Raw genomic sequence first — 72,089 nt, forward strand, 5'->3', positions numbered from 1 at the left:
GCTGCAGACCATCTCTTCCATAAATGGCCGCCTCCTGCGCTGGAGCCTCGCTTTGCAACAATATTCCTTTGAGGTGCGTTACAAAAAGGGGAGTCTCAACGGTAATGCCGATGGCTTAAGTTGAGGCCCCTAACGTAGGAATCAGCCTCAAAGTTATTTGTTACTAAATGTTTTTCTTCCTGAGGCAGGATTTTTAACATATATATATATTGCTTTTGTTTAGTGTTTCAAGGTGATGACGTGCTTTCTAGTGCAATTTTCCAACTTGTGGACGCGTTCTGAGTGCTGCTAGACTACGGTATACAAGGAACATATAGGCAGTAGTATAAAAGGGGAAAGAGCCTGGCAGGGCTTAGTGAGGGTTGTGCCGTGCTTGCTGACTGAGCGGTTGAGTTTCGGCGTAGTTCTAACGCTTGCTGGGAACGAGAACAAAAATGGCAACTCTCCCGAAGTCACTTTGCAGTGTCCTGTGTGAACCTGAACGTGAGAACGAGGCCTTCTCTTTGCGCTGCGCTCAAGAAACGCCGAAGGACGACCGACTTCGGTTATGAGTATCATCGAGCGACATCCCTCCGGACAGCGGATGCAGTCCCCTGACCATCGGGATCTCCTTCTCCCGGCGGGGCGGTCTGTTACGTTTCGCCTACGACGCGCGGTATAGCCGGCGCGGATGCAACGGACGCCGGGGCTTCATTCAAAGCGGCGGACATTTTGGCCCGTTCAGCGCTGCCGTAACGCTTCCTGCCAAGCGCGTCCAGGCATGTTTCAATGCCACGTGTCTTCGTGTGTGTGTGTGAGTGTTTGTGAATGTTGGTGCCCACGCTTGTCAAAGCGCGGCAGCCGGGGAGAGGAGCTCCCAACTGTGAAGCGAGGAGGTCTGATCGACGCCGGCCCGGCGGATGCGTCACTTCTTGTCTCAACGTGTCTCTCAGCGTGTCCGTGCCCCGCCGTCACGGGCGCCTCTCCTCAGCCGTTCCTTCTTGCCCTCGACTCCGAGAGTATAAAAGCAGCTGCCCCCGGACGCCAAGAGGGAGGCTCCGATTTCTTCCGTCGAGTAACGTGCTCTCCCGTCTCTCCACTTCGGTCGACCTGACCGGCCGCTCTTTTGCGATGCTAGAATAAACAAGTTGTTCTATTAGCAGTCGACTCATGCTTCGCCAGGACCTTCGGATGCTTCCAGTTGTGCCCCAGGCTGCCAGGCCAACGCTACCCTTGGGGCTTGCGACCCATTTGCAACAGGCTTATGATGATGATGATGATGAACATCATTTGTAAGGTATAACCAGTGGCAAACTCGGTAGTTATGAAAGATACTAATTCAATTTTGAAGCTATAAAATTTAGTGTACTCATATTTCTAGAAATAAAAACAACCATTAAATGAGTATCTACATACCAGCAACATTGAGATGGGCCATGGGTGTGAGAGGTCTATCCCTAAAATGCAAGGCAAATGTGTCAGTGTTGTGTTTAAAAGAACAGTAAAGATATTCTTCCTTTCCTTCCGAACATTAGAACCCACGTTCATGGACCGTGTTCTATGAAACCATGTTCATATACCATGTTTCACGGACTTTTGCTAGTTTCTTGAGAGGTGCAAGTTAAAAAAAAAAAGAAAGCCTCTTTGTATTTCATATGCCTCCAATTATTTTCTGATATAACCTAACCACGAAAAAAGCACTGGGGATACTCTACAGTGGGTGCTACTAGCAGATGCTACAGCAGCTGTGTGATGCTTTTTGCTTGGCTTCGCTTCAGTATACATTAGCTCACATACAGTCAAACCAAAATAAACTGAACGTGGTTAAAGTAAACTACTCTCTATACAGAACACGCAATTCTTGGTGACCAATGCGCACATAAAACTGCTTCACCACGAACTGGACATATTGAACTTGAGGCGTCTGCTATGATTGCCATAAAGCTGTAAAGGGAAGTGGACTGGAACAGGTCTACTCAATCGCATGCATCAACAATGCCATTGTTAGTGATACTGACAGTAAGTTCCATGCACAGGCAAAAATTACTGCCTCCTGCACGTTGTTGTCTTTAATAATTGTATTTTTCGTTACTTTTCTCCACTGCAGATAAAAAATCTGTATATAGCAAACGCATCACAAAAGTTCATTTAAGTTCATTCTAGGTGTGTAAGTATATCATCGAATTTTTTCTTGTGCACAACCATGTTCATTATAAGTGGGAATGACTGTATAGCACCACACAAATTGTGAGCTGCGGCACTCGGTACCTACCTAATTCTTTTTTTGAGCAAAGTCTCCCCTGATTGCACACAGGTAGCTGGTGTCACAAATGGAGTATCATTTCCACATGCGAAGGAAGGCACAGGTCACAAGCTTTTTCACTGTAGCACTTACGAATGCTGCTCCAGCGCTGTTTTTCAACATTGGGACTTGTCACCTAATTTCAAATTCACTTCCATGAACAAATTCGAGGTGCCATCTACGGTCAAGACCGTGTACCACAGGAGACCATGTTTTGAATGAAGCTGTTGATAAGTGTGCTACTTGACAGGGCTGGTGCTGCAATTCATTTACTTTTGCTTGTTTTTAAAACCTTTATAGTTCTGGCATTAGTAAACATGCTACAAAAAATGAAGTAGACAGAACACAACTGCATTGAATTGTGCAGTCAAGGACATTATGGCGGTATCAACAAACCACATGGGAATTAGTTGCTTCTGGCTTGTGCCAATTCATGCCAGCGCCAGTGGATTTGCCATGCATGCCCTCTCTTAACCTATTTAAAGCTATAGACCCCCAAAGTATGGCACTTTAGCGACCTCTGCAACATGTCATATAATGTACATCTGGAATTGAAATTTATTTGGTGTCCCTCTAATAAGTTGCAAAAAAGAAAATGAAAAGGCACTCCAGAGGTGGTTCAGGACAATGCTATGTAGAACAGCAATGTACTTTGCCACAAATTTCAAGGGCACAGTAAACTAGTTCCACTGTAGAGAAAGAAATGAAACAATGGCATCCATGGCTCCTTGTCTGTTGACTTTGTTTGATTGTTATCGAGGATGGCTTGATCTCCTCAATTCCCTTTATTCTTCTTGCTAGTTCCTGTTTATATCCATAGAATGTGCTTAATTAGTGGGTAACCGGTGGATACCACATTGTTGAAAGTAGTGTGTTGCAAAATATAATTTTCTGATTGCTGGCATGAACCATAATTGTGTTACCAATGAAACTATTCTTGCTTTTGTCATCTTCAGATATCGTAATTTCTACTGAAGTATATACCAATGTGCTTGTCTGTTAATAGCTCAAGCTTTGCAGTGTGATGTGTATGGTCACAGCATGGCATATTCTATACTAGATGCTTCGTCACCTTCAAAAGGAAATTAAGTGATGATCTTTACTTGGACCACTACTCAACCTATGTACAAAAAAAAGTCCCATTTGTGATTAAGTCGTCCTTTGTCAAGATTTCCACCACTGCATCAAATGTGTGTCAATCACAACCACCTTTATCTTGTCCCTGAAGCAGCTGGCATTGAGCAAAGACCAATGCTTCTTTACTCTGGGCAATCTAAAAGCCATTATTTATAGGTCTGCATAGTGAAAACAGATGTATTATTTATTTATTCACTCAAAATTATTCTGCCTCATTTTTGGAAGTCTGCTTATTGTAAACACAGATACATATGTAACAAGTAAATTTCAAGGGTCAACCAAGTTTGCTCCATGTACTTCTAATGGCTGTCAAGAAAAAAATACTTTGTTTCTGCTTATTTAGTTGTGGATGATATTAGTGATTCATAACTTGCAAGCGTAATGTATAGCGCGCGCATGCCTTAATTTGCCGGGATTGGTGCCATAATCTTATGAAGAATTTCCTTCTGGATGGTAGAGGCTGCATCTGCAGCATGGCAGGGCTGGTTTTTTGATGGTTTAGCTCCTCCAAACTAGTTCAACTCGTACTTTTATAGTTCTACTTCTTCCACTTTTCTACTTCTTCTCCTCCCGTCCCGACCTACGGGAGGAGGATCGTCGGGAAACACATTCTCCTACCAGACGTAGCTAAGTTCTTCGCTACTGCCTGAGGCCATGGGTGTTCGATGGGCCGAATGACGACTGCACCGCCTTTCACCAGTGGCAGCACGTGCGTGCGAGCTCGCGCTACAGGCGGAGAGAAAGAAGAAGATGTTTGAGCCCTCCTGACATAACGCATGTCACGCACAATATCCCTTGTCCTTTGGCGTGATATGTGTAAGGACAAGAAATGTTACTTGCAACAGGCGATTTTGTGCTATATTGTGCGTGGTATGCGTTATGTCCGGAAGGCTCAAACATCTTCTTTTTTCTCTCCGCCTGCAGCGCGAGCTCGCACGCACGTGCTGCCATCGAATGTGGCTGCCAGGCATTGGCCAGCAAGAATTAAGGCTGTGGTGACAGGCGGTGTTCGGCCCATCGATCGCCCATGGCGTCCGGCAGTAGCGAAGAACTTAGCTACGTCTGGGAGGAGAATGTGTTTCCCGACGATCCTGCTCCCGTCCCGAACTACCGCTTCGCCAGACCACGCCACCGACACAATTTTACAAGAGAAGATACAGAAGAAATGATTGTATCAAGCAAGCACGCAGGGATAATCATCGGAAGAAATGGCAGCACGGTCCGGAAGATCCAGGATGACACACGTGCGTACATCACGGTCCTACGTGATCTTGGTAACGTAGCCACCGTGGAGATTGCGGGAAGAGAAGAAGCACGCCGGAAAGCACGAGAATGCATCGAAAAACTGACACCGCCACCTAAGCTTGAAACGTGCTTCGTGAAAAAAGAACCCGACATGGAAGAAAAAGTACGACCTCTGACTAACTGGGCCGAGCTGCTCGCGAAAAGTGATGAAGCAGAACGGACGCGCTGGGCCAACTTTCCACCTGTAAGGAAACATTTCTACACCGAGGATCCCAACGTTGCGCGCATGACTGCAGAAGACGTAGAAAAATTGAGGGCAGACTATGATATAGTTGTCAAGTATCTCGGAGCACAGCCGTGTCCACCCATAACAACCAAGCCAGTAGAATCATTCGAGCAAGCATTTTCAAAGCATCCAGAAATTTTGGGCGAAATCTACAAGAACAAATTCCCGAAGCCGACTCCAATTCAGAGACAAGCCTGGCCACTTCTTCTGCAAGGTCAGGACCTGATTGGTATTGCACAGACCGGCACAGGCAAGACACTGGCATTTCTGTTACCTGCATTGGTGCACGTCGACAACCAGAATCTTCCAAGGGAGAAGAGGAAAGGGCCAACCTGTCTCATCTTGGCCCCGACACGTGAACTGGCCCAGCAAATAGAGAGAGAGACGAAGAAATACCACTACCGAGGCATAAAGTCAGTGTGCATTTATGGAGGTGGCAATCGGCGGGAGCAGATCGCAGCTGTAAAACAAGGTGTGGAGATAGTAATCGCGACTCCTGGCCGGCTCAACGACTTAGCCATGAACAAGTACATCGACCTGAAATATGTGACCTTTCTCGTCATGGATGAAGCCGACCGCATGCTGGACATGGGCTTTGAGTTGGAAATAAAGAAGATTATGTTGGACATCAGGCCGGACCGGCAAACGGTAATGACAAGTGCCACGTGGCCAGAGGACGTGCATCATCTGTCTGAAAAGTACACGAGCAACCCATTCCAAGTGTTTATTGGCTCACTGGACTTGCATGCAGTTCACACAGTGACGCAAACCATCATTCTTTGTGAAGAGATTGAGAAAAGACAGCACCTTTTCACTTTCCTCGGCTCCATGCAGCCTCAAGACAAGGTGATCATCTTTCTAAGCACTAAAGCAATGGTTGACCGCCTTACGGGCGAACTTGTTTTGTCTGGAACTGAGTGTGATTCTATACATGGAGATCGTGAACAAGGAGATCGAGAAAGAGCACTCAATGATCTAGCAAGCGGGAAGGTGCAAGTTTTGATCGCTACAGATGTTGCAGCCCGAGGTTTGGACATCGAGGACGTGACTCACATCTTCAACTTTGATTTTCCCCGCAACATTGAAGACTATGTTCACCGTGTAGGAAGGACTGGACGCGCAGGGCGTTTTGGGGAGGCAGTCACTTTGGTGACTCGCGAGAACTGGATGCACGCCCCCGAACTCCTTCAAATATTGGAGGAGGCCAACCAGGTTGTGCCAAAGGCACTTTATGAGATGGCTCACAGGTACAAGAACAGGCCATCTAGACGTCAGAACTGCCAGCAGTCCAAAAAAAAAAAATGAGTCAAGGTAGTGGCAAGTGGCAACGTTGCCAGTGCTAATAAAGCTTTTTTTGTTGTGTGTGTGTGTGTGTGTTGCCTCACTCAACAACAGTTGTCTAGGTGGTGTTACCTAACTGCGCCTGTCACGAACTGCACTTGGGCCAGCGGTTGGAAACGCCCTTGGCCCGCCACGGCGACAGTGCTGCGCACGCGATCCACGCTGGGCCCATTGGCCGGTCGCGCGAGTGGGCTTGGGGATATCGTCCGTATCCAGTAGTAGGCCAGCGATAGTGGTTCTAGCTGATATATCTGGACACGACCTGCGATGGGATCGCTGCGCCGTGCGCATGCCACCGATTCTCGTTTAAATGATTCACAGTTTTGCAATGCGTTTGAGCTCGCCAAATTAGCTGACACGTTGCTCGGTGCGTCTGACTGAAGAGCAATCGACTGCCTGTAAATGTGTGGTGTCCTCAGGCCGATATACAAATTTTAACCTAGCAGATGGCATTCAAGCATGAAGAATTAACTGCTCTTTGTGCAGTGTATTCAACTGGTGAGCATTTCACCACAGCTTTTCACTCTGAAATGTAGCCCTGTTTTGACTTTTATGAGCATGAGACAAGCTACACTTCCTTTCACCATTTCACAGCAGACACCTTCAAAAGGAAATTAAGTGATGATCTTTACTTGGACCACCACTCAACCTATGTACAAAAAGAAAGTCCCATTTGTCATTAAGTCGTTCTTTGTCAAGGTTTCCACCACTACATCAAATGTGTGTCAATCACAACCACCTTTATCTTGTCCTTGAAGCTGCTGGCATTCAGCAAAGACCAATGCTTCTGTACTCTGGGCAATCTAAAAGCCATTATTTATAGGTCTGCATAGTGAAAACAGATGTATTATTTATTTATTCACTCAAAATTATTCTGCCTCATTTTTGGAAGTCTGCTTATTATAAACACAGATATATATGCAACAAGTGAATTTCAGGTGTCAACCAAGTTTGTTCCATGTACTTCTAATGGCTGTCAAGAAAAATGCTTTGTTTCTGCTTATTTAGTTGTGAATGATATTAGTGATTCCTAACTTGAAAGTGATTCCTAACTTGAATTTGCCGGGATTGGTGCCATAATCTTATGAAAGGTTTTCTTCTGGATGGGAGAGGCTGCATCTGCAGTGTAGCGGGGCTGGTTTTTTGATGGTTTAGCTCCTCCAAACTAATTCACCTCATACTTTTATAGTTCTACTTCTTTTTTTTTCCAACTTCATCTGCTGCAGTAGCGCAGTGACTATGACATTGCACTGCTAAGCTCAAGGTTGCGGGTTCAACCCCAGCTGTGGCGGCAAGATTTCTATCGGGCAAAATGCAAAATTCGCTCGTGTACTTAGACTTAAGCACATGTTAAAGAAACCCAAGTAGTCAAAATAATTTGGAGTCCCTCAGTATGGTGTTCCTCATAATCATATCGTCATTTCGGTAGCTAAAACCTCAGAGTTTAAGTTTTTGTAATTGCAATATTTGAATATGTACAGTTTTTATAGGTAAAGTTTCAGAGGCTAAAGTGGTAATAGATGTATGATGTTGCTGCCTTTAGGCGCGGCCATCACATTTTAGTAAGATTCAAAATACTTGCTTACAGAAGCATTCCACTGGCACAGCCATTAGTTTTATGATGCTCAAGTATAATATATAGTATAGGCAATGGCCGCCCTGTTGCAGTATTCGGCCACACCCTCCCAAATGACTCATTCAATCAACCAATGGCCCTCAGTCCCCAGCAGCTGTTGAACACCTTACCAGGCCACCAATGAAAAGTGACCCTGGCAACTTTTAACACCCCGAACTCTGTCGAGTGAGGCTAGCTTAGCAGGATTCTTTGAGGAACTATCGGCCATTGTTTGTGATATCATTGGTCTTAGATTAGAAGAACTGGTGAGGCTCATAGAGTGCTGACCAACGGCCATGTCCTCTGCTTAGAGGTCTCCCGGATAAGAAGCAATGCGGGGTAGGATTCCTAATTGATAAGGCCACAGCGGGCAACATTGACAAATTCTACAGCATTAATGAGAGGGTAGCAGTAGTAGTAATCAAACTTAATAAGAGGTATAGATTAAAGGTAGTACAAACCTATGCTCCACATACATTCATGATGATGATGAAGTAGATCAGTTTTATGAAGATGCTGAATTAGCGATGACAAAAGTGCAAACTCGCTATACTGTAGTAATCAGTTACTTCAATGCAAAAGTGGGCAAAAAGCAGGCTGATGAACAAACAATTGGCAACTACAGCGTCGATTCTAAGAACGCTAGAGGAGAGATTCTGGTAGAATTCGTGGAAAAGAATAAGCTGTAGATAATGAGCACCTTCTTCAGGAAGTGTAGCAACGGAAAGTGGACCCGGAAAAGCCCTAATGGTGAAACAAGAAATGAAATAGATTTCATACTTTCTTCCAATCCCAGCATAGTGAAGGATGTTGAAGTGTTAGGTAGAATAAAGTGCAGTGATCATAGGTTAGTGAGGTCTAGGATTCACCTCAATTTGAAGCGAGAAAGAGTAAAATTGGTCAGCAAGAAACGGGCCAACCTAGACGCAGTAAGGGTAAAAGCAGGCCAATTCCGGCTGCTACTTGCAAACAAATATGCAGCCTTAGAACAGAGAGCTAAAGATGACATAGATGTAAAGAATGAAACCGTAACTACGCTAGCTTCAGAGGCAGCAATAGAAGTGGGAGGTAAGGCACCCAGGCAACCAGTAGGCAAGCTCTCCCAAGCAACAAGGGTCTAATAAATAAACAACTAGGAATGGAAGTGTCCAACTCAAGAGATAAGACAGAATTAGCGGAACTGTCAAAACTGTACAACAATGAGAAAATAAGGGATATTCTAAATTATAATGTGACAAAGACTGAAGAAGCAGTAAAAAATGGACACAGCATGAAATCAGTGAGAAGGAAACTTGGCATAGGACAAACCAAGATGTATACACTGAAAGATAGCAGGGTAGTATCATCAGCAATCTCAAAGGTATAGTAAAAGCAGCAGAAGAATTCTATACTGACCTGTGCAGTACCCAGAGGAGCCACGATACCTCCATTTGAAACAGTAATGAACAGGTTGCAGAGACTCCTTCTATCACTAGCAATGAGGTTAGAAGGTCCTTGCAAGACATGAAACAGGGAAAAGCAACAGGAGAAGATGGAATAACAGTCCATTTACTCAAAGATGGAGGAGACATAATGCTTGAAAAACTGGCAGCTGTCTATATGAACTGTCTATTGACTTCAAGGGTCCCAGAGAACTGGAAGAATGCGAACATTATACTAATCCACAAGAAGGGGGACATTAAAGAATTGAAGAATTATGGGCCCATTAGGTTACTCCCAGTATTACATAAAATAGCCACGAAGATAATTTCGAATAGAATAAGGGCAACACTAGACTTTAGTCAACCAAGGGAACAGGCTGGTTTCAGGATGGAATACTCTATACGATGCATCACATCCATATCATTAATCAGGTAATCGAGAAATCCGCAGGGTACAACCAGCCTCTCTATATAGCTTTCATAGCTTACGAAAAGGCATTTGATTCAGTAGAGATACCAGAGAGGCATTATGTAATCAAGGAGTACAGGCTGCTTACGTAAATATCTTGGAAAATGTCTACAAAGATTCCACAGCTATGTTAATTCTCCACAAGAAAACTAGGAAGGTACCTATAAAGAAAGGAGACAAGCTCAAGAACAAGTTAAGGACCACGCAAAGAGCGATGGAACGAAAAATGCTAGGCATAACATTAAGAGACAAAAAGAGTCCAGTTTGGATCAGAGATCAAACGGGTATAGCCGATATTCTAACTGACATTAAGAAAAAAAAAATGGAGCTGGGCAGGTCATGTAATGCATAGGTTAGATAACCAGTGGACCATTAGGGCTACAGAATGGGTTCCAAGAGAAGGGAAGTGCAGTCAAGGATGGCAGAAGGCTAGGTGGGGTGATGAAATTAAAAAATTCGCAGGCGCTAGCTGAAATCGGCGGCGCAGAACAGGGGTAATTGGAGATCACAGGGAGAGGCCTTCGTCCTGCAGTGGACATAAAATAGACTGATGATGATGATATTAAATATGCTGTTTCGTAGCATATGTATAATGCACATTCTCTGCAACTGTTGACGGCCACTGGGAAACTGAAATTTTCCTCTAGCATTTCATGGAGCCTGCCAGTTATTGTGCCTTTGCTTATTTGGTACTAGCTTCAGTGTTACGATTTGTTGTATAGTGCGTTAGCAGTAATGACGGAACCTGCCAGGCAATGTTGTGTTTGACTTTCACATTCGCTTGATTGGGTTTACAGATCTCTTAATTTAACCAACAGGTGTTTTCATAATGTGCATTAAAGTATTCGGCTTCCAAGTTTCACAGTTCTGCAATGTTTTCTCTCCTTCTTTTGTTCCTCCATTTTCATATACTGCAGCATCACGGATGCCACACATGTGCTTTAGGGACACATGCTTTACAAGAAGAAGCAACACATCAGAGTGAAGTGTGGGTGGTATCCCATGCTGGTGGACACCTAACTGTCTTGTTTGCTCAGGCTAGGTTCCTGGACTGCTCTGTTGCAGAAAAGGAGCCATCAGTGCTCAGTCTTCCCAGGTGGCACCCCTCCAAAAGACTGACTGCAGCCAACACTGCTTAGGTATACAGTAATCCGACGAGATCAAGTGTATCCAACACGACATAGCTGGCGATATCCAAAAAAAAGAAGCTGTGCCTGCAGTTTTGCTGCACTTCAGCTGCAATATGAACACAAGGCATGATAACAAATGTCGCAACAGGCAGACAACACTGCATGTAGTCTATTTTGTGGCAAAGGTGGTATATGCTAATAGAATCAGCCATAAACCTAGACAGAGGTGTTGCAGAAAGTTCACACACACAGCAATAAGAGCCTGCACCTAATGCAAGAGAATCTGAAAGTGGGTGGATCGAAACTTTGCAGGTATGACATCATGTATGATATGCAGGCAAAACTGTGGATATGCCACAGAAGTCCATAAGTCTGTAACTTCAAGTAACACTCACTGAAATGTTGAAATAACTGCTGTTTGAAAACAAAAATGAAGCAATACTCAAAAGGTTGCAAATATGTAGAGTAATTATGAGAAGAAACTTTCAATGTCCCACCAATTGGAGCATGCTGCATGGATACTTAATTGCAATTCATGTTGCAAGTTGAATATCTGGCAGGTACCGTCGTGCGAAGTTGCAGCGAGCACCAAAACAACTCTGTTAGTTATTTGCATCTGAAAAGGCATTCAATATAAGACTCAAATGTTAACTTCCAAGTGTGTTGGTTATTGCTTCTGATGTTTTTTATCAGGTTTAATTATTAAGGTATGATCAAGTGAGACCTTTAGGCGGGCCACAAACTGTTAAAACAATGGCGTGCCAAATGAGTCTGCTGTGAAATGGTGAAAGGAAGTGTAGCTTGTCTCATGCTCATAAAAGTCAAAACAGGGCTACATTTCAGAGTGAAAAGCTGTGGCGAAATGCTCACCAGTTGAATACACTGCACAAAGAGCAGTTAATTCTTCATGCTTGAATGCCATCTGCTAGGTTAAAATTTGTATATCGGCCTGAGGACACCACACATTTACAGGCAGTCGATTGCTCTTCAGTCAGACGCACCGAGCAACGTGTCAGCTAATTTGGCGAGCTCAAACGCATTGCAAAACTGTGAATCATTTAAACGAGAATCGGTGGCATGCGCACGGCGCAGCGATCCCATCGCAGGTCGTGTCCAGATATATCAGCTAGAACCACTATCGCTGGCCTACTACTGGATACGGACGATATCCCCAAGCCCACTCGCGCGACCGGCCAATGGGCCCAGCGTGGATCGCGTGCGCAGCACTGTCGCCGTGGCGGGCCAAGGGCGTTTCCAACCGCTGGCCCAAGTGCAGTTCGTGACAGGCGCAGTTAGGTAACACCACCTAGACAACTGTTGTTGAGTGAGGCAACACACACACACACACACAACAAAAAAAGCTTTATTAGCACTGGCAACGTTGCCACTTGCCACTACCTTGACTCATTTTTTTTTTTTGGACTGCTGGCAGTTCTGACGTCTAGATGGCCTGTTCTTGTACCTGTGAGCCATCTCATAAAGTGCCTTTGGCACAACCTGGTTGGCCTCCTCCAATATTTGAAGGAGTTCGGGGGCGTGCATCCAGTTCTCGCGAGTCACCAAAGTGACTGCCTCCCCAAAACGCCCTGCGCGTCCAGTCCTTCCTACACGGTGAACATAGTCTTCAATGTTGCGGGGAAAATCAAAGTTGAAGATGTGAGTCACGTCCTCGATGTCCAAACCTCGGGCTGCAACATCTGTAGCGATCAAAACTTGCACCTTCCCGCTTGCTAGATCATTGAGTGCTCTTTCTCGATCTCCTTGTTCACGATCTCCATGTATAGAATCACACTCAGTTCCAGACAAAACAAGTTCGCCCGTAAGGCGGTCAACCATTGCTTTAGTGCTTAGAAAGATGATCACCTTGTCTTGAGGCTGCATGGAGCCGAGGAAAGTGAAAAGGTGCTGTCTTTTCTCAATCTCTTCACAAAGAATGATGGTTTGCGTCACTGTGTGAACTGCATGCAAGTCCAGTGAGCCAATAAACACTTGGAATGGGTTGCTCGTGTACTTTTCAGACAGATGATGCACGTCCTCTGGCCACGTGGCACTTGTCATTACCGTTTGCCGGTCCGGCCTGATGTCCAACATAATCTTCTTTATTTCCAACTCAAAGCCCATGTCCAGCATGCGGTCGGCTTCATCCATGACGAGAAAGGTCACATATTTCAGGTCGATGTACTTGTTCATGGCTAAGTCGTTGAGCCGGCCAGGAGTCGCGATTACTATCTCCACACCTTGTTTTACAGCTGCGATCTGCTCCCGCCGATTGCCACCTCCATAAATGCACACTGACTTTATGCCTCGGTAGTGGTATTTCTTCGTCTCTCTCTCTATTTGCTGGGCCAGTTCACGTGTCGGGGCCAAGATGAGACAGGTTGGCCCTTTCCTCTTCTCCCTTGGAAGATTCTGGTTGTCGACGTGCACCAATGCAGGTAACAGAAATGCCAGTGTCTTGCCTGTGCCGGTCTGTGCAATACCAATCAGGTCCTGACCTTGCAGAAGAAGTGGCCAGGCTTGTCTCTGAATTGGAGTCGGCTTCGGGAATTTGTTCTTGTAGATTTCGCCCAAAATTTCTGGATGCTTTGAAAATGCTTGCTCGAATGATTCTACTGGCTTGGTTGTTATGGGTGGACACGGCTGTGCTCCGAGATACTTGACAACTATATCATAGTCTGCCCTCAATTTTTCTACGTCTTCTGCAGTCATGCGCGCAACGTTGGGATCCTCGGTGTAGAAATGTTTCCTTACAGGTGGAAAGTTGGCCCAGCGCGTCCGTTCTGCTTCATCACTTTTCGCGAGCAGCTCGGCCCAGTTAGTCAGAGGTCGTACTTTTTCTTCCATGTCGGGTTCTTTTTTCACGAAGCACGTTTCAAGCTTAGGTGGCGGTGTCAGTTTTTCGATGCATTCTCGTGCTTTCCGGCGTGCTTCTTCTCTTCCCGCAATCTCCACGGTGGCTACGTTACCAAGATCACGTAGGACCGTGATGTACGCACGTGTGTCATCCTGGATCTTCCGGACCGTGCTGCCATTTCTTCCGATGATTATCCCTGCGTGCTTGCTTGATACAATCATTTCTTCTGTATCTTCTCTTGTAAAATTGTGTCGGTGGCGTGGTCTGGCGAAGCGGTAGTTCGGGACGGGAGCAGGATCGTCGGGAAACACATTCTCCTCCCAGACGTAGCTAAGTTCTTCGCTACTGCCGGACGCCATGGGCGATCGATGGGCCGAACACCGCCTGTCACCACAGCCTTAATTCTTGCTGGCCAATGCCTGGCAGCCACATTCGATGGCAGCACGTGCGTGCGAGCTCGCGCTGCAGGCGGAGAGAAAAAAGAAGATGTTTGAGCCTTCCGGACATAACGCATACCACGCACAATATAGCACAAAATCGCCTGTTGCAAGTAACATTTCTTGTCCTTACACATATCACGCCAAAGGACAAGGGATATTGTGCGTGACATGCGTTATGTCAGGAGGGCTCAAACATCTTCTTTCTCTCCGCCTGTAGCGCGAGCTCGCACGCACGTGCTGCCACTGGTGAACGGCGGTGCAGTCGTCATTCGGCCCATCGAACACCCATGGCCTCAGGCAGTAGCGAAGAACTTAGCTACGTCTGGTAGGAGAATGTGTTTCCCGACGATCCTCCTCCCGTAGGTCGGGACGGGAGGAGAAGAAGTAGAAAAGTGGAAGAAGTAGAACTATAAAAGTACGAGCTGAACTAGTTTGGAGGAGCTAAACCATCAAAAAAACCAGCCCTGCCATGCTGCAGATGCAGCCCCTCTCATCCAGAAAAAAATTCTTCATAAGATTATGGCACCAATCCCGGCAAATTAAGGCATGCGCGCGCTATACATTACGCTTTCAAGTTAGGAATCACTAATATCATTCACAACTAAATAAGCAGAAACAAAGTATTTTTTTCTTGACAGCCATTAGAAGTACATGGAACAAACTTGGTTGACACTTGAAATTCACTTGTTGCATATATATCTGTGTTTATAATAAGCAGACTTCCAAAAATGAGGCAGAATAATTTTGAGTGAATAAATGAATAATACATCTGTTTTCACTATGCAGACCTATAAATAATGGCTTTTAGATTGCCCAGAGTACAGAAGCATTGGTCTTTGCTGAATGCCAGCAGCTTCAAGGACAAGATAAAGGTGGTTGTGATTGACACACATTTGATGTAGTGGTGGAAACCTTGACAAAGAACGACTTAATGACAAATGGGACTTTCTTTTTGTACATAGGTTGAGTGGTGGTCCAAGTAAAGATCATCACTTAATTTCCTTTTGAAGGTGACGAAGCATCTAGTATAGAATATGCCATGCTGTGACCATACACATCACACTGCAAAGCTTGAGCTATTCAACAGACAAGCACATTGGTATATACTTCAGTAGAAATTACGATATCTGAAGATGACAAAAGCAAGAATAGTTTCATTGGTAACACAATTATGGTTCATGCCAGCAATCAGAAAATTATATTTTGCAACACACTACTTTCAACAATGTGGTATCCACCGGTTACCCACTAATTAAGCACATTCTATGGATATAAACAGGAACTAGCAAGAAGAATAAAGGGAATTGAGGAGATCAAGCCATCCTCGATAACAATCAAACAAAGTCAACAGACAAGGAGCCATGGATGCCATTGTTTCATTTCTTTCTCTACAGTGGAACTAGTTTACTGTGCCCTTGAAATTTGTGGCAAAGTACATTGCTGTTCTACATAGCATAGTCCTGAACCACCTCTGGAGTGCCTTTTCATTTTCTTTTTTGCAACTTATTAGAGGGACACCAAATAAATTTCAATTCCAGATGTATACATTATATGACATGTTGCAGAGGTCGCTAAAGTGCCATACTTTGGGGGTCTATAGCTTTAAATAGGTTAAGAGAGGGCATGCATGGCAAATCCACTGGCGCTGGCATGAATTGGCACAAGCCAGAAGCAACTAATTCCCATGTGGTTTGTTGATACCGCCATAATGTCCTTGACTGCACAATTCAATGCAGTTGTGTCCTGTCTACTTCATTTTTTGTAGCATGTTTACTAATGCCAGAACTATAAAGGTTTCAAAAACAAGCAAAAGTAAATGAATTGCAGCACCAGCCCTGTCAATTAGCACACTGATCAACAGCTTCATTCAAAACATGGTCTCCTGTGGTACACGGTCTTGACCGTAGATGGCACCTCGAATTTGTTCATGGAAGTGAATTTCAAATTAGGTGACAAGCCCCAATGGTAAATAAAATTAAATTATGGGGTTTTACATGCCACAACCACTTTCTGATTATGAGGCACGCCGTAGTGATGGGCTCCGGAAATTTTGACCAGCTGCGGTTCTTTAACGTGCACCTAAATCTAAGCACACGGGTGTTTTCACATTTCACCTCCATCAAAATGCGGCCGCCGTGGCCGGGATTCGATCCCGCGACTTCGTGCTCAGCAGCCCAACACCATAGCCACTGAGCAACCACGGCGGGTGACAAGTCCCAATGTTGAAAAACAGCGCTGGAGCCCGCATTCGTAAGCACTACAGCCAAAAAAATTGTGACCTGTGTCTTCTTTCGCATGTGGAAGTGATACTCCATTTCTGACCTCAGCTACCTGTGTGCAATCAGGGGAGACTTTGCTCAAAAAAAGAATTACGTACGTACAGAGTGCTGCACCTCACAATTTGTGTGGTGCTGTACAGTCAGACCCACTTATAATGAACACGGTTGTGCACAAGAAAAAATTCAATGATATACATACACACCTAGAATGAACTTAAATGAACTTTTGTGATGCGTTTGCTATATACAGATTTGTTATCTGCAATGGAGAAAAGTAAAGAAAAATACTATTGAAGACAACAACGTGGAGGAGGCAGTAATTTTTTCCTGTGCATGGAACTTTCTGTCAGTATCACTAACACTGGCATTGTTGATACACGCGGAGTAGACCTGTTCCAGTCCACTTCCCTTTACAGCTTTATGGCAATCATAGCAGACGCCTCAAGTTCAATATGTCCAGTTCGTGGTGAAGCAGTTTTATGTGCGCATTGGTCACCAAGAATTGCGTGTTCTGTATAGAGAGTAGTTTACTTTAACCACGTTCATTTTATTTGGGTTTGACTGTATGTGAGCTAATGTATACTGAAGGGAAGCCAAGCAAAAAGCATCACACAGCTGCTGTAGCATCTGCTAGTAGCACCCACTGTAGAGTATCCCCAGCGCTTTTTTTCGTGGTTAGGTTATATCAGAAAATAATGGGAGGCACATGAAATACAAAGAGGCTTTCTTTATTTTTTTAACTTGCACCTCTCAAGAAACTAGCAAAAGTTCGTCAAACATGGTATATGAACATGGTTTCATGGAACACGGTCCATATACGTGGGTTCTAATTTTTGGAAGGAAAGGAAGAATATCTTTACTGTTCTTTTGAACACAACACTGACACATTTGTCCTGCATTTCACGGACAGACCTCTGGCACCCACTGCCCATCTCAATGTTGTTGGTTTTTAGATACTCATTTAATGGTTGTCTTCAGTTCTAGAAATACGAGTACACTAAATTTTATAGCTTCAAAAATAAATTAGTATGTTTTATAACTATGGAGTTCACCACTTCACAGGTTCAATTCCTAGCTGCAGAAGCTGATCGTGTAACCAACGCAACAGTGGACACACAACACAAGAAAAGCGACAAGGACAAGCACCGCCTTCCAACTGGAATTTATTACAAAAAGGCATAGATATACAACTTCATGCACGTGATTACAACCAGATATACTTGTGTAAGTTAATGTGAGCACCACAAATCAACAAGAGCACACGAAGGCCTAAGGTGGCCCCCCGCTTGCAGACCCCAAGTGAGCAAATTCTTCATCAGTCAATGCTATGGACAGTTTACTAACACAGTTGCCGCCTGCAATAGGCACTGCCTCTCGGGCTGGTTACATCATCATGGAATATCAACTAGCCCGGTCTCGCACCTTGGTGCAGAAGCTGCCTTCCAATGGGGGCAGGGTGCAATAACACCCAAATACCACGCATCAGGAGCACATAAAGAACTCGGGTGGTGAAAATAAGTACGGAACCCTCTTGCTGCTGCTACCACAGTGTATTTTGCATAACTCCCTTGTTACTTTGGGTCAGCATCAAAGCTCACAAGCCAATCGTTAGAATTTACATTCACAATGCAGAGCAGAATATAGTAATCCAAGATAAACTAACTTTCTCAAATTCTTGTTTGGAGCTTCAAAAAAGGAATTCCCCGGTAAAGTTCTTGAATGCTTTATTAAAGAAAAAGAAATTGAGGGCCGTCTCTCAACCTTTAGATCAGACGAATTCCTGTATTGGCATTGCTGAGCTTCGCTACTCATAATCTGCTGCAAGCATCGCCATATTAACATACATAATTATTCACCAACATTGGCATGGCACTTCCTAATGACACTGACACCCAGGTGCCACACATCTTGGCAAAATCACACACCTGCAAAAGCAGAATCACTGTTCCAGTTAGAACTAACTTTTCTAACATGTGCTAGAAATTCTAAATGCTTTCTACTGCCATCTACAAGCATGACAGATTTGTACTTGTTGGTGCAGTGATAACTACATGCTCAAAGCAATGCTAGTTAAAAGTTTACTCAAACTGGTAACTTCGGGGTATTTTTTTGGGCCATGTCCTTGTAGGTTTGAGCCTGCAAAAAAAAAAAAAAAAAGAAGAAGATTATGTTAATGATGTCTAAGTAAGGCAGATGATTGAACAGCTTCTTCATTCAAACAAACAAAAAAAGTCACACACAGTGAGGTCAGGCGAGCAAGGGGTTTGGGCACCTGATGTTCCTTACGACTTTTTTTTTCTTTTTTTGTTTCCTCGAATGAACAAGAACATGAAAGGACTGTGATTTCCAAATGTAGAAGAGGTGAAGGAAAAAACAGAAAGGAGCTATCAGCCATGAAAATAGACGAGTTTGCAAAATGTTTCGAAGAATGAAATCGCAGAATGGACAAATTTATTAAGTGTAATGGAGAGTATTTTGAAGGTGACAAGGTTGTCTTATAAAAAATCAATAAATAAACAGCCTTGTAAAAAGAATTCTGGTTATTTCCCACTGCCCCCTAGTATTACTTTGTTGTCATCTCACTTTTTGGATCAATTTTTGTGCATTTGTAATGTTGAGTTGCATATGTCATGTAATGTCAGATTATCTTTATTCTATTCATGTTTATGTAATATGTTCAGTCTATGCAAGTTGTACATAATTATTGTATTTTTTGCCAGAATGTGAAATGTCTGCATTAGCTGAATGTATTTTCTATGCCAAATTTTTTTAAGGCCTTGTATCTGCTGATTCTAATCCAACTAAAATTTCAGACAGGGATTGTAGTATAAATAAATAAATAAATAAATAAATTTAAAACAATAGCTACTAAAAAGTATGCAAACATTCTTACAAAGCTCGAAAGCATGTTTCACAGATCAGCTCCAGGCTTTGACCTTGCACTGAAGTTTTCATTATACAGTTGAACATGAGTGGTGCATGAGTGGTGGAAGAACATAATTTGGACATAAGTGGTGGAAGAAATAATTTTTCTTTCTGGTTACATTCAGGCACAGTTTTGTTGAAAGTTAGTTTCATACGTCATTGGCTGCACCATTGATAAACATTACTAAGGCAAGTATTTAGAAGCAGCTGTTCGTCTATGCAAACGATTTCCTTAAACATAACACAATCGTCAGCGAATAGCCTTACTTTGATAAGTTCAGGGATAACTTTTACATACCATTAATATATATTAAAGAAAGCAGGAGCCCTAGAACACTTCCCTCAAGAACACCTGAAGTTTGGATGCACTGTAACCGTTTATATTAATGAACTGTATGCAATTAGATAAGATAAGATAAATTAGATTTACAATAAAATTTGGAAGGCCGGTAGTTTTAAGTTTGAAAATAAGTTTAGCATGAGGAACTAAATCAAAAGCTTTCTTGAAGTCTAAAAAAATAACATAAATTTGCCCAGATTTAGATACAATAGAGGCTAAAGTATGTATAACTGAGACCAATTGAGTAACAGGGGCGCGATCGGAGATACTTTGTTCGATACGCGTTCTGTTCGGTTGCTGCAACATCACAAAGTGGCAGTATGCAAAATTTGTGACAGCGGGGCGGAGAGCAGCCAATCAGGAAGCGGTGACCTCCACGGAAGTTTACTTCCGTCGTTTGTCGTCTGCTTGCAGACAGTATACTACAAAACAAAATGTTTCTCGTCTTCAAAATGAATGAAATCTTTATCTAAAAAAAAATTATTTTTTCTTCTCAAGACCAAACACGTTTTCAAATAGTAGTACGTGTGACTACAGCAATTTATCCCTATTAGTTTATTTACGTCGTCCCTAGGTGGTGTCGCGCACAGCGAGAAGAAAAAGAAACGACGGGAAGAGTGGCGCACTTTTCAAGAGGCAGCGACCTTCCTGATTTTATTTAACATGTAATTCTGCGCTATTCAATGCTATTTCAATAGCTATTAGGAAATTTATGCTCCATAATAATTTTGAATAATCCACCCATTTGTTGGCCAATCCCCCATCGTGGGTAGGAGCCACACGCATCACAGGCTACAACAACAACAAGAGGCAGCGACAACATTCCAGTGGCTCGCTGGCACCGATGATGGGGTCGATTTTTCTGTACAAACAACGAATTATTTGTTTCGAGAAACAAAAACGACGCCGGAATTTACTTTCTGCCATTTCTTCAAACGTGTTTCGCACCGCCACCCGCTCTCCTCCTTCCTCTAGAAATGCCAGCGCAACAACCTAAGTTCCCAACGGAAGTGCCATTTTCTCGAATTAAACTATGGGTTAGATCCAAACGTGCCATGCCGCAGCCGCCAGTTGGATCCAATCCAATCCACCAGACACGTCATGCGAAGCCGTATGATCACTCTAAACTTCCCAGCTCCTGTTACATTCGGCGCCTAGCAGACGAAATGCTCGGTGGGAGGATGATTGACAGGAGTGTGTCATCATTTTGACGTCACCAAAAACGTGGCTGCGCCCCGCGGCTGGTGACGTCGACGCGGAGTAGGCCAATCGCGCGCGCCGGTAACCGAACGAACGCGCCGAACAACCATCTCCGATCGCACCCAGCTAGAGGAAAAACCTTTACAGAGACCACATTGCAAAGGGGTTAATATATTCCTCTTGTTTCGAAAGTCAGTGATATAGTTGGCTATGACATGCTCAAACATTTTGCAACAAGAATAAGTGAGAGATATGGGATGATAATTTGAGACCAATGATTTATCCCCTGTTTTGAATACTGGCATGATTCGTGCTGTTTTCCAATCGTTGGGAATGTTAGATGAACGTAGGGAAGCATGAAAAACGATTACAAGAAAATTGACAACCATCTTGGAATATCGATGCAGAAACACATTATGAATATTATCAGGGCCTGGTGAAGTTTTGGGCTTTAAATTGAGAGGCATAGACACCATGCCTGATAATGATATAATGTCACAGTCAAGATGACATGACGTGGTATCGACACATGCGCCATAGCAAGCCTTTAAGAAAAGGCTCTGAAAGTGCACATTAAAATGCCAAGCGATGCTTTGCTTATCTGTAAAAAGGGTGTCGTTATGCATTATTTGTTTAATCCCCTCTTTTTTCCGACACAAGTGGGATCAGAATTGTTCAGGGGTCATCCGGATAAAGTTTGGCACCGTATGTTTAAGATAGTTTTGCTTTGCACAGCTTACAGATTGGTTGAATAGTATCTGATTAGGGAGAAAATGTATGTCTTTTATAGCATTCTTGTATATATCTCCATAAACTTCCTTTTTCTTCCTCAAACTTTCTTTAATTGCCTTGTAACGCTACATGGCATTCTACCTAGAGTAGTAATATGCAAGTGCAATAGAAAAATGTGCACGTATCGACGCTACGCAGCGAGCATGTCACATCGCATGTCTCCTCGCACGTTAGGACGCATATATAGGGAATTTTTCCGCCGCATGCTAGCAAGTGCTGGAGTGGCTCAGTGGTAGAGTAGCTGACTCCCACGCAGCAGACCTGGGTTTGAACACACGGGAACTGGGTCTTTTTTTTCTCATTCCCGGCAATAGCTGCTATGGACATTAGACACCAGCGGCAACGGACACCATGCATCATCATGCATCATTCGTGCATCTCCGCTTGTTTGCATGTGTGCTGTCACTAAAAAGCTGTCTGTTGATAGTTGGCACTTGTCGATGTATCTTTTCTGTGTCGTTCATGTCATTTTGTAATGCCAATCGTTTTCAGTATGAATTACCAACGTGCCCAATGTAATGTCCTTATGAACAAAGACTTTTCAACTAGTAGTACTGGTTGTTATTTGTGTCCTACCAGAAAGCTGGGCAAACTAGCGAGTGCTAACAAGGTGATACAGAAATGATTGCGTTCAGAGTTTTGTTTGGCACTGATCACCTTTACTTGAAAGACTAGCCATAACATCTGCATTAGCTCTGTAGTACCCTGCAAGTAGTGGATAATTGATAGCTCTGCTGCAGCTAATCACCCACATTCATCCCCACCATGAATAAAAGGGGGAAAGGGGGTTAAGGTAACACATCATCGCCCTAAGATGGGATGGTCTGGATTTTATTATCATTTTTGGGCAGTGTCACGTACTGAAATATGACCACTCTAGTCAACGGTCACTTGCACTGATACATTTTACTGTCAAGTGCACGTAATTAGCGAGGAAGTCAAGCACAAAAGAAAGAAAAACAAACTCCTGCTGTTGTGCCCTTTCCAGTCTTGGATAATGACGTAGGACAGAAATGAAAAGATCAGAACGTGGCAACAGAGCCGCAAGTTCCTTACAAGCTTGGTGCTATCAGTCAGGCGCTTGCAGACGTTACCCTCCAGTCAATTTGAAAAATGCAACCTATTCTAGGTACTCCACTTATCTGGAATGTGCTTAAGGTTAATGCGGGTTGAAATACCACACATTTCTAAATTATAATAAAGAAATCAAATCAAAATCTCATCTAGAAGATGCGAAAGGGCATCTAATGTAGTGATGGCAGCTTGAAGCACCACACACTTCCCCACATTTGAGCGTCAGCACAATGTCACTGTGGCCATTGCCTAGAGGCTGCAACTCAGTTGAGAAAAAAAAACCTGCTTGCTATATGATGAACATTTCATCAGTTTTGCATTCCAGTACAAACCAGACGAACAAAAAATAAGCACATCTTTATACCATCTCAGCATTCTCACCCGTTCTATGAGCACATCTTTTTTCTGTTGCAACAGTAGTTAGTTTCCAAATTTCATGTGTGTGTGTTTATATTTTTTTTTTGGGGGGGGGGGGGGTTGCTACAAAATAATGAAAGCTTGCATACATAGTTTTTGATGCACACACAGCGTGAGCATAGTTACTTATGCATCTTTATATTCTCTCTGATAGGGAGTTATTAAAAAAAAACATTTTTCACAAAGGTGGCTTAAAATACAAGCATGTGAAATTATGAACAAATTTTGAAAATACAGCCTTTAAAGACAAATTCCAACAGTTGAGTTGCAATCTAAAGCAATCAATTAAGGTGTAAAAGAAACTACTACATGACATTTATTGCGAAAGAGCAGCATGTGAAGGAATAAAGAAAATAAGAACAAAACGGTAATTTGGGCTCCCCAGAATAAAAGAACCTGCACTAAAATAAGTGCTAATTTTTAAAAGTGCACACAACGCTCTACCAATGCCTGTAATGTTATAACAACATAAATAAAAAAGCAATGGCATATCCACAAGCATCACCTGACACTAGAATGTTATGGGAGATGGAAAGCTGCATGTCTCCTGTTCCTGGTGGCATATAAATAGCAAGGTAGCCTAATAGGTCCCATGCTACCTGCAACATATTAGGAGTTAATCAACACTACAGAAGTAAAATGTTCATTTCAGTTTTCAAAAGCGTGCTGAAGGTGCACAAATGTCAATACATACTTACATAATAATACAATAATACAATAATAATACATTACAATACATAAGTTCACACCAGCGACTTGCATAAGTCGTGCAACCGAGTTGGTTGCAAATGATCGCTTTGGTTGAAAAACGACACTTCCAGGTCAGTTTGCTGCTAGATTTTTGAGTCGTGCAACTGTGCTGACAAACCTATGGAACCAATCAGTGGCACAGCAGCAGGAAGTCTCTATACGCTGATGCTTATATTGCGTGGTGATCGTGGTACGAGCAGACGTAAAAGGTAGTCAATGGAGAGACATTTCTGCGTGGTGATGGGCAGGTCGTGCTTGTTGGTGTGAACATTGATCGTCATGAGTCGCTCCTTCATAGCCAGTTGCAGTCTATCGCACGACCGTTCTCAAATGCCAATCTCAATGAGCCCTTAGTGGTTCTCCATTACATGTCCACTTAACCTGCAAATGCAACATCAGCATGGCAGCCTAGGCCTATTATGCTAAAATGTTTGGAAGGTCATAGATAGTCGACCAGGCCACTGTCTGCCACCTTTCACTACTTTAGATGAAAAGATTAATAGCATGGATATGTGTCATCCTACTTGTGACACTTTAAACTACACAACATGCAATAAAATCTACAAACATAAAGACGACAACAAATTTATGGTTGAGAGGCGTTTATCATACTTGAAATTAACACCGAGACTGGACCAAATGGACATAAAAGAGCAATAGAAAACTCCTCAATATATATGCTCCATTGATGGTGGTTCTCAAAAGGGGTCTTTGGACATTCTGGGGACTGCAGTAACAATCAGGGTGTCAGCAAAGCCCTTCCTTCTCAGTGAGCATGCTCCTTCATTTCCTGTCTTGGTGCCTTATCAGACACTGTAATTTGTCCCCACACACCAAATGACATGCAGGTCAAATTGAATAGTAATTTTTTTGCAGGGGCAGTGACATTCTTTCTTTGCAACACTGCTGAATCTGCACTTTTTTTTTAGCACTCGTTTTGACCAGTTGGTGAAGTCCAGAAAAAGAGGGTGTGCTCAACCGCAATCCATAGGACAAAGTGACCTAGTGAGTGCTGCGCCACATCTTTCATGGCTGAATAGCAAGAAATGCCACCTATGCTTTTTCTGAAAGAGGGCTATCTGCTTCCCTCTACGTACTTAAAGCTATATAGGTATGTGCCCATCCTATAACTTTAACATGCTGAAAGATGTTTGCCCAGGATCATGCATATTCTGTTGAGTGTTCCCCAATCCTTCACCTTAAAGACAAGAGCAAAAAATCCTCACTATGTTTATTTGCCTGCAGCATACTTGAAATTTACTTGTTATACTGAGTATGTTTCATATGGAGATGGAGTATGGATGCGTGAAAATGATGTGAAATTTTCAATTAAGTAATGCACTTGCTACACTGAGTATGTTCCATATATGCATGGAGATTTAAGCAATCTACTTGCTATGCTGAGTATATGCTGAATATGTTCCATATGCATGGAAATGTTGAAATGATGTAACACTTTCAATTAAGGTCAAAGTGAGTACTGTGATAACATGTAGCACTGTGTTGAAAGCTAGAAGCAAAACAAACAACAATATCTGCCTCGAAACACAACAGGGCTGAAGGGTACCACATAAAGTTGACTAGAGCTCACTACAGAGAACACAGGAAATTTAAAGACAATTCGAACATACCTGCCTAAGCAGTTTCTCAATGGCAGACATGACCACGAGTCCTCACCACACGATAGCCATCTTATTGTCGACCAAAAACTCCATGGACATGCTGTGCATTCAAACAGCACAAGAACATGAACACGTAATGCAATGAAAGAGATCGGTTAAGCTAATTAATGTAACAACTTGATATTAGAAAAATCTTAACATAGGTCATTACCGGCAAGGAAGAAGAAGACATCAGAGCCAACAAGCAACTTTAGTCTGAACACCATAAAAAAATTAAAAGTGGACATCAAGAAAAGGCAACGTAAGAGCACACAAGCACTAATGTCTAGCAGATTCGGTAAATTTATCAATGTGCTCTGACAATATGCTGACGATATACTTGTGCTTAAACAGCAAGAAATTAAAAAATTAAATAATGGGGTTTAACATACCAAAACCACAATCTGATTATGAGGGACACCGTAGTGTGGGACTCTGGAAATTTGTACCACCTCGGATTCTTTAACGTGAACCTGGGGGTCCTCACATTTCGCCCCCATCGAAATGCGGCTGCTGCAGCTGGTATTCGATCCCGCGACCTCGTGCTTAGCAGCCTAACACCATAGCCATTAAACAATCACGGCGGGTAATGGCAAGAAATGCTAGACAATGTGAAATTCTAGGTCACATGGGACACTGGGCTTCATGCACTATCAATTCAACGGCCTAGGGTGCCACAGGATATGATGATATATGATACATGATGCATGCAATGAAAAGTCACTCTCCCCACTCACACAACTTTACGCTCCGCAGCACTGCAACAGCCATTATATTTCACACACACACACACACACACACACACACACACACACACGCACGCACGCACGCACGCACGCACGCACGCACGCACGCACGCACGCACGCACGCACGCACGCACGCACGCACGCACGCACGCACGCACGCACGCACGCACGCACGCACGCACGCACGCACGCACGCACGCACGCACGCACGCACGCACGCACGCACGCACGCACGCACGCACGCACGCACGCACGCACGCACACACACACACACACACACACACACACACACACACACACACACACACCTTGCCACCTGTGCACATAAAGGTGTTCTACAATATCACACAATGACGCATGCACTTCAATGGCGAGTGCTCAAGAATTCAAATTCTGAGGTGTGCAGTGCAATTGATGGCTCACTTGGGCAACATTCTCTGTTCTTTTCGATAAAATAGGCTTCCAGCACAAGTTTTAAAAAGGTGTTACTGCTCTTGCTTGGAATTGTTGTCCACAAGAAACAAGCCTCACAACCATACACAGCAAGTGTACCAGAGGAGTGGTTTATGTTGTACCCATGTCTTGCAGTAGAATGTACATAATTGAAACCGAATACTGCATGAGCAACCGCTTATGGGAGCATATGAAAAAAGTAAGCAAGAAAGAGGACAAGGATGCACATATGGTGGCCAGCATGTTACTGCATGTGGTTGCGAGGCTCACATATTGGGGACAATCATTCCAGGCAGGAGTGGTAACACCTCTTCAAGACTTGCGTTTGAAGCCTATCTTATTGAAAAGAACAGAGGGTGTTGCACAAAAGAGTCAATTGCACTGCACACCTCAGAACATAAACTCTTGTGCACCTGTCTGATGTGGATGTATCATTGTGATATTGCTGCTGGATACCTTTAGTGTGCATGTGTACAACCTAGCTACCCAAATTGGAATTTTCTCTAGTTCATCAATCAATGTAACTTGCGAAGGATCCCATACAGCATGGGCATAGTCTACACTCTAATAACAGTTGCAGCCTTTGCAGTGTATATTTGCCATACAACAATAAACGTCATAGCTCTTGTCCGCATTTCCTTTCTTTAACACTGCGTGCCCGGTGCTTCCAAGTCACAAACGGCATGCACGCTATCAGCATGACAGGGCATTCTTTACAGGAAAGTAGCGAGTGCAGCGTTTTCAAGAAAGGAAACGCAAGCAAGACGATCATTGTTGTGTGGCAAATATACACTCCAAAGGGTGCAACTGTTTTTAGAGTGTAGTATAGGTTGAACACATGTTAAATAGGCTATCATGTTTAAGCTTAGTTCCGAAGTTTTTAATCAGCATTGTATAAAATTTAGTGCTCTTCCAGCTCTCCCAACCATGTCGCTTACATGTGCATTCCATGAGCAATCTGATGAAAAGGCTACACCTAGATATTCATATGGTAACTGCTTTTTTTTACAAGCTCATTGTTTAAGAGGTACTGAGTCTTCATTAGCTTGTAAAAGAAACATGTACACACTTTGAATTATTTAGGTTCATTTTCCATATAGAGCATCAATCCTGAACACATTTAAAGTCAGTTTACAGTTGGGCAACATCACTCTCACTCCTTATTGGTCTGTACACAATGCAATCATCTGCACACAGTCTAAGATGCAATAAAATACCCACTGAAATATCATTAATATAAACTAAAAATAAATGTGGCCTCAATATAGAGCCCTGTGGGACTCCTGACATCATATCAACGTACCCAGAGCTTTTGCCATTTAAAACGACACATTGTCGACGCTGATACAAATAATTTTCTATCCACCTGAGCACAGCAGGGTCTATGTTTAGTAGTTTAAGTTTGTTGCAAAGAAATTAATGCATTACCGTGTCAAATGCGTTATGGAAATCTAAGAAAATTGACACCGCGCTTATAGCTGCGCCCATCCTCCTTCCTATTGAATTAGCGCTGTCATGTGACGCCATGCTCTTTTTGATTTCATTGTTTAACTGCTTAGAAGAAAATTGTGTGATTTGCGTTGCGCCATTTTTGTTGTGGCTGCATGTCAGGGTCCTGCAGATTTTGCAGCGTACGTTCGAAAAAAAGATTTTGCGCTCATTGCTGCACTATTCTTGATCAAATTTTGCAGAAAGATTTATTTTGGAATCTACATAGTTTAGTATAACACTTGGCACAGTTAATTGCCTGGTTTTTAACAAAAAGAAAGTAAATCTGCCTGCAGTTATGAGGATGCGAGCTGCTGCCGCGACAGTGCAAGCATAAACTTATACCACAGCCTGCCGATAGCTGCTGAAAGCAGCGTTTCAGTGAGGGCTGCTGCTTGCTGCCCCCTCCTACAACAAGAGACTTCCCTCTGTGAAATGCTGCTTTCTACAGCTGCCGGTGGGTGCAGACAAAAATTTATGCTTGCGCCATGGTGGAGCAGCTCGCATCCCCATAAGTGCAGGCAAATTTGCACTCTTTTGTTAAAAACCAGGCAATTAACTGTGCCAAGTGTTATACTAAATTACATAGAGTCCAAAATGAGATCTTTCTGCAAAGGTTGAGCAAGAACGGTGCAGCGGTGAGCGCAAAACCTTTTTTCGAATGTACGCAGCGAAATTTGCAGGACCCTATGCACCGGCTCCATCGTGAATGCGCTGCCGAAAACGGCACGCTTCTGCTGTCCCTTGATGAGCTGTCGCACATACACCTGTAGGAAATTATTTAGTACAGGATGCCCTTTGTTAGGCACTGTGGATGGAGGCATGTAGCGAAAATAATTTGTGCTTGTCGGACCAATGGTTAGAGTGAATGGATAAATTTTAGCGAACGGCCGTACTTGGTCATGTTCTTGCGAGGTAAATAGAAAGCTCCAAAATTTCAGTGGATGCTACGAGCCTGCTCGTCCCGCTGACGTCAAGTCACTTGTGAATTAGTTCGTACAGTTGTATTCGGTTTGTCCTTGGGCAAAATTAGCTGCTGCAGTTTGGCAAAGGAAAATTCCCTTATATAGATAACTTCAAAGTTGATTTATACAAGGCTTTGACAATGTTGCGAGTAGAAAAAAATCAGTTTTACTAGCTATACACGACATGGACTTATTTATTAATTTTGATTATTTATTTATCTATTAATTTATACACAGTATTGAGAAAATGTAGCGAATGAGCATAAACAAGAAGATAGGTAAAACAAACTACATACTCTAACAGGACTAACGACTATATAAAAGTCAATTTAATGGCAAGGAACGAACAGCAGTGGACAATGAATTAATCTAGAACAAAGAAAAATGCCGCATCCGCTATTTTATAGTTTCTATTCAGGCATTCATGATGCACTTTTGTGCAGCGTTCACAAATCGATGAAGGACATAGCAGAAGCACAGAAGACAGGCGCTGTTTCTCAAGCAACATTTATTTTGAAAAACATTAAGAAAGAAAGCAATCTGTAATCTTTGAACACATGACGAGTTCCCTGAAGCATTGCTGTCTTCTTGGCACATACTCAACTTTTAAAGAAAACAGCAACACTTCGAAGGGTTCATCCCATGTTCAAAGATTAGGGATTCCCAGACAACACAAAGACATCCTGAGGTTGTCCGCAGGATGTGGAATCGCGGATACTTCAACAACCTCAAGTCATCCTGCAACGTCCCCAACTGAACCTACTTGGATCCATTTGCCTATCCAAAGAACATACTATGAAAGGTCTTTGGACATGTTGCCAGGACCATCTCTGGACCATTTAAGTACCTTTCCCGGATGCGCCCATGTACATATAAATAAACCGTGAATGCAATTACATACTGGTGCTGTAAAATGGAATTACTTGTGTAAATGTCACTGCTGACCCAAATCTATTTCTTTTCTCAAATTACATACTGTGAACATTCTTTTGACATTCTGCCAGGACAATCTCTAGACCACTAAGGCATGTTTCTAGGATGTGCTCACGTCCACATCTAAAGAAGCCATGAATGTGATTATATGGTGGTACTGTACTATAAAATCATTTGTGTAAATGTCACTGTTGACCTAGTCATCGGATATCTCATGTACACATCACAATGCAGTGTAAAACAGTTCTTTCTGCAAAAAAAAAAAAAAGGCTCACGAAAGCTTACATATAAAATTTATTATAAAAAAAATGAATACATAAGGTACCACTCTTAATGCTCAAAATATTGTCTGCCTGCTACAGCAATGTAAAAATGGGCAATAAAGTGTAACTGACTAAATATGACTAGAAAATGAGGAATTAAAATACAATCCTTAAACGTTAAAAACTGAAAAGCAAAAATGAGTATTAGAATGCAAAAATTGTCATTAAAAAATAAGTTGTGGAAAAAAAGTCCTCTGCTGTGGTTGGAAAATGCTGCACTTCAGTGAGGCCTGCCTTGTCACTCCAGCAGCTCTAGAAAAGATGCACAATGCATCACAGATTCAGGGCCTCTGACTTACTTGTACAAGAGAAACAGGGAAAACACAAGTGAAAGGACATGTCAGTAACTTAGCAATTCAAGGTGTACTGTTCAATTAAAAGGAGATTTTGGAAATTGTAACTCTCAATGAGGAGAAAGTAAAGGCATATACCATTGCGACAGAAAGTGACAGAAGGTAACTGTTTCCATGATAAATTCAGAAGTGCTTACAGGAAATGCTTTTCATACAAACAACTCAAGCATGCGCGCAGAACCAAGAAACATTGGTTTACTAAGACTTGCCTCCCAAGAAATAAATCGTAAAAATAAATTTGAACTTTTCTTGAAAGATAAAAACAAGGACACGTTAAAATGTTTTAAAGCCCATAAGAATAATGTTAACAGTCCCTTATGTTATGAAAAGAGAATGCACCTAAACAACCTTTTCAACACTTATGTAACGAATCAATCAGAATTAGCTTGGAGTAGACTAAATAAGTTCCTTGGTCGAAGTGGTAATAAATTTTTAGGCCTACTGAGCGTCTGTTAGACAGTAAAACTATCTGCAAGGCAGATTTGGCAAATGTGTTTAACGACTATTTTGTATCTCAAGCAAAGAAAGCGCACAATCCAGCATGTGCTACATACTTAACTGATAGGACTTCTGAAAGCATGTTTTTGGTGCTCACAACGGCCAGTGAAGTTATTAATGCTTTCTCGTGTGTAAAAAAAAGCGCCTTCTATTACGCAGATGACTTACAGATTAGACGCATTAAACATGTGTTAGATATTATTGCTGATGTACTGGAATATACCTATAACCTTATTTTTTCTACTGAAATCTTCCCACAGGAACTCTAGGTTGAGAAAGTACTAGTGTTGCACAAGGGGGGGAGATAAAAATATGCTTAACAATTACAGGCCTATATCAATATTACCTGTAATATCAAAAGGTTTGGAAAAACTGGTTTATAACCACATGGCTTCTTTCCTTGCTAAGCACCGTATCATCAGTGCATCGCAATTCGGATTCATCAAAGGTCACTCAACTGAACATGCTCTCTTAGAACCGAAGGAATTTATACTGGATGCTTTTGAACATGAACTTTATACATTAGGCATCTTTGCAGATTACTCTAAGGCTTTTGGTACCATAAATCATGTGACATTGTCAAAAAATCGCTACCGCTGAGTGGGCTTGGTGGCACCGTGAAGGACGCCATGAAAAACCACTTTCTTCTTCTTGTACAGACCCTGCTCGGACTGACGGGGACCACTCGGAACTGCGACCGGTCTTCGATTGTTCGACACCATGATTCCGGAACGCTGGCTATCCTGCATCATCATGAACAGCACCCCACTGGGCTATCAACACGGCTGACAACGCCAACCTTGCCGCACGTGGATCAAGCATCGAGCACGATCGCCACGCCGCACCTGCGCCGTCCCTTCGGCCAACCAGTGACAGCAGCGACATCGGACGAAGCGTACAAAAGGCCGCAGCAAGCGCAGGCCCTCTTCAGTGGGCTTGGTGGCACCGTGAAGGACGCCATGAAAAACCACTTTCTTCTTCTTGTACAGGTTAGAAAGAAATGTCCTTTTTCTAAGTGTTACAAAAGTGATGCTATTTGTTTTGTGGTGCTACCGGGCCCTGAGTGTATTTTGTGTTGTGTTTACGAGTGCTTCCGCGTTGTTCGTTCGCTGTTGCTGCTTAGTGGTGACATCGAGGAAAATCCAGGCCCAAATACGCTCGATGAGATCTTAAAAAGGGTTACGGAAATTCAAACCTCGCAGCACACTTTAGAAGAAGGATTGCAAGGCGTTCAATCTAGACTGACAGAAATTGAATTTACTCTTACATCGCTTCAACAGTATCATGAAAAGCTGGAGCAGTGCGAACAGCACATCACTGCAATGAGCAAAGATATCCAGAGCCTGAGCAAAAAAATAGACGACATGGAAAACAGAAGCCGTAGGAATAACATTATTATTTATGGGTTAGCAGAAAAAAGCGATGAAACTAGTAAAGATCTGGAACAAGCGGTAGTCAACGGTGTATTCAAAGACAAACTCTGTGTAGAAACGAGATCAGTCGAGCGTGTACACCGTATTGGGAAAAAGAAGAACACAAGGCCTGTAATTGTAAGGTTTTACAATTTCACAGAAAAAATGACTGTTCTTCGTAACTGCAAAAAGCTGAAAAATTGTTCGATATCTATATCGGAAGACTTCTCAGCCTCAGTACGTGACATACGCAGGAAACTTTGGCAGTCCTCCAAAGCAGAACGTGACGCTGGTGATAAGGTAGCACTTCTTTTTGATAAACTTAAAGTGAACGATCAACTATATATGTGGAATGAACTACAGAAATGCAGGCTACCTTTGAACAGCCTACGTCGCGACGACACCGGGAAGTCCATTGCTGACAACGCATGACGAGCAGTTGTAAATTCACTTTCTTTAGTATGTTTTAATGCAAGGAGCATTGTTAATAAAACTCAACAATTAGAAGATATCTCGTTAATTTACTCTCCTGACATTGTCGTCATAACGGAAACATGGCTGCATGCTGATATTCATGATTCAGAAATAGTTCCTCCCTCTTATTTTCTTCTTCGCTCCGACCGCGACAGTCGCGGGGGCGGAGTCGCTATAGCAGTACGGCAGGGCTTATCTTTTCGCAAAGAGCAAGGTATTCCAGATCATGAAAGTGTGTGGTGCACTGTATATGTCCACGATTCACCTGTGCTCATAGGCGGTATTTATAGGAAACCAAACGCGTCCGACGACTACATAATGAAAATTCACGACTTCCTTTGTGGCAGGTTGAAAGATCGTACTAAGTTAATTCTTACTGGTGATTTTAATCTAGCCACTATTGATTGGAGTACGTTGACCGCCGGCAGCAGAGATGTTAGTAGTTCTGAACTGCTTTTGAACATGGCGTTTAGTTTTTCGTTATCTCAGCTTGTCACAGAGCCAACGCGCATTCAAGGGCAAACATTTTCAATACTAGACCTTGCATTTGTCTCTAATCATCTAACAGCCGACATCACACTCGACATCACATGTTCTTCGACATCTGGAGAAGCTTGACAGACAGCGTTGGAGGGCTTTCTGTGGATCCCTAGATCCAAGACAGCCTCTATCTAAGATATGGCGGGTCATACGAAGTCTCCAGGCAACTCCACAACAAAGACACCCATTCCATGCGGTGGCTCTACATCAACGCCGGACCGAATTGGAGGTAGCAGAGGACTACTGTAAACTGATTGTGGACGCATCTAATGCAGTGACTTCATCCCTTGTCACCATCGCACCCCCGTCACCTGATGAGCGGCTCGAAGTACCGTTTACGATGCAAGAGCTTGACGCTGCGCTTTCAGTTTCTCGACGCTCCTCGGCACCAGGACCAGACGGAATCACGTACGCTGCACTCTGCCATCTTGGCACCGAATCACGACGTCTTCTCCTATCTTTTTATAATGCGACGTGGGAGAAAGGAAATGTTCCAGATGGTTGGAAATGCAGTCGCGTTGTAGCGCTGCTTAAACCGGGAAAGTGCCCCAACGAGCTTTCCTCCTACAGACCGATCGCCTTAGCCAGTTGCGTCGGCAAAGTAATGGAAAGAATGGTTTTGTCAAGACTGGAATGGTATCTAGAGAGAAATAATTGCTTTCCTGATTTTATGCACGGATTTAGAAGAGGCCGTTCTTCGATTGACGGAGTTATCGACTTGGTCTCCACTGTTGAACAGGAAAGAAGTCGACGTCGGTTAGTTGGAGCTGTCTTTCTGGATATTAAGGGTGCATACGACAATGTACTCCATTATGCAATCCTTGATGCACTGGAAGATTTAGACATCGGTGGCCGACTATATACATGGGTTGTTAGCTACCTCAGTGGCCGCACGGTGTATATGTCGACAAGTGATGGCGACACCGGACAGTACCATATACATCGAGGTGTTCCACAAGGGGGAGTTCTCAGTCCAACTCTTTTCAATGTTGCATTGATTGGCCTTGCATCCGAACTTCCTAGCACGGTAAAGATTAGCACATATGCCGACGACATATGCATATGGGCATCTGGAGCCACCCGTCCCCAAATGCGTGCTAGGCTTCAACGTGCAGTGACAATCGCAGCTAAGTATCTTCGGCGTCAAGGTCTCCGTCTCTCAACTGAAAAATGTTCTGTGATTACGTTCACGCGAAAACGAATGAGCATGTATCCGATCATTGTTGACGGCGTAGCGATACCTACGGTTACACACCACAGATTCCTTGGCTTAGTCATAGACCGGGGATTATCTTGGTCAAGACACGTCGCCGCACTGAAGTCAAAGCTGAAGAGTTTTGTTCACGTCCTTCGCGTCGTGGCAGCAACAAGATGGGGCCCTTCGGAGTCGTCATTACTCCAATTGTACCGAGCACTATTCGTAGGGTATATACGGTACAGCATGCCGGCGCTCTCAAGCATGGGACTTAGTTGTGTGCGCGCGCTGGAGAGCATTCAAGCTCAAGCATTGCGCACATGTTTGGGCCTCCCACGATGCACGTCAACCAATGGAACAATAGCGGAAGCTCGTGCTTGTCCTATTCGGGTGTACTTGCTCTGCGAGCCTCTTCGAATGTACCTCCGCGTGTTGACCCGACACAGGCACCATCCTCTGTCATCGCTCCCTACCACACACCCAGATTCCAGCTTTTCAACGACTATAACGCGGCATCAGAGTGTTTTGCCGACAAGATTCTCTCCCGACTGTATTCCGAGAACACCCCCGTGGGTTCTGCCTAAACCTGTCGTTACATTGCAGATCCCTGGAATTACTAAAAAGTCTTTCGTTCCATCTATTGGCCTCAGGCAACTCACCCTGTTGCACATTTCTACAGAGTACGGAGATACTGTACATGTGTATACCGATGGCTCTGTCACACCATATGCCTCCACTGCGGCCTTCGTCATTCCACATATGATCATCGCTCGCCGGTTTAAACTAGACCATAGCTCAACATCAACTGCCGCAGAACTTGTTGCTATCCGGGAAGCACTTCGATTTCTCTCCGAGGAGCGTCCTCGCGCATGGACGATATTCTGCGATTGCAAGCCAGCTCTGCAAACGATTGACTGTGTCCTCAGACGGGGCCCATATTATTCTATGGCTATAGAAATTACAGAGTATCTCGACCACGCAACAAGAAATGGCCACAATGTCACCTTTCAGTGGATACCATCACACTGTGGCGTGATAGGGAACGAACAGGCAGACGCTGAAGCAAAAACTGCTTTAGATAATGCTTGTGAAGTACGCATTCCGTTCTCACGAACAGACACAAACGCCCTACTTCGTCGCGTAAACCGCAACTCTACGTTGGAACACTGGGCCCAACCAGATCGACGTCACAAGCGATTACACAAATGGGACCAAGAAATGAGATTTCGTATGCCACACAAGTTCAATAGAAACCACACGAGCATGGTGCACCGGATTCGCCTTGGTGTCGCATTCACCAACCGTTATAGAAATATGATAGGTGCCAGTGATACTAGCCCAAACTGTGAATGCTGTGAGGTGCCAGAAACACTTGAACATATATTTTGCGTGTGTCCCGCGTACGCGCAAGAACGACAGCAACTTGTCTCTTCCATAGCAAACATCCATGAGAGACCGCTATCGGACGAGTTTCTTTTAGGTCCTTGGCCTAATGCAACCAGCGCAGCCCTGGTAACAAGAGCCGCTGTAGCTTTTCTCCAAGCCACTGGGCTGGACGCACGCCTTTAGAGATACCACAACTCTGTGAATTTGTATATACGCATCTCTTCCTTATACCATCATCATTCATCAGCCCTTTCCCTCCCCGTCCCTTTTCCCCAGAGTAGAGTAGCAGGCCAGAGCAAGTTATAGCTCAGGCCGACCTCTCTGCCTTTCTGTAAATAAATTTCTCTCTCTCTCTCTCACACTCGAAGAGGGCATATCAGATCATAAACTGCTGCTGCTAACAGTTACTATCGGCGCTAGCGGACCAGTTCCAGAATCACGTGTAGCTGTTAAAAACTACAATAGAGCTGACGACGTCAGCATCATCGACTACCTTGAAGTAGCGTTGGAAACCTTTTCCATTGAAAATCATTGTACAGTGAATATTCTATGGCTTAAACTAAAAGACATAATAACACATTGTGAGGAAACGTTCGTTCCCACGCGACTGAAACGTACAAAACGCAGAAACCCATGGATTACGCGTAGTGTGATACACCTAAAAAGAAAACTGCAAAGGATGCGGAAGAAAAAACGTAATCCTGAAGATATTCGCCGGCTTTCTGGTGAGCTAAAAACTGCTTTACGGAAGGCAAGGGATGTTTTTTTTTCAACAACACTAATAAATTTTATGATGCAACACCCACAGAAGTTTTGGCGCTACTTGTCCAGGCCTGAGAACCAAGTGACTCAAATCGATGTAAATGGAATCATAACTGATGAAGCTCACATTGTCACCAACACATTCAACAGATACTTTCAGTCCGTTTTTACACGTACCCCTACACTTACAGAAAGCGAAACTGTGACGGATCCTCCGGTATCAATGTCTGAAGTAGTCATAACCCAAGAAGGAATACTTAATTTATTGCTTCAGATTGATGTTAAAAAATCTTCAGGTCCTGACAATCTCTCCAATGCTTTTCTGCGGCGTTACGCAGAACAGATAACTCCTTTCTTGCATGCAATTTTCGTAGCATCACTTCAAACAGCCACCCTGCCGATGGACTGGCTCCGTGCCAAGGTCCTTCCGATTCACAAAGGAGGCAATAAGTTACTGGTAAACACTTACAGGCCGATTTCACTCACTAGTTCTTGTTGTAAAATGATGGAGCATATTATTAGCAAAGCAATTACCACCTACTTAGAAGATAACAATCTACTGTACCCCAAACAACACGGATTTCGCAAAGGTCTTTCTACCGTCACTCAACTCCTCGAAATAACGCATGACTTTGCTACAGTAATTAACTCGAGACTTCAAGTTGACGCAGTATTCATAGACTTTTGCAAAGCATTTGACAGGGTACCCCATCCAAAATTAATTGACAGACTTAAGAATATTGGGATTGACACTAACATAGTACACTGGATAACCGCCTATCTCTCTAACCGCAGCCAGTACGTTAAAATAAATGGTACTGAATCTGAAGAGTTAGATGTCTACTCCGGTGTTCCACAGGGGTCTGTGCTGGGTCCGATTCTTTTTCTAATTTTTGTTAATGACATTCATTCTCAAGTTGAACCTGACGTAACAGTAAGGCTGTTTGCAGATGACTGCGTCATCTACACCACAGTACGGACGATTAATGACCAGATTCAACTTAACTCCTCCTTAACTAACATTGCCAGATGGTGTCAAGAATGGGGAATGGAAATTAACGTAGCAAAAACTTCATCCATGTATATAACTCGAAAAAAGGTACCCTTAAAATTTGCATATCATCTAACGGGATTAAATGTAACAGAATCCGACTCAGTTAAATACTTGGGTGTTACCATCACAAACACATTAAAATGGGACGTTCACATTAAACAGACGTGCACAAAAGCATATAGGCAGCTGGGATACCTTCGCAGGAAACTTGCACTGGCACCTTCCAAAGTTAGGCTAGCAAGTTATAAGGCCCTTGTAAGGCCAATCCTTGAATACGGCAGCATTATCTGGAATCCGCACCAAATCTACCTTCTTAATCAACTGGAGGGAATTCAAAATAAAGCTCTCCGGTTTGTGTATTCGCAGTATTCACGTGACGTCAGCATAACCGCACTACGCAATCGGGCAAACATTCAAACATTGTCACTTCGCCGACGCGTTGCTGCCTTAAAGTTTCTCTACCTTCTTTATCATGACAGCATTAATATAAGCAAACACGAGTACCTAAAACCACCATACCAGCGCTCAGCCAGAACAAACCATGACAAGAGTATCAGGCCATATACCTCCCGCTGTAATACATTCAAGTATTCCTTCTTTCCGTCAGTCATAGAATTATGGAATAAACTGCCACAAGACATTGTGTCCTCGGAATCTGTTATCACATTTTCTGTCAAGATTGAAAATTTTTTTGATCAGCAGGTTGCGCGGTTGTAGAAAGGAAAAAAAAGGGGGGGGGGACTGCGCACGGAGTGTATGTTTCATGTGGATGCTGACCGCAGTTCTTGTAGTGTATGCTTTTACTGTGTATGCCGCTTGCAGTTATTCCAAAATCAGTGTATAACGCGCACCCTTTCCTGTACTGTTTAGTACAGGAACAGTCTGTACTGTTTTAGGACTTTCGTTTCTTTCATTTTCGGATCTTTTTTTTGCTGGCAATCTGTACTTTTCGTTGTTGTTTTTCTTTGTTGTTCCCACTCCTGTAAGAGCCTGTAAAGGCTTACAGTATTAATAAAATAAAATAAATAATAAAATAAATTACAGCTCTCGAAGTGTTTTTCTACAGTTGACTGAATCTTGCTTAATGTATCATCAGCAGATAGTTGTCATCAATAATCGTACCTCCAATTCACAAGCACTTTTATCGGGAGTGCCTCAGGGTAGTATTCTGGGAACCCTGTTATATTGTATACAGTCGAACCCGGCTATATCAAACTTGCAAAAAACGCCTATCAGTTGGATATAGAGCATAATTCGATATAAGCCTGCTAAAGAATTCGATGTCATAAACATACATAATATTTATAAAATCACTATTGATGAAACAGCTTAGTTTTGCATGACATAGTCCTGTATTTTCTTCTGCTTGAGCAGTTTCGCTGCCTGCGATGCACGCACTTCTCCACATTGTCTGAGGAGTCTGAGCAGCTGAGACTGCAACCTTGCACGTTCGCGCAGAAGCACCGGACTAGTGTGAGTGCACCAATGACCTCGGAGAATGTGGGCAAAGGACCGTTGTTGCTTTCCTCATTGTGCCCACTTTCACTTGTGCTCGGTACGATGTCAGCAATGTAGTCTTCGTTTTCGGGCTCTCCTGTGGTCGCGACACCATCATCTGCACTCACAAACTCGTCGCCCGTCGATTCGTCAACGGCTTCCGGAAATTCTGACGGCTTGGTCCAAACTTCGGCAACACCACCAGCGGCTTCGTCGTACACATCAGAATTTACAGCCATCGCCGGGCACGTGGAAGCTGGCATGTCTGAAGCAATTTTGGATGAACACTTGTACATGGCTGTGCGTACGTGCCGGGCGCCAAGGGCACCAGGTCGCGAGTTTGTCCGCTTTAGCCCTAATCTCCCCCCTTATTCTTCCAAGATCATGCTGAGAGCACTCCTCAGAATCTTGCACACTGCAGGGCATCAGACTTTTCACCGGGTTTGACCCGATTTACGATTTCGAGCTTTCGATATTGAGGCAAAAGGCAAATTCTGCCACTTCATCACGGCGACACTGCGGGAGAAGGCCCACAAGGCGTAAACACAATGAACCCGAAAAGCAGCGAGACAACTCGCACTTGAGTCATCTTGCATGACGAGGGCACAAGAGCCTCCGATTGGCTGTCTGAGCAGGTGCCCTGGGCGGGTCAGGATCATCTTTTGCAAGGGGGTGTCGACGGCTTGCTCTCCACGCAGCGCGGTCACGGTAGGGAGAGTGGTTTGATGGAGCCGCGCTGCCGGGTTTCCCTGCCACTGCGAGGGAAAGCCAACTTCTGGGGTGTTTTTCCACTGCTTGACGTTCAATATATCAGGAGTCGCTGCTATTTTTGTTCGATGTAAGCATAACTTTTGCTACATATATATACTTATTGTAACTACACCGTGTTCAGAAATTGTTCGATATAAAGAATAATTCGGTGTAAACGGGTTTGATATAGTCGGGTTCGACTGTATACATCAATGACATTTTAAAAATTGACACTTTCATAAAGTATGTATGCTGATGATACAACAGTACTTCTGACTGCATGAGATTATAAAAGCCTAATGAGCGATGCCAATAAAGTGCTGATGAAGTTATCGTCCTGGACACAAGTAAACTCGTTAACAATAAACACTTCCAAAACGAAAGCCGTTTTGTTTAGGCCTAAAAATCGAAAAATTGTCTCCTACGCACCATTAGAACTTAATTAGGAAATCCAGGTGGTATCACGTTTCAAATGTCTAGGTGCAACTATCACATAACAGATGTCACGGACTGTGCATGTTGAAACACTGCTTTCCAGTACATCCAGGACCTCTGACATTCTGTCAAGGATGCGTTTTTCATTACCGAAAGCAGTTAAATTTCTCATCTATAATTCTTTATTTTTATCTCATATAAACTACTGCCATCTTGTTTGGGGCACGGCTGACAAATATCTATAAATTACATATAATACAGAAAACGGCTATTTGTACTATTGCAAATGTTCCTTATGGCAGTCACACTGCCCCACTTTTAAATGAAATTAATCTAATTACTCTACCAGACTATTATCACGCAATTATTATGAAGTGGTACCACGTAGGCCTTAGAAAGGATACACTTATAAGTAACATTGTATATACTTATACAGTAAAACCTTGTTAAACCGTACCCGCTTAAACAGTAGTTTCTTTTTAAAAGTAGCAAAGTCAGATCCCTGATTCAGCGGCCATTGAACATAATGTGTATCTGCATACACCGTACCAGCTTATTGCGTACGTATCAGTTAACACGTAATGTTTCCACTTTTCGTCGCGCAAACACGGTGGTGTGTCGTCTCCATCGGGTGGCCCGGCAGAACAACAAGCCTCAGAGATCAGAACAACGGCTTCCAAGCGCCTTGTGCATTTGTGCATGAGGCAACATCAAGATCAACAGCATTTCGGCGCCGGGCCAGAGAGCATTGTGGCGGCATGCAAACAAGGTCTCGTGTCATGCCGAAGCTCGGATAAAAAAAAATGGCAGGTGCTCAGCATAGAAAAAAAATTAGACATTGTTCATGCTATTGAACATGACACGAAGCCGGCGCTGGCATGCGAGAGCGATCTAATGTTGATTGCAGTGTGTGGCATTTGGAATGTGAAGAAGTTGCTCGGCAGCGCAGCTGCGACCGCAAAGCGATGTCGGCTATGAGGTTCGACTTTTTGCCAACGTTGCGTCTGTTGCAGAAGTGTCGACTAGCGACACTGATGAGGACGACACGGAAAGCGACAGCACGGGCGATTCAGGCCCGACATTGGCAGAAGCTGCGTGTTACATCAGCCTCGCGAATGCAATCGTCATGACGAGAACAGCATCCTGCAATGAAAAAGGTGCCCCGTGACTTCTGCAGCGCTACCGCCCGTGTGCATGGAGAACATGCCATGCCAACGAGGAATCTGCCAATTGAGTGTTTGCCAAGAAGAGGGGGCTGGCTGAAAAGGTGGCTCGCAGCTTCGGTAAGTTTGAGACCGCTGTCGTCGCTGCTAGGCCGCCGCGGCATCTAACGAAAATAACACTTCTGTCGTGCAAAGTGAATAAATACTGCGTTTTTTTTTTTTGCTTTCATCACAGTCTCTCCGAGTTCTGTTTTTGACAGGTGAGTGGGCGATCTCATGCTATTTCGGTTAAGGTACAGTTTAGTACATGCTTTTTCTCAGCTCCGGCCAACTACGGTTTAACGGGGTTTCACTTTAACATCTCGTTCAAATGTGGGAGGTTCAGTGCATGTGCACTAATTATGGGAAAGAAATGCTGCGATTTATTTTGCTGTTGTACTTGAATCGACTAACAATCTGAAAATATCCATTACGGCCCTTCATAGTTTTTTTTTGTACGTTGTTGAACTCACACTTGATGCACTATTTTGTTTATGCCACATAATCGCTTTTCTTATGCTATTACTGAACTAATGCCTGTTGTAGCGCAGTTTGGATTTCGCTCAGGACAGAGTACTGTGGGCCTGTTAGAAGATTTTAATGACTATATCTGCAACGAAGTCAATAAAAACAATGTTATTTTGACTCTTTTCGTTGACTTACAAAGAGCATTTGACACATTATATCATGAACGGTTACTACCAAACTAAGCAGATGTGGTTTCAGAGGCCCGTATTACTCATTTTTTAAGAATTATTTAACAGGCAGACAGCAACGTGTCCTATAGTCCTATAATTGTTTGTTGTGTGTTAAATCAGGGGCAACGAAAGGGTCCATATTGGGACTGCTTTTGTTAACATTTACATGAATGGCCTTGCTTGCTTAAGACTAAAATCAAAATTTATTTACACAACCTTTGTCCATAAAGTTTCGAGACTGATTTATTTTCTTCTCTAGAACTGATTCCCCAATACAAATTTTTGGTGCGTATGTGTAGCGCCACCTTTTTGGGCTAACCTGAGCTATTTAGGTTAATTGCTGTGGCAGCCGCTAGATGGCACTATATGTAGAAAAATATGTTGTCACTAGTCATCTGCGCATTCTACTGTGAGTGAATGTGGTGAGATGGACGTCCACCTCAAACAGCGTGTAAACATAAAATTCTGTGTGAAGCTTGGCAAGACAGCCACACAGACGGATGAGCTCCTTCGTGACACTTACGGCAACGAGACATTATCGTGGGCACGAGTTTTCGAGTGGCACATGAGGTTCATTTCGGTGAGAATGTCGGTGAAAGACGACACAAGGCAGGGGCGCCCTGCAACTTCATGGAATGAAAACAACATGGCTCAGATTAGGGAGATCGTACAGCAAGACCGCACCATTACAGTCGACATGCTATCGGATACTCTCGATTAGTGAGACAACATGCCACCAAATTTTGCGCGAGAACTTGGGGAAACGAAACCTGAATGCCAGACTTGTGCCGCGCTCCCTCACACAGGACCAGAAGGACACACGGGCATCAGTGAGTGCTGATTTGCTCTCCGAGGCAGAGAGGATGCTGAATTTGTCAACAGCATCATTGCTGAAGACGAAAAGTGGTGTTTTGAACACAATCCTCAAACAAAGAGGCAGAGCGCCGAATGGCGGTCCACAATCTCTCCGGCATCGAGAAAGGTGCGGCGACAGAAGACCAAAACAAAGACGATGCTGAGACTTGTCTTTTTGATGACAGAGGCGTCATACACCATGAGTTCGTCCCACAAGGGCAGATGGTGAATCAGGAGTTTTATATCCGCGTGCTTCAACACATCCGTGATGCACTGTGACGCCGTCGCCCTGACTTATGGGCATCTGGACAATGGAGCCTTCTCCACGATAACGCAAGGCCGCACACTGCTCTCAGCGTGACAAAATTTCTCGCCAAGCACAGCATTACTGTACTTCCCCATCCGCCATACTCGCCTGACCTCTCCCCATGCGATTTTTTCCTGTTTCCTCATGTGAAGAGAGCACTAAAAGGTCACTGGATGGGGAGCGTGGAGACCATTCAAGACGCCACGACAAAAGAACTGACAGCACTGCCAAAAGAAGCATTTTCCAACTGTTTCCAAGATCTCATGCAAGAAGCGTTAGAAGCTGTGTATAGACTGCAAGGGAGACTATTTCGAAGGGGTGCTGCACAAATGATTTCAATGTTACACATTTTTTTTAATGGACTCAGTCTCGGAACTTTACTGACAAAAGTCGTATGCTGATGACACGGCTTTGGTTGTACTGAACACATTTTTGAATGAAGCCGCTAGAGTACTACAGTATGATGTCTCTAAACTACTTGATTGGTTCATTGACAAAAAAATGTTTATTAATATAGAAGAATAACATATGTTTTCACAACCCATACCAAAGTAGTTGCGGATATTTCCCCTGTTTATCTCCACACCAGTGACTGCCTTGCATGCTCATGTTCTCCGGTAACTCTGGTGAAAAACACAAAATACCTGGGGCTACACTTTGACGACACGTTGTCATGGAATGTCCACATTGAAGAGTTCGCAAGGCACTTACATGCCGTGCGTGCTCATTTGTATGCTCTAAATTCTTTCTGTGATGTAAATGTTCGTAAAATGGTTTACAAAGCACTTGGTGAATCGATAATTAGGTACAGAATAACAATTTATGGCTTTGCTTCTTTTAGTAGACTTCAGATAATTAACCGCATCCTAAAAAAAAACATTGCCTATAGCCTCTCGTATGGCACACTTGGTCATGGGGATGTCTTGCTGAGCATGTACCAGTCATGTTGTTTGTCGAGCACCAAGTTTTGTTTGACACCATGTGTAAGAATTGTTTTTCTACTAATTTCAAAAACGAACGTGAAACCTCGCAGCTTACGTTAGATAGAAAAATATGTGGTACCTCGTGTGTACACAAACTATGGCAAGAGGACTCGTGCTTTCTACATGCCGGCTAATTTCAATAATTTGAATGAGAATGATATCGCCAGAACATTGAAACAAATAAAATCACATTTAAGGTCATGGGTGATACGTAATGCCCATATTTGTTAAACCTTTTCTTTAGGATTTTGAAGCATGTATACAAAGACGGAGCAATTCAGAAGGCTTCATACTATGTACACTTTCCTTTTCCATTTTGTTACCTATCCGGACCTGTTTGTGTGAGCCTGATTGTGAAGGTATCTTAAATGTCAATGCTTTTTCATACATTTTTTTTAATGTGTCATTATTTCCGTTGTGTACACATATCAGTACTTCCCGCTCACTGCCCAATCTCGCACACAAGCAATGTTGCTTATGCGGGTTGGATTTGTAATGGCGACATGTTTGGATGTAATAAAGATTATTATTATTATTATTATTATTATTATTATTATTATTATTATTATTATTATTATTATTATTATTATTATTCCACTGTGGATTCCCCATTTGGCTTGCTTCTTTGTAAGACAAAAAAGAGAAAGAAATAATCATGCTCACCAGCAGACCTTTAAGGTGTGCTACTGCTAAGTAGTGCCTGTGAAAATAAACCAGTTGTGTTATAAGACAATGTTTAGAAGTTAAAGTTGTAGCCAAAAATGTGCAAAGGTTAAGAGGTTCTATAAAAAGCAGGAAAGAGACGATGCCAGATTACATACTTTTCATAAAAGAGTGAGCTGTCAATGATCTTTCGATGCCTGACGATTCTTGCTTTGCATCTTGTTCCCCTCCAGAGTCAACCTCACCCTCAGAGTCTGAAGTCTCGCTAGCACACATTGTTCACACTGTACTGCACCTTGATCACCTAAAAAAGGAGAGGAAATACACTGACTCACGCGAATTACTGACAAGCACCAAATAATGTAGCAAGCAAATCGCACGGAAAATCAGTAAAGATAACTTATTAGATCCTCATCAAGAAGATACATTAAGTACAAAAGTTCTGCTTTTTTGCCCAAGACTAAAAAAATTAAACTGGGGTTTTATGTGCCACATCTGTGAAGTGGTTTTGGAACACACCGTAGTGGGGGACTTCAAGTCAATTTTGACCACATGGTGCTCTTATCATTCACCAGAAAGTCACCAAAGCAAGGGTCAAACCTGTGACCTTGTGCTCAGCAGCACAATGCTACAGCCAGTTGGCTACCATGACGGGTGGTCTCTAACACCGACTGATAGGTTTTAGTGTTCTAAAGAGAATCCTCAGTCGCTCTTGTGTCAATTTTACTCTGTATATCAAAATTCACGTCCGTTAAAATGCCATTTGAAAGTGCTTTACATTCCACTTTTGCACCAACAGCTTCAAGTGTAAACTGTTGTGAAAACATGCCCTGTTAATTATTTATATGCTCCACCTTATGCTGAGTGTTTTTCTATAACATGCTATGCTACCAGTAGATACATTTTTAAAGATTATTGTGGCATCGTCAAGCATCATCTTGCAGCAGTTCCTTCTCAATATTCAATTTTTTTTTTTCAAGAACAGCATTCTAAACATGCATTCATTATATTATCAAACGGCACAGACTTACTGCGCACATTGGCATCATTCGCCCTAGATGTTGATGCATGTGATATCTGCTTGTGAGTACGTCTCCCATACCGCTTCTTTGCTTCTAAAATTGAAAAGACAGCATTGAAAGGATTCAGGAAATGGGCTATAATTCCTTAGTGCAACAACCACGAACAATGCAATTTCAAAGCTCAGATGTCGCCGGTTTCTAGTGAAAGCAGAGAGAGCCATTTTACAGAGCTGTATGAAAATTTACAATGTAGAGGTGACTCAGCAAAATGGTGGGTCACTGGCCACCTGCCAGGAAAACCATATAATTTTGGGGGAATCCACACGTGTTTTCCTTGAAGGTGCAGGCCTACTCTCCATTTTACTAGGAAAAAATTATGTGGCATAGAAAAAGTAGTATGAAGAATATAGTGAAGTAAGAAAGCTTGCTAATATGAAAAACAAAATAGGAAACATACTTTTCATCATAGAGGGTGGTGGAAGTGGTAGTAGCTGCACACTTTCCAGACTTGAGCAAGGGTTCTTCGTTGCTTTTCTCTTTTGGCCCTTCCCAGGTCCACTTCACTCCCCAAGTCTGACCCATTTTCAGCTTGCTTGAGTTTTTGTTGCCCTGCATCACATGTTCCTAAGGAAAGTGACAAATAATAATGAGCATAAATTCAAGCATTGGCCCAATTATTTAATTAACTAATTTTTAAAGTTTTCTAATGACCTTAAGAGATCGAGTTGCCAGGTAACCTTAAACAAGTTGTTGCGCCAAGGCGTATATGAGCTTTCATTTCTGAATGAAAAAGCGAGTGTCCCCTTGTAAGCATGTAAAACCTACAGCTGTGTCACCAAAGAAAACAATCTTTCTAAAGTTCCCTTTTTTTTTTTTCAGAGATGTGTGTGCACATTGCAATTTTGAGTACATTGCCAACATGAATAAGGCTACTATGTGATGAGACATACTACAACATAATTAGTAGAGAAATATAAAACTCACTGAATGTCTCTATGTGCACACATGGCACAACTTGCCAGATGGACGATGTAAATGCTTCACATGTTGCTAAATACGAAACATTCTTGAAATCCTGTGGCCACAAGCACACATCACCATGCAGCTGCTTGGTATGTACAAGAGCCACAGAGTCACCTTTCTCTGGAAACTTGATGACTGCACAGTGATCACCTTAAAGAAAAAACAATATACATATAGTACAGTTATATATAGAGGGAAAACAGGGGGAATGCGGTAGATAGAAATTCAAGACGAGGAGCAAAACGAGAACAAGATGAAAGCGGGAGCCAACGTTTTGACAAGTGGACTTATCTTGAACAAGCATGGAAAAAGACAAGTTCATTTGTCAAAACGTTGGCTTCCGCTTTCACCTTGTTCTTGTTTTGCTCATCAGTTCTATACACAGGAGTTTATTCATCATTTGCATATTCAGATGCACGAGAGGAAAAACAACCAGCTCCTTTTTGAATGGAACTCACATGCATTTTTCCGACACCCATGTCAGAGGCCAACACCGCAGCAGAGAAGGCTTGGACGCAATCAATATTACCAGTGCACATGAGGGACAAGGTGTCAAATATACATCTTTCTTCAGGAACTTCCTTCCAATTACATATGGCATACCTTATGCATTATGGGCAAAGTTTTCTACCACAACTACACTTCCATTAAGGAGTTTGCAGAAGTTATTCCTCCTACTAGTGTCTAAGAGAATTCCTTCTGGACTCCCCATCAGGGCCGATCCCGAAGATAGTGCAATGCCGGGCCGACCCACGGCGGAGGTGAAGTAGGCGTTAAGCACTCCCCATATGTGGGCCAGTCCCGAAGATAGTGCAATACCGGCCCGTCCCACAGTGAAGGTGAGGCATTAAGCACTTCCCATACGTGGGCCAATCCCGAAGGTAGTGCAATGCCGGGCCGACCTGCGGCGGAGGTGAAACAGGCATTAAGCACTCCCCATCAGGACCGATCCCGAAGATAGTGCAATGACGGGCCGACCCGCGGCGGAGGTGAAGTAGGCGTTAAGCGCTCCCCATATGTGGGCCGGTCCCGAAGATAGTGCCATGCCGGGCCAACCCGCGCCGGAGGTGCAGCTCGTCAGTAAAGGGCCCACATGCACAGCTTCGCTGGTCATCCTACTTCACAGAGTGGAAGGGCACCGAGTTTTTTTAACTGTGGCCCTTGGCAAACGGGCATAAGAGGCCCATCTTCATGTTGTCCAGTGAGCAGAGGGAACTGCTTAGTCATTTTCTTTCTGTACTGAAGCTTCCGTGTTTCGACAATTCTGTTCGACAGTTCCTCGAGTGAGTGCTGCGGCTTTCTCAGAAGCATTTTGATGGTGCCCAAGTGGCTCTCAAACGGAAATGCACTCCATGAGTCCAGTGGCCCCAAATGTCTTGCATCATCGGCAAGATGGCAAAGCCCATGTACATTATGGGATACACGGTGCTGACCATATATTTCCACAAAGCCTCTAACAAGTAACTTCAAAATCTTCTCAGCATAGTTGAGCTCAGTGGCTACTGTGCTTTTTGATGCAAGAATGGTGACTGAGAAAGTTTTTATACATCCCTTGTGGCACTACAGAGGACAACACCAGTGGACTACTATAAGCACAAGAAACCTGAATTCTGTTGCTTTCCAGCGATCTAGGTCATGTAGGCCTCTTGGACGTTGGTTGAAGTCAGGTGGTAGAAAAAGAGAAAGCTTTGTTTGCTTGGCTGAAATATGATTTTGTGCAGAAGCCCCTCGTCTAATCTGCTTGGGATTTCGAAACCGCAGCAGAAGCAGTTTTCGCACATCTACTAGGCACACAAGATGCATATAATCCAGTGGAACATCTTTCACCAAGTCAACTGGCCACTCCTCAAGAACCATATTGCCAATATGGTGTTGCTGTTGAAATTGGCCTCGAAATGTGGTGTTGGCGCGCAGACTCCCACTCTTTGCCGGAAAGCACACTCTCCCTTCAATGTAGAGGCTTTTCACAGTGCAGTTTGTACAGCTGTAGTACCCAGTGTGGTTTCTTACACTCAGGATAAATGCTATTACAGGTGCATCACAGATGATGGCATTTATTCTGACAGGTATAACCTGTGCGCCAGAACATATGCCATAGCTAACGACTTCCTTAACGTCATCAACTGACAAAGAAACTCATTTGCATCATCAGGTTTTTTCTTGCCAAAGAAGACACCTACAGCAAGTGGGTCACGAGCTTCGATTTTCTTTACATGACCAAGTATCGTATGAAATTGTTTTCTCGAGCTCTTCAGCCTCGACTATCCTACAGTCTTAATAATATTTGGGGTTTTACGTGCCAAAACCACTTTCTGATTATGAGGCACGCCGTAGTGGAGGACTCCGGAAATTTTGACTACCTGGGGTTCTTTAACGTGCACCTAAATCTAAGCACACGGGTGTTTTCGCATTTCGCCCCCATCGAAATTCGGCCGCCGTGGCCGGGATTCGATCCCGCAACCTCGTGCTCAGCAGCCCAACACCATAGCCACTGAGCAACCACGGCGGGTTATCCTACAGTCTTGTAGTGATGCACTGGTGATCTTGCGTAGGTTCGAATCAATCACCGTTGCTACAGCGTTGCTGTTCCTCTGCCCCGCTGCTGTAGCAGCAGCGGAGGGATATCGGTCTAAACGGTCTCTAACAATCCTTACAGACTCACAAACGGCATGCCGCAACTACTTACGCGGCAGAATAGGGCACGGAGCGCTCCGCATATTCCGCTCCGGAGACCACATAACACAACAACAACCAAACGAAGAACCAATTAGGCATACGATAGTATGGATGCTGGGTCACACAGGAATGGCAGGGATCCAAGAGGCAGACAGGATAGTTCGAGGGTACATTTATTACCAAGCATCCAACGTAGGCGACCTCGAGAGGACCAAACCCTAAGACTATTCAGCGATACTAAATTACTACAAGGGCTACAGAAAGCGGTATCCACCACTGCACAACTCCCTCATCAGAGAGGACTGTTGCGTGAAGGCAGCTACCCAAGTAACCACAGATATCCGGGCAATGTCCGAATGACGTCCTTTCTGGATATTCAGGATGTCCGTGGGATATCCATGAATGTCCGACAAACATCCCTGGGAAATCCAAAGGTAACCGCTTTGGTCATCCGTAGTACGTGCGACGCGGACATCCAGCATGGTTATTCAGGGGACGTTCAGGATATATATATATATACATATCCGGGTGTATTCCAGATATACACATACCTTGAAGTGACAATAGTGGCCGGGACACATTTAAGCACTCAACCAATGTAATATTTATTACATTGGTCGAGTGATTGAATGCATTCTGCTGTAGTGACTCTGCTTTAAATAAACACAAAATGAACCTACACCAACTTCCAAATACAATTAAACTTTTATTGTCACCTTATACATATAGAGACCAAAAAGCACATATATGCGTATTGTTCAAAGAACAAATATACGCTGATAAAAAAAAAGGAAAATTTGCAATTCCAATAGCACAACAGAACAAAAATTCTTATTGCCACCTTGCTAGGACATTTGAGTTTGCAGCATGGAATAAAAAAAGAATGAAGCAAAAAGAAGATATGAATTAGCATTATTCAACTGCGAAAGCAACAGCAATGACATGAAGGAATTGATCTTGACCACATCACTTCAATAGCACTGAAAACGCCTGCGGTTAAGACATGTGCAGCAATGGAATTGTAACAAATTTGCTATGGCAGGGTAACTGACAAGCTTACGCACATTCCTTAATGGCCAACATTTAGCATCATTTAGCACTGCTGTATGCCCAACATTTTCCTTAATGGCCCAAATGCAGTTTTTTAGCAAAATCGAAGGGCGCCAATGAAGATTCCGCGGTAGCTAAAGCAAATGTAGGCTCCGAGGTCCTGCTTACCAGAGAACCCACATTGACTTGTGCGTACACCTCTCCTAAGGGATCCTGTTCCGTTCTCACAGCGAAGTGAACCATCCGAAGAGTCACGTAGAGTAGATCCACCAGGGAAGCAAGGGACATTGTCCTTAATGCGCGTAGTGTCACAACCACCGTCCTGAACTTCCGATGTCGCCTCGGTGCAGCGGCCAGCATCACAAGGCGTACAAATGTTTGCAGGGACAGCACGACCGCACATGTTAATGCAAGTGTGCGGCGTATATGCGCCACTGCACAGTTCTAGACTTGCGAATTCTTGAGCCGTTGACTGCTGCTGCGGGTGCGAGATCCGAAGTCCTCGAATATCGTCTTCGTTTCCAGTGACGCTTTCTTTCGCGTGTACGGCTTCTCCCGCAGTCTAGACATGCTGGCACCTGTAAAGAACACAGATTTCAACACCCAAACGAATTAAAAAAGAAATTGATGTAGCGGTCATACCTTAGTAGCTGAGCAGGAAACCACGGCAGGTGACAAATCGTGCTCCGCTACCCTCGAAACGATCACAGAATGAAAAACGGCGTAACGACAATGGCTAGAGCTTGGATTGGATCACTGCAGGGCTCTGCTTTGCCAAGGCTCTAACACTTCAACGTGCATCTACGCAAATATAAATAGGTTTTTAAAATATTGTATTATTACACAGTAAAATATTAACTTATTTTGGGAATATTTTGTATCTGATTTCCGGGTTGTTAGTTTCTGCTAACTCTCTCGGCACCTTAAGGGCAGAAAAACGTAGCCTTTGAGATTACTGTCAATGCATGGTGGCTCTGACATATTGTAGCTTTCGTAATCGCTTTCAACGCACGCAGCCACCAAAATCGCAGCCTTCGAGATTTGTTTTTGTTACCTACAGTGATATAATTGTATGCAAAATTGAACACACTAGAGTACGTCCTGTTTTAATAAACCAGCCAAAAACAGACGCACACAGGAAACATACAAGAAGACAGGAAAGAGGCTGGAAGAGGCCTGTCTTGTGTATGTTTCCTGTGCCCGTCTCCTTTTTTTTTTTTGCTGTTTTTTTATACAATGCACCAACTAGCCCAACAACGTGCTTTACTTTCTGTTTCAATGATACACCTGAACCTACATAGCATAAGTCCCAGCTACATGTTCGGAAGTCAGGGCCTTTTCATAATGAGGGATACCTTGAGTGCTTGGCTCTAGGTCGAATAAGTGGCTTCAAATCGGCGCTTATATATTCTGCTAGTCACCCACAAGCATTTTTTAAAGCATACTGCAAATTGTTTGTAGGAACCACTGATAGGAAAAAAAACGTATTTTAATACTACGATGTTAAAGTGGGCAGAATTTATATCAACTTGGAAAGATATTTATTTTGCTTTGAAAAAAGAATGAACTGTGTCCGATAGAGAAGAAAAATAATCAAATATAATGTGAACAGACTAAAACTTCCGGCAATTTTGTTATGTTAGTTTATATAACTAACTAGTGTATATATCCTGGACATGCCTACTTATGGACAGCCAGAGGACGTTCAAAACGGGATGTCCCATGCATAGAGTTTCTCACTACATCACCTAGAGGGAAATCTGGCGCTGCAGCGCTGTGGTATGCATGGGAATGCCAGTATATTGTGACTTCGGATTGGCATCGTTTTCGGAGAGACAGGGACCTTGAAGACGCGCTTGGCAGGCACCATAGAGTTTCATATTATTTATTTAGAAACTCTATGGCAAGCACCGTTCCGTCTGTCGCAATGATTCATTTTCTACTAAAACAGCACGTGAAAAGCTGTTTTGGTTTTATTAGTACGCAAAAACATGTTTTGTTTAACTATGAGAACTTCTTATTGCGTGTACGATTATGTGTTACGTAAAAAAGTATCAGCGGGCCGCTAAAGTTGGAGGACAGACGACAAGGTTCGCGCTCACTTTGAAACAGTTTGTCGTCTGTTCTTGCTTTTCTTCGCTTGGTCATGCATTGTAGGTGAGTAAAGATGTAATATGCGTGAATGGAAACATTTTATGAAGATTTTACTTTGAGAACACGTTATTTGTGTAGCCATATCCACGTTTTAGACGAAGTCTCGTACAACACCAGCCAACACGAGCCTCGCAGATACATATACCGTCATTCCCATGACGGCACGGTGCCCCCTTAAGAAACTCCCATAGACGGTGGCGCCAGATTACCCTCTAGGTGTTATAGTGAGAAACTGGACTTCTCCTGTACCATAGAGTTTCTTACAAAAATTACTAGAGGGAACTCTGGCGCTGCAGTCGTTGTCCTACCATGGGAATGATGGGAAGTACATGGATTTGTCTGATCTTCGTGCTCGTGGATTCAGATGTTTTTGTGGCTTTGTTTATTACGCTATATAAATCTTATTGTATATTTCAGCGCAATCTATATTCTTCAAAGTGCAGAAGACGCCTGGAACGCGTACCATTGCTATTAATTGCAAGGATTGAGCTTGTCCAGGTGGTCAAATCGAAACGCGCCAAGCGTCTCAAGGCACTGGCATGCCCGCGATCAATTCGCAAGGGCGTTTCATTCGCGTGTCGATGCATGCGTCCGTGGCTTAATGGTTTCAATATCAGGCGTCTTCGCTAGAGTCCCTGTGTTCGAATCCTGAAGTCTGGCAATATTAATGATGTTTATTTAATTCTTTATTACGCAATACACTGTTGAAAATGACGCGTTCACAAAGTCACGAAGCTGGTTTGAAGCCAAAAAGACGAAGTTTAGGCAAATCCATGTACTTCCCATAATTCCCATGCTGGGACAACCGCTCCCATTGCAGCTCCCGTAGACACTAGCGCCAGAGTTCCCTCTAGTAATTTTTGTAGGAAACTCTATGTCCTGTACGTCCCATGGACGTCCGTGTTGGATATACGGATGGATGGACGTTGGTACTTATTGTGGACGTCCCACGGATATCCGTGGTTACTTGGGTACAAACGGGCTCGTACCCGAACTTAAATGTACTTAGCAAAATGTATCCCACACAATACAATGACAAATGCCCCTGGTGCCGAGAAACACCCACGCTGCGTCACATAACGTGGGCATGCCAGAAGATTGACGTGGTACCAGTTATACCAAACCCGAGTGCGAAGCAATGGAAGGGAGTGCTCTTCAGCGATCGCCGGGTGGACCAAGAAGGTCTGATTCGGCGAGCACAACTGGCAGCAACATTCAGCAGAGCCCTGGACTAAGGCTGGAGGCGAACGGTTCGCACGCAGAATGGTCGTGGTGATAGGGGACTCCAACGTGGGGAGGGCTGAACAAGGCGTGATGGCGAGAGTGAAGGCGGACGGGCTAAAATCCCTTAAACTTCGCAAAGTAGTGACACTCTCCTCCTTCGCCTTCACTCCTCCTCGTTTCTCCTCTCTAACGCTCCCTCCTCTACCGCGGCGCCGCCTACACTGCTCGAGCGTAGCAACAGCGCCAACATGCGCTCCTCGCCACTCCGTAGACGCTTCTCGAGCAAAAATGGCGCTGATGCACGGCGTGAGGGCCCACGTGGTGCTATTAGGCCAATAGCGACGCGGCGTCGGCTTCGGCCAGAGCGCGCGAGGAGGAGGAGGCATTCTTCAAAGCGTGGCAGTACTTTACGAAGTTTAAGGGGCTTTAGGACGGGCGAGTACAGGTGGAGGCGCAAGCGGGCAACGGCATGGTGGAAGCAATGACCAAGGCGCGGGAAGTGGTAAGGAACAGCACGGAGAGCGACAGCTTGGTCATTATGCATGCTAGGCTCAATGACGTGTTTAAGGGGAGAAGCCAGGACCTTGAGAGGCACATTGAGACTAGGCTGAGTAAGCGTAGAGAGGCCGCCGGGAGGGTGCATGTGACCATATGCACTATCCCAGAGGTCCAGGGCCAGACTTACCAGGTAGAAAGGAGAGTGGTTGAGGCCAATGGGGTCATTAGGAGTCTGAGCGGACGACTCGGGTACAGCGTGATGGAGGTCAACAGGGACGTATACGGAGCCGGCTTCCGGCCTTTTGTGCAGGATGGCATTCACTATATATATAGAGTGGTGCCACTGGCAAAAGGATAGGGAGCAGGATGGGTCGCCAGGCAACAGCTTTTTTAGGGGGACCCAGACCCCTGAAAGAAGCAGTGTAGGCGTGGACGATTCGAGGCAGGAGCCACAAACAAGCAAACATCGGTACTGTAGGAGAGGCGACAGGAATAAGCACCAGAGCCAAATTAAGTCAGACATAGGGTTCATTAACATGCAAGGTGGCAGAAATAGGCTAAAATGGGAGAAAATCGAAGAACAACTAAGGCAGGAGAACTTAATGGTTTATGGGTTTGTAGAGACACATCTTACGGGCATGGAAAACCGCCCTGTAACCCTGATTATGCACGGGAATACTGCAACAGAGTGCAGGGTAGCAGAAAGGGCGGGGGAATTGGACCACTCATTCATAAAAATACAAATTGGCAAAAGGTCAAACAGGAATGCAAGAAGCATTTATGGCTAAAAAGAAAAGTAGCAGGGGCGAAAGCACTTCTAGGCGTTGTATACCTTTGGACAGGATCAAATGCTAAAGAGGAAAAAAATGTTGGACTGTATAGCAGCGGACATCAATGAGCTAGGAAAATGATATGAGATAATCGTATTAGGAGACATGAATGCGCATGTTGAAGATATGGATGGGTACACAGACTCCACAGGTAACATGCTGCTGGATATGTGTGAGAGGCTTAACTTAGTTGTCTGTAACTCTGCTGAAAAGTGTGACGGGATCATAACATGGGAGGTAGGGGGTCGACACTCGACAATAGATTATGCGTTAATGTCACATAGGATGTACGATAGATTAGGAGCCATGATTATAGATGAACAGGGCTCCAGAAGTATAGGTAGCGACCACAAACATATCAAGCTGAGTTTTAAGAGGGAAACTAAAGCACGAACGACGCGTGAGGAAATGCCAGATGTGATTTTTTACTCAGAAGAACAAGTGGAAATAGCGGCCAAACAAATTGAAGAGGAAATATCAGAGGGTACTGAAACTGATTGGACTTACCCAAAGTTAATGAGACTATTTGAGCGTGAGCTAGGTAAGGCGCGAGTCAGAAAAACAAGGCAAGGGATACGAAAACAAGAGCTGGTGGGATGAAGAGGTTAAGAAGGCCATAAAGAAACGTCAGGAAGCCTCCAGGGAACACAGGTATTCCAAAAGTAAGGGAAAACCTGAAGCAGAAGTAGAGAGGAAATAGGTAAACTACATAAAATGCAGAAGGGAAGCATCCTATTTGATCAACGAGAAAATCAAGACAAAAGGGTCGCAATGGCTGTCAGAAATAAGCAATAAAAAAGATAAACAGGCAGCTAGGAAATTCTTGCAACATCTGAACTCCTTGGGTAATAGGACAAGCCTAGAGCAGAGGCATATAGTAACAGCTCAAGGTACTCGGTTAGAAGGAGAGGAGGCAATGGAGCATATAGGAACCATGATGAGGGAAATATTTACAGAACAGAGAAATGGTACATGCAGTATGTCGGCGAGGGATAGCCCGGTCAATCCACTGCTTTCGCTTGGACAAAGAGAGGGGGAAAGGGCCGAGAAGAGGGTACCAAGTAGCACATCGGCAGGCCCCGATGGTATTCCAATTATGTTAATAAAGAAATTGGGCCCGAAATCTTAAAAAGCATTAAGGGAGGTGGTGAGCAAAATGTTAATGAATGGTAAAGTACCTGACGAATGGAGGCTAAGTAGGATGAGAATGATATATAAGGAAAAGGGGAACAAAGCTGACAAACAACTACCGGCCTATAACAGTGACGTCAGTGGTTTACAGGGTGGTTATGCAGGTTATAAAGGACAGACTGCAATCATGGGTAGAGAACGAGGGGGTACTTGGAGATCTACAAGATGGGTTCCGGAAGCATAGGAGGCTGGAAGACAATATGTTCTCACTAACACAGTGCATTGAAATAGCTGAAAAGGAACACAGACCCCTATGGCTGGCTTTTTTGGATATCAAGGGAGCCTATGACAGTGTACTTCAAGAGGGCTTGTGGGGCATTCTGGAAACTTTAGGAGTGCAAGATGGAGTAACCAATTTCTTAAAAAGATATCTATAAATGTAACCGGGTGATTATACAATGGGAAAAGTAGATTTCGGAGCCTGTAATGATTCGGCGTGGGCTTAGGTAGGGGTGCCCGTTGTCACCCCTGATGTTTATGCTGTACCTACAAGGTTTAAAGGCCAAAATACAGCAAAGCGGACTCGGCTTCAACCTATCATTTTTCAAGCAAGGAAAATTGATTGAACAGTCATTACCAGGACTGATGTACGTGGATGATATTGTATTACTGGCTGACAATGCAGAAGATCTGCAGGGATTGATGGACATATGTGGTACAGAAGGAGACAGATTAGGCTTGAAGTTTAGCAAAGAAAAATCAGCAGTCATGATTTTTAATGATAACATTTGCGGCGAGCATAAGATACAGGAGGCCACGCTGGAGATTGGGGTGTGGATTTATCCACACCTTGGGGTGTGGATAAATAATGGCATTGAGTATCTGACAGAGTACGAAAAATATCTAACGACTAAAGGTAACAGAAGTGCAGCGATTATGAAGAGTAGGGCACTGTGGAACTACAATAGGTACGAGGTAGTACGAGGGATATGGAAGGGGGTAATGGTTCCAGGCCTGTATTTTGCCAATGCAGTTCTATGTATGAGAGCAGAGACCCGGCAACAGTTGGAAACTAGGCAACGTGGTGTGGGTAGGTTCGCTCTGGGAGCACATGGCAAGACACCAAATCTTGGGGTGCAGGGGGATCTGGGATGGTCTTCTTTTGAGGGAAAAGAGGCTAGTAGCGAGGTAGTATTTGAGGAGCGCTTGTGAAAAATGGGGGAAATGCGGTGGGCTAGGAAGGTTTTCAGTTACTTATACACGAGGAATGTTGACACAAGGTGGAGGAAGCGAACTAGAAAATTGACAAGCAAATACTTGGGCAGCAGTGGGGGGACAGGTAAGGAATCATCCGTCAAGAAAAAGGTTAAGGAGACAGAGAGGGGTATGTGGAAAACAGATGCAAACCAAATCGGCATTAGAGACATACAGGACGTTTAAGCAAGAAATATCCTAAGAAAATATTTACGATAACGCTAAGGGAAGCTCATTGTTGTTTGAAGCCAGGACAGGTGTACTGCGGACTAAAACGTACCGAGCCGGATACCAGGAGATAGATTTGTTGTGCGGGGCGTGCGGAGAGGAGGAGGAGACGGCTGAACACCTGATACTTGCTTGTAAACAACTTCACCCTGCAGCTGAATGTAACGGGGAACTATTCAAAGCTTTGGGTTCTAAAGACACTGAAAGTAAAATAGACTTTGAACAGGTAGAAATAACTAAACGGAGGCTATCTGATTGGTGGATAATATCAACGTAAAAGTAAAGGAGTAAATACACAGGTATGCATGCATACAGTACCATTCAAGGCTAGGTGGCGCGCACCGCCTCCGCCCGATTCAAAGGGTTGAGCCTCAATCATCCATCCATCCAATTGGCAGAGCGTATCGCTATGTCGACTGCTATCAGGAGCTTGCATGATGCACGCAATAGGAATGCACTGCCAGCACTTCTTAAGTAGCGAGCGCAACAAAACCGTGAACTGGTTCTTAGGGTCACCTTTAATTACCAGCCGACTATATCGATTTTCCTTTTTTTTCACCCTTCGACATCGGCTCGGAGATAACTCGCTCGCCGCCGCGCTGCCGCTATCCCTGCGATCTGCATTACGGCGCGTCGCGTGATAGAAGCAATGGAACATTAAATCGAACATCTCGATATACGGGCCCTGCATTGCCTGCGCGAAGTAAAATCGAAGAGCGTGGTGGTGACGGTGCGCGCTGTGCCGTGGAATTGAGGAACAAAGTGCGGCACTCCCGAACTTGAGAAAAAGGGCAGCCAAATAAGAGATCTCCATAATATCTTCCCGTCCTGACTGTATAGTTTTATCAGCTGAACGAAGGAAGCGCTGAACCAGCCTAGGTTGAACCCTTCTGATTGCTGAACGGCGATCTGCGAGGTATTCACGCTGGCGATAGCACTGGGAATTCGGTCTCACCATGCAAATATCTCCTTGGCATCGGCTTTGAAGCGGAAGTCACGGGAAAGCTGACCCAGCCCTTCTACCGGCCAACACAGTAATTGCGAGAGCAACTTTGTGGACAGTGTCGGCAGCAGAGATTAGGCCATTCCGATGAATGATTCGCGTCCGACCGACCTTTGGGAGCTGCAGGCCGGTGGCGATGAACCTTAGTGCGCAATTTCTTCCTCTGCGTGGAATCACCACTGGTACGCTTGCACCTGAGTCTCCTCCAGTTCTTAGCGTAGCCTGCTAAAGGTCTACTTAGAAAGCTGGCAGGGGCGGTGCAACTCATTATCCGTCATTTCTTCGAACGCGTATCGCACTTCCAGCCGTGATCGACACTGAAAGAGCAACGCCAAGCAGACGACGAAGGCAAGTAATAGCATCCGAAGCAACCAACGCACGCCCGCGCGACGCCCGCGTCTCCGGGTTCGCGCGACCGGCGCGCGCGGCCAGGGTCGCAAGCCAACAGCCAAGCCACAGCAACGGAACCCAAAGTGGACTCCCTTCGCCGGCTACGCCGCGCCCGCTACTTTCCTGTCGGGAATGCTATCATGCTGATAACGCGCATGCCGTTCGTTACTGTAAAGTACCGGGCTCGCAGCGTTAAAGAAAGGAAACGCATCAAGGCAGGTGACGATTATCGTTGTGTGGCAGAAGGGGCACTCCAAAGGGTGTAAACTTTTCTTAGAGTATACTATACCGGTCCGCTTTGAAAATGATTGACAGATGCGTGACGTATTCATAAATTGCGATACCGCGCCGCTGCCTCTGAAGGCCTGTGACGTAACCAAAATTTTGGCCAATCAGGTGAGGCCAAATGAACGGTTCCCCAGCCGAACCGTGGATAGATGGATGGATAGATGGATGGCGGCTGTTCCCTTTGTAATGAGCGGCGGCTCGCGCCACCTAGTCTTTTGCTCCCCCTCCTATTTTTTTCTTCATATCCACTTCTCCTTAAACTAGTTTTCACTCCCCTCCTGCCCCCAAAATAAATATCTAAGTTGTATGGAAAACATTAACTCCCCTATTTATGGTATTATCTATCCCTTGATTTCCTCCACCAATCCTCTAGCCTCCCCTTGGTTACTGCCACTCTTTTCTCGTCTATTTGCCCTCGTTCCCCGGGAAAACCTAATGCCCCTTCCATATCTGTCACTGTTCTCTCAGCCAGAGTCGGACGAAGGTCTGTGCGTCTCAGCACTATATGCTCTGTGGTCGCAATCGCCTCCGCAAGCTGTGCATGAAAGGCCCACGTCTTCAAATTTAGCCCTGTATGTTCTCGTTCTCAAAACCCCCGTCCTAGCTTCGAATAATAGTAAGCTGCCCCGCGAATTATCAAATAAGAGCTCTCTCTTTATCTCCTGTTTTTGTGTCATATACATAGCTAGCGCTGACTTTCCGAGCATTCTTTCTTCCCACCTTTTTCTTTCCGTCTCCTTCACCTCCTTTCCCACACTAGAACCACGTTGGAACCCCTCCCTCGGCTGTAGGTATCTAATCCTCAGCTTCCTAGTTCTGAATGTCCACTTTGTGTTCAAACTTCTCATGTATAGATATTTGTACACGTTTTTCGCCCACCTTTCTTCCCCCAGTGCTGCGAGTCTCTGTTCATATTTTAGCTTACTTATTGCCTCTCTACCTTCGAATGACGTCCATCCCATGTCCCCCTGCACTCCCTCATTAGGGGTGTTCCCGTGCGCTCCTAAGGCCAACTTGCCTACACTTCTCTGTCTTGTTTCCATGCATGCCTGAACTTCCGATTTCATGCACAGTACTGAATTACAGCTACCATAACACCTTTCCATACCCATCTAACCACCTCGTACCTATTACAGTTCCATGGTGCCTTGTGTTTCATTACAGCTGAGTTCCTTTTTACTTCTTCAATCATAATTTTTCCATGTTCTTCCAAGTACTTCTTGCCCTCGTTTAGCCATATGCCCAAATACTTGTATTTTTCAACATGATCAATCTTAGTGCCTTGTATTTCTAATGGTTCCCCCCTTTCTTCATTGTATACTATTATGCCAGACTGCGCTCTACTGAATTGCAGTCCCAATTTTTCTCCCTCCTCTCCACACATCCTCGTTAGTTCCTGTAGCCCTACTCGGGTGTCAGCAAGCAGTACAATATCATCTGCATACATCAGTCCGGCTAGTACTTGAGCTACCTTCTGCCCTTCCAGCATATATAGCTTATGTCGGTTCCTCTTGTGCTCTGTTCTAGCCTCTTTTCCACTTGGTTCATGTAAGTCATAAAAAGCAGGGGCGACAATGGACAGCCCTGTCTGAGACCACTTATTTTAGCTGGCTTTGTTGTTTCCCCCTCCTATGTTATCTCTACCTTATTATCTGTATAAGCTTGTAGGAATCCAACCAACTTTCTATCTAGACCATATTCCTGCAACTGGCTCCATAACTTTCAATAGGTGAAGCGCCAATAGTGACGGCACAGAAGAAGGAATACAGACAGGACAAGGCGCCATCCCATGGCGCAATACCAATACAGACAGGAGCGCCTTGTCCTGTCTGTATTCCTTCTTGTGTACCGTCACTATTGGCGCTTCACCTATTGAAAGCTATGCACCAACTAGCCCCACAACGTGTTTTACGTTTCCATAACCTTTCTTTGTTTACATTATCATAGGCTCCTCTAATGTCTAAAAAAGCTATTCATAGCGGTTCCTGCCAGACTGCCGCTATCTCTATGCACTTTGTTATAACAAATAAATTATCATCTAGCCTTCTGTTCCTTCGAAATCAATTCTGCAGCTCTCCCAAGATGTCTTCACATTCTGCCCATTCCTCCATTCTCATTTTCACCATCTGCATTGCTACTCTGTATATGACTGATGTGACAGTTATTGGCCTGTAGGATTTAATGTTGTCCTTGCTTCCCTTACCTTTGTAAAGTAATATTCTGCTTGATTTCCAGTCCTGTGGAACATCTCCCCCTACAACTATTTGTTCGATAAGTTATCGTAATTTTAATTTACTTTTCTGGCCTAATATGCTTATCAATTTCACAGGTATGTCATCAGGTCCTGTCGCTGTTCCCACGGGGACCTTGTGTTCAATTCTGTCCCATTCCTTACTTGTCATGCCTCTGTTATCCTTCTCTAATTCTGTCCTGCTGTTGTCATTGTTCTCCATTTCGCTGCGCTCTAGCTCTGCAAATGCCGCCTCTATAGTTAATCTAATATATACCTGAGCTTCCTGTCTCTCTACCTTTGTTCCTTCTGGTGTGGTCAGTGAGTGCTGAACCACTTCTATCTTCTTACTCTGTTGCCTTATGTGTTCCCAAAACTTCTTAGAGGCATTTCTGTCTTTCTTTCGTATCTCTAACAACCACTGTACCCCAACTTTTGCTATCTTGGCTTGAATTAATGCCGATGCTTCTCTTTTTATTGCAAAGTAAATCTCGCATTTTGTCTCCACCTCTTCTGGTGGGGCTCCCCTTTTCTTTGCTGCTCTGTGTTTTCTGCACGCATCTTTTCATTGCTCTATGGCCTCCTTAACTTCTCGGTCCCACCAGTTTTTCGGTTGATGTTTTCCCTGCTTACTTCCTAGTTTCCTAACCTGTCCCTTCTCTAGCTCTCGTTTAAAAATACCTATTAACTCGTCGTATGTCCATGCCCTTTGCGGTTGCTTGGATACTATGTTTTCAATGTTTTTCGCCACTTCTTGTAGCTGCCTGTCATTCAGTTTGCTAATACCTTTCCTTTCTTTAGTTTCTATCAGTGGTACTGTCTTTCCAAAACTGATTTTGATTCTTTTGTGATCACTCCTTAGGCTTTTTGTACCTTCCTCATCAATTTCCATACCTCCCAACCGTCCATACAGTTTGTGGGGAATTAGGCAGTAGTCCATTGTCGAGTGGGAGATATTTCTTTCTAATGTTATCTTCCCGTCGCATTTAATTTCACTATTAACTATTACAAAATCAAGGGCCTCACAACAATCTACTAACATCTGCCCTGTTGCATCTGTCACCCCGTCAAAGTATTCGAAATGTGCATTCATGTCACCTAGGATGATTATCTTCTGTTTCATAGCCAACTCCTTGATGTCCTTGGCCATACATTTGAAATGTTTTGCATTCTCCTCTTTCGATTCATTCCCCGTTTTCAGATACACAACTCCCAGGATTGTCTCTACATTCTCTACGGTGCCCTTGAGCCACATGTGCTCACTGCAGCTCTCCCTTACCCTTTCCCAGTCCTGTCCCTTCACTAGCGCCCCAAGGCCTCCTCCTCTGCGGTCTTTCCCTTTTCTGTTGCACCCTACCCAGTTGTATTCTGCAATCCTTATAATCGTATCGTGCAATCGTATCGTTATAAGATTCAGCCCCAGGTTGCCACATTTGTGGTTGCCCATCAGCCATGCCCTCAGCAGACGACAACGTGTTGGTTCTTTATTCTGTGGTGTTCTGCGCGGTGTTGCTGTGCAGAGCAGGGTCATAGCCAGGGGGGGGGGGGGCTTATGGGGCTTCAGCTCCCCCCCCCCCAATTTATTCGTGCTGTCATGCACCGCCGACCAAAACAAGCCCTGTCGCCGGAAATAATTCCGCATTTTGTCTAGAATGTCTTTTTTATGCTCGAAAAGAGATTTCGGCGCGATCATTGCGAACTCTGGCTGGATTTCGTGGCAACGTCCATGCACCGGGAGTCACATAAAGCAAGAGCCCCATCCAAGCGCATGGTTTCAAAGGCGTTTCGATGGCGGGCGGGCTCGTCGCGGCGTCTCGCCGAGACCGCGAAATCTACGGAGCGCATGGATTACGATTCCGACAGTTTATGGGTATAAAGTTCTAAACTTTTGATGCGAAAGGTGCATCATTGACATTTCCAAAGTCGTGCTTCAGATTTTCAATTCCAGAACTTTGTGGGTTTATGGTTGTTATAAACATTTCCCGCCGGAGGTGCATTAACTTTTATAAAGTCGTACATCAGACCATATAACGAGACAACCCAAATCAACACACTGTCCGACAAGTTGACAAAGCACGCAGCGAGGTCCGATGAGACGAGGTGTTGTGGCGTTTCATTCGTACCGTCATGTCACAGAAAAGAATATCAACATTTTTTCACCTACGCCAAAACATCCATGTCAAGACACTATGCCAGCAAAGGTGTGTGTGTGAAAACTTTTATTGTAATGAGGTCCGGAGGCTCGATTTTTTAAGCCAAGGCGGGTTGCTCCCACGTTAGCACTGTCAGGCCAAGCCCTTCAGCGAAATCATGGGCCATCTGGACGGCCCTTAGTTGGCCTTGAAACAATGGGCGTTGAATCCTTTTTTCCCACTGTGTCCATTCTTCAACTAGGTTGGGGAGAGTCGCGGGACACCCCGCCAGCATATGTCGTACTTCAATGATGCCATTACAATCGTTGCAATCCATCTTAATCTCCCTCTCTGGATATATTTTATTAATGGTGTACGGTGTGGGATATGTACCTGTTTGCAATAAGCGCAGTGAGACTGCCTGTGCCCTGTTCAGTTTTTAATGTGTGCAATGGGAATTGCCTGCGTCCTAAACAGTAATGTTCGGTTATGTCATTGTAAGTTATTAAATGATCTCTAGATTTCCTGGCTTGATGGTGAACGGCTCGGTTGTGGCTGTCACGGTTAGCAAGTCCTCGTGCCAATTCATGAGCAACCTCATTGAGGCTTTCCCTAGTCTCGTGCACTTTCCCCATATGCGCAGGAAACCATCGGATTTCAGTTCTCATAATCACAATGTTTTCAAAAAGTTCAGCTGCAACTCCAGCTATCCGGCTACGAGGCCTTTATCAAAACACTTTATAGCGGATTTCGAATCACTGTAAATGCAGGCCCACTTATTACTCCTGATGGCTAGAGCAATTGCCGCTTCTTCCGCCACCATGGGGTTCTTGGTAAACATAGTGATAGCGTCTTGCACCTTCTTGATAATTTGATACAATGGCCGTATATGCTTCATTACCTTGCACCCAGGCAGCATCAACTATAGCTGCCAGTTGGTTCTGCTGCTCTATTTCTTGCAAGAGTGCTTTAGCTCTTGCCTTTTTCCTTTTGATATTCTGGATGCATGTTTCAGGGGAGAGGGTTGGTTCTGATCTTGTTCCTAACTTCAGTCCTTAATTCTACTTCAGCCTCTATTGGGCTCCTTGATCTATTCAGTTCTACACCTATTTCCTGTAATATGTTCCTGCCAGCTCGTTTTTTTCTCAATCTTTCGTGTTGCGCTAACTGTTGGGCCTCCGCCATTTTTTCTATTGCGTTGTGCACCCCTAGACTCATGAGTTTATCGGTTGCAGCGTTACTGGGCATCCCTAGGGCTACTTGAACAAGCTTCCTGAGCATCACATTAAGTTTGTTAAGTTCTGCCTGCTTCCATTTGAAGAATCTAGCCACATAAGTGAAGTGACAGATAGCAAAGACATGTATTAGCCTCAAAGTGCTGTATTCTCCGAAGCCTCTGTGTCTGTTGGTAATTATCCTTAATAATCTTATGACTTCATCTGTTTTATTCGAGATATGTTGTATTGTTCTATAGTTAGCATTGTTTCCTTCTATGTGATACACAAGAACCTTGATTTTTTTAGCTAGCCTGATTGCGGATCCTTCATGAGTGTTTAAGCACACTCTTGGCTCATCTTCCGGAATGTAACCTCTTGGTTTACGACCTTTTCTGCGATGTTTAATGACCAAGAGTTATGATTTCGCTGCCGAGCATTTCAACCCCTATCTTTCAGTGTGTTCTCTACAACATAACTTTCTTGTAATGTGGTCTCTGTCCTACATTACCCTTGGCACCCTTGACGACTTGGTTATGTCGTCGGCGTATACCATATAATAGATACCCTCAATTTTCTGCTGATTTTTTGCGACCTTGGACATTGCTAAATTGAATAGCATGAGTGAGAGCACAGCCCCTTGTGGAGTGCCCCTATTTCCCGAATTCTTCGATTCTGATTTAAGCTCTCCCAGCATGAGCTGTGCAGTTCCAGCTGTTTCTAAGAAAGTCCTTAATCATGTTAAAAAGTCTTTTAGCTAACCCCATCTCCGAGAGAACGCCTTATTGCCTTATGCTTTATACGATCAAAAGCTTTTTCCACATCCAATCCCAAAAGAGCTTTCGTATGCGCTGGGCTGGCCGTTATGTTGGTGCTTGATCAGCAGCATATCATCCTGAGTTGACAGCCCGGGACGAAAGCCGATCAAGTTGTATGGGAGGATCTCATTCCGCTCAACATATTTGGTGAGCCGATTTAGAATGACCTGTTCCATAGTTTCCCTAGACATGACGTTAAGGAAATAGGACGGGGGTTGTCCAGAGTGGGTTGTTTGCCTGGCTTTGGTTTGAAGATAATATTGGGGGGTCACACTCCAATCCTCTGAGTATACCCCTTTTCTGCAACATTCATTGAAATGTTCAGTTAGATAAATTGATTCATCATCTAGATTTCTTAATATCTTGTTAGTTATTCCGTCAGGTCCAGCCGCCGATCTACCATTAAGACTGTGAAGAGCCGCCCTCACTTCACTCTCAGTGAAGTCCCGGTCAAGTTCTTCACATATGCGTCTCATATATATTCGGGGCTCTCGACTCCTTCGTTTGGTTGTTTAAGTGGGAGATATTTGGCTGCGAGACTATCCGTGAGATCCCTCTGTGTTTTATCGTGGCTTTCCTGATGAACCAACTTAGCTGTAGCTGTTCTCTTGCTTGTCCTTGTTTCATTCTCGTTGAGCAAGTGCTTGAGGAGGTTCCAGCTACCTCCGTGTTTGAGTCTACCATCAGCCGAGTTACAAATCTCATCCCACTGTTGCTTCACGAGGGTCTTCGAGAGATCATCGATTACTCTGTGTAATTGCGCTATTTTTTGCCTTAGCCTTCTGTTAAGTCTTTGCCTTTTTCATATCTGTAATATAGCCTGTTTCGCCTTAATCAGATGCGCCAGCATGCTGTCCATAGCTTCAATATTTTCCTCCGTCCTGATTTCTTTAGTGACCTCTTTGACATCCTCTCTGAGCTGGATGAAATGTCTGAAGGGGCTCCTGCTCGGCATCTAAAGGCCCCACTTTCCTTCTGTTCGCCCTGATTTTTCTGAACTGATCCCAATCAGTGAATTCGAAGATTCTAGTTTCCTGTCTCGGTATGCATATGGTTATGTGTATGATATAATGATCGCTCCCGAGATCCAAGTTTGAATTTTCCCAATTGGCTCCTCTTGAGTTGTTTACGAAAGTAAGATCTGGTGTGGAGTCCCTGCTTGTGGACGTGCCACAACGGGTGGGATACGCCGGATCAGTAATCAAGCATAAGCCCAGATCCATGGCAAGACTCCATAGCTCCTCTCTCTTCTTTGTGTTCCAAGTGTATCCCCATGTGTGATAGGGAGCATTAAAGTCCCCTCCAATAATGAGCGGGGAGTTTTTGGCAACCGAAATAACCTTGTTGAAGAGTGCTCCAAACCTCTGCCTCATGTCGTTAGGACTGCTATAAATATTCAAACAGAAAATGCTTTGCGTCTTACCTCTGTTCCTTTTAGGTATTATCTCAACTAGAATAAATTAAAACATGGAATGTCTAAGATGAATATCATGCTATGCTCACTGTATGGCAACTTCTTGTCAATGAGGGTCGCCAACCCCCTCCGCATTTTTTTGTCTCTACATGTCGTACCCAGTAAGTATAATTTCGTCCACTAGGGCTTCCTGAGGCATAATTACCTTTGGCCTGGCCCCAGATGACCTAATCACCTGTCGCAGTGCTGCTTTTTTTGTTGAAACCCATGACATTGCCACACGTTAAATCCATGATTACTGTCCATTGTTATTAGGTGAGGCTGCCTTTCTATTACCCGCTATTTTTCTCTTTGTGATGGCTCCCGACAATCCAAGAATGGACTTTATACTATCCGCCTCCTATGGCAGATACTCATCGTCGTCATCGCCTCGCGCCTTAATCTACCTAAGTCTTTTCTCCACTGTTAGCCTCCATTTCCACAATTTGTCCACTTTAATGTTAGTCGTTTCCAGTGTCTATCTTATCGCTTTAATTGCCTCTTTTATTTCACTGAGCGGTGAGAAGACTGAATCATCCTCGGAGCTCACCGCCCCCCTTTTTTAGGGGCAGGGGAGCTGGATTCCCCTGAATCGTTGCTTTTGCTTACAGGTCTATCTATCTCCACTCTAGCAGCTCTCCACTGATCTTTTTTACGAAGCTCTACTACCTGCCTGGGCAATTCTTCATTAGCTTTTCATAAAGAAGTTCTTTAATTAATTGCTCTATTCGGGCACCATTGTCACCCCCAAAGCCGCCGAGACGCCCCCAGCAACCCTCGCCATATCTTTCACTTTGTCCGCCCAGGTGGTTCCTGGAGTCTTCTTGCCAGGCATTTAGCCCCTTTGCACGAAGCGCACCTGCGCTTCTCTTGACTTGGAGCGGCTTCTCTCCCTGGATAGTGAACGATGCCTGGATCTGGTGCGACTCCTGGAGCGCGAGTGCTCCCTGTCCTCGGGGCGATGGTTGGGCGCCAGCTTTTGCGCCTCCGACTGCGCTCTTTTTACGACGGAGACCTGTTGCGCTCTCTTCGACGGAGTCGTACGACGTAAGGGATTTGAAATCTTTGCTTGCAAGACTTGTCACTGGTGGGATGATCGCCTTCAGAAAAATTACACTTAGGTACACACATGTTCATCTCCTGGGTTGCGAGTACCACATCCCCTGCACTGAACAAAGTCAGGTGTTGGACACACATCAGAGCGGTGCCCTACCCTTCCGCAGGTGAAGCAGACGTTGAATTGCTTCCTGTAAAGGTAGCATTTCACTAGTGTGGATCCATATGTGACAAAATTGGGCACTTTGAGTCCATCGAAAAGTACAATGACCAATCCCGACGTCTTGATGCGCTTGGCAGCCAGCGCAAGCGGGTTCAAATCATGCACGATATTTCTTGTTATCATCTTGCGAGTCTCTAATGTCCACTCTTGAGATGTCATCTTTTCATGTGGCATGTGGTGCCGCTTTGCATGCATTTACTTCGTATTCCGCTTCCATGATCTTGAAGGACTTTGATTCTAATGTACTTCGCCGCATGTTCGGGCTTAGGTGTGCTGACTACAATGATATTTTGAGTGAAGTTTGAGCAGACATCTTCACGGGCCTCCTCTTCCGCTAGGCCTGACGCCTTGATTACTGCGGAACCAATCGTGGTGGTGCTCACCTTGTTCAAATTGAGTCCTCCTCGAGGTCATTTAATGATTCTTCTGTGCTCCTAAGGCAGTTGAGGCATCCTCGAAGCTTTGATAATGCGATTTTTAACCATTCCACAGACGGCGGTTCCATTGACGCCATGCTCTCACTGATTACGTGGCAATGTACCCTCCTTATCCACAGCCTTTGTGCTAACTCGTGATCCTCGGCCAGCCACTACTTGCCAGCCGAAGTCGTCCTGAGCATTGTTTCCTTCATTTCCAGCAAAATCTTCATTTTCCATGTTTGTATCCGCCATGCCTGCGGGCAGGTGGGCTTACTAGGCACAACAAAAGCCCTACTCCTCACTAAGCTTAGCTCCGCTAAGCTCAACTCGGCGAGTAGGAGCATAAGAAGTCCCGTAAAATTGTGAAAATAGAAGCCCCACCTCCAATCTTGGTGTCACTCGATTCGCCGTTGCTTCGCGGATCTAGTGGTGTGTTTCTTTTCGTTGTACTCGCAAGAGTGGCGAGCGGAGCATGAAAAAAAAAAAAAAAACGGAGCCGCTGCTTCCACGTTTGCATTGCTCCGGCGCTGCTTCTTCCACCTCTCTTTCTTAGTAGATGGCTTAATTTCTCAACTCCTTGCGACTCTTGTTTCCTGTTGCCAATTTTGCACGAAACGTGCTGTACAATTAGGGAAAAACCAGACGAGGTAACGGCCGGGTGACAGTCATACTTTTAAGCGTTTAAAGGTTATTGCAGGGTTTGATGATGGACGCTGTTTCCCATTATTTTATGTTCCACCTTATCTAACCCATATCGTGGGTATATGGTTCCGAGGATCTGCCAGCGTCGCAGCGAGCCGTCACCCGAGGAAGTAATGAAGCAAAACGAAAAATTAAACGCAACGGGTGTGTTCTCCGGCCGCAACGCGTTCCACGAGCATACAGACGAGCTGACCACGAACCGAATCCCTTTCCTGGTCCCTGGATCAGTCTAAACAAAGAAGGTTAAACTAACGAAGCAACAGCGATGCGCGTGACCGCTGAAGAGACTGTGACAACTGAAAGCATCTCGAGTTAATAGCGCAGGCACCAAATCTATGAGAAAACTGGCCTTCACACCCCAGGAGATTCTTCTCTACTTCATCTACCTCGTACCGCTACCTATGCTTGTAATGTATCCGGTCGTATAATTTTTCCCCACCAATATTCTAAAGGTCTCGGACCGGCTGATTCGTATATGAAAATGAACTATTAGGTATTTTCGAATATCGAAACTAATCAAATATTTCGGAACGAATGACTCCGTCTGCTAAGCAAAGTATCGCATAGTTAAAAATTAACACAAAGAAAGTTTTTGCTGCAGTGCTGGAACAAAATGTGTGACGCAAGCTTTGTTTTTGGTTTCGCTGTGGTAGGCTACATGACGACTGGTGAATTCTGCCTGTAGTCTGTAATTTAGTGTTTCTCATAGTCTTGCCGCGTTTAGCAGTTAGCTTTAACTTGGACGCTAAAACCAGTCGTGCCTTCCTTGCAACGGGCCATTTTACATGAGTCTGCGGCACAGAAGTCTTTCAGCAGCTTCTTTTCTTTTTACACAACTTCTAATCTTTCAGCAAACATTTAATTATTTGGCGTTTTTCGAAAGCAAGTCAGACAGCAGCCATTTATATTAGGAAATGTTGTTTGCAACTGTGCTCTAAGGATTTTGAGAGGTTATTTGTGGAGTTCTTTTATTGACAATTAGTGATATTGTGTTTAAGACTGATCCTAATTGTCCTTGATAGCTGGCGGTCTTTTTCACTAATCGGTATAAGGGTAGCGCATAATTATACGAATTCCTGAGATTATATACATATATTTATATATATAAACGAGTATTCGGTAAACGAGTATAAACGGTATTCAGAGACCTGGATTGGGAAGAATTGGGGATAAAAGTTAATGGAGAATACCTTAGTAACTTGCGATTCGCTGATGATATTGCCTTGCTTAGTAACTCAGGGGACCAATTGCAATGCATGCTCACTGACCTGGAGAGGCAAAGCAGAAGAGTGGGTGTAAAAATTAATCTGCAGAAAACAAAAGTAATGCTTAACAGTCTTGGGAGAGAACAGCAATTTACAATAGGCAGCGAGGCAGTGGAAGTCGTAAGGGAATACATCTACTTAGGGCAGGTAGTGGCGGCGGATCCGGATCATGAGAC

At 44.1% G+C, this 72,089-nt stretch overlaps 1 protein-coding gene and 2 pseudogenes across 4 annotated transcripts; 1 reads left to right on the forward strand and 2 right to left on the reverse strand.

The window, feature by feature from the left end:
* Window positions 1-4,170: 4,170 nt before the first annotated feature.
* Window positions 4,171-6,311, forward strand: LOC142581607 (putative ATP-dependent RNA helicase DDX43 pseudogene; annotated as a pseudogene).
* Window positions 6,312-12,272: 5,961 nt separating this feature from the next.
* Window positions 12,273-14,413, reverse strand: LOC142581623 (putative ATP-dependent RNA helicase DDX43 pseudogene; annotated as a pseudogene).
* A 3,232-nt stretch (window positions 14,414-17,645) lies between these two features.
* On the reverse strand, window positions 17,646-52,125 carry LOC142581639 (uncharacterized). Of its 4 annotated transcripts, none has more exons than XM_075691222.1 (8): window positions 52,044-52,125; window positions 51,570-51,979; window positions 47,637-47,825; window positions 47,110-47,276; window positions 46,662-46,745; window positions 45,789-45,934; window positions 45,631-45,667; window positions 17,646-18,634 (listed from the first exon to the last, which is right to left on the reverse strand). In XM_075691222.1, exons 2-4 carry the CDS (start codon window positions 51,802-51,804, stop codon window positions 47,116-47,118), a joined length of 585 nt encoding a protein of 194 aa, XP_075547337.1. In that variant the 5' UTR covers window positions 51,805-51,979; window positions 52,044-52,125; the 3' UTR covers window positions 17,646-18,634; window positions 45,631-45,667; window positions 45,789-45,934; window positions 46,662-46,745; window positions 47,110-47,115. The 4 variants fall into 4 exon arrangements, with proteins under 4 accessions (XP_075547337.1, XP_075547336.1, XP_075547335.1 ...); XM_075691220.1 differs by lacking the exon at window positions 17,646-18,634 and adding an exon at window positions 30,520-30,818; XM_075691221.1 differs by lacking the exon at window positions 45,631-45,667.
* Window positions 52,126-72,089: the final 19,964 nt, after the last annotated feature.

Source organism: Dermacentor variabilis, chromosome 1, assembly GCF_050947875.1.
Source record: "Dermacentor variabilis isolate Ectoservices chromosome 1, ASM5094787v1, whole genome shotgun sequence".
Taxonomy (NCBI): domain Eukaryota; kingdom Metazoa; phylum Arthropoda; class Arachnida; order Ixodida; family Ixodidae; genus Dermacentor; species Dermacentor variabilis.

Bases quoted from the DNA above. Each gene is read 5' to 3' on its own strand.
- LOC142581639 (XM_075691221.1), bottom strand. From the start codon at position 51,804: ATGTGCGGTCGTGCTGTCCCTGCAAACATTTGTACGCCTTGTGATGCT. The intron at 47,826-51,569 runs GTAAGCAGGACC...TTTTTCTTTAAG, and splicing joins AAGTCAATGTGGGTTCTCTG to GTGATCACTGTGCAGTCATC. The intron at 47,277-47,636 runs GTGAGTTTTATA...CACTTTCCTTAG, and splicing joins TGTGCACATAGAGACATTCA to GAACATGTGATGCAGGGCAA.